The sequence below is a fragment of the Gossypium hirsutum genome, chromosome A05 (genome assembly GCF_007990345.1).
Source record: "Gossypium hirsutum isolate 1008001.06 chromosome A05, Gossypium_hirsutum_v2.1, whole genome shotgun sequence".
Lineage (NCBI taxonomy): Eukaryota > Viridiplantae > Streptophyta > Magnoliopsida > Malvales > Malvaceae > Gossypium > Gossypium hirsutum.
The window spans coordinates 101,754,687-101,826,775 of NC_053428.1; the positions used below are offsets into that span (position 1 = coordinate 101,754,687).

General features: G+C 31.6%; 2 protein-coding genes, 3 long non-coding RNA genes and 1 pseudogene across 7 annotated transcripts; 5 read left to right on the forward strand and 1 right to left on the reverse strand.

Annotated features, from left to right (window-relative positions):
- Positions 1-6,739: 6,739 nt before the first annotated feature.
- LOC107961103 (amino acid transporter AVT1I) lies at positions 6,740-7,868 on the forward strand. The gene is made up of 2 exons (XM_016897339.2): positions 6,740-7,255; positions 7,338-7,868. Exons 1-2 carry the CDS (start codon positions 6,761-6,763, stop codon positions 7,851-7,853), a joined length of 1,011 nt encoding a protein of 336 aa, XP_016752828.2. The 5' UTR covers positions 6,740-6,760; the 3' UTR covers positions 7,854-7,868.
- Positions 7,869-11,274: 3,406 nt separating this feature from the next.
- LOC107961104 (amino acid transporter AVT1I-like) lies at positions 11,275-36,458 on the forward strand (annotated as a pseudogene).
- Positions 12,431-14,144, forward strand: LOC121229600 (uncharacterized). Its single transcript, XM_041114296.1, has 2 exons — positions 12,431-12,686; positions 12,925-14,144. The coding sequence occupies exons 1-2, from the start codon at positions 12,502-12,504 to the stop codon at positions 13,337-13,339; spliced, it is 600 nt and encodes a 199-aa protein (XP_040970230.1). The 5' UTR covers positions 12,431-12,501; the 3' UTR covers positions 13,340-14,144.
- Positions 36,459-49,702: 13,244 nt separating the features above from the next.
- LOC107960352 (uncharacterized) lies at positions 49,703-50,590 on the forward strand. The gene is made up of 2 exons (XR_001701148.2): positions 49,703-49,856; positions 50,172-50,590. It is a non-coding gene; the product is annotated as an uncharacterized lncRNA (long non-coding RNA).
- Positions 50,591-51,377: 787 nt separating this feature from the next.
- On the reverse strand, positions 51,378-52,745 carry LOC107960351 (uncharacterized). The gene is made up of 3 exons (XR_001701147.2): positions 52,464-52,745; positions 52,057-52,237; positions 51,378-51,753 (listed from the first exon to the last, which is right to left on the reverse strand). It is a non-coding gene; the product is annotated as an uncharacterized lncRNA (long non-coding RNA).
- A 4,143-nt stretch (positions 52,746-56,888) lies between these two features.
- Positions 56,889-67,817, forward strand: LOC121229601 (uncharacterized). 3 transcript variants are annotated; one of them, XR_005927386.1, is made up of 4 exons: positions 56,889-57,319; positions 61,712-62,275; positions 62,718-62,796; positions 67,639-67,817. It is a non-coding gene; the product is annotated as an uncharacterized lncRNA (long non-coding RNA). The 3 variants fall into 3 exon arrangements; XR_005927384.1 differs by lacking the exon at positions 67,639-67,817 and having other exon boundaries at positions 56,890-57,319; positions 62,718-62,936; XR_005927385.1 differs by lacking the exon at positions 67,639-67,817 and having other exon boundaries at positions 56,890-57,319; positions 62,735-62,936.
- Positions 67,818-72,089: the final 4,272 nt, after the last annotated feature.

Below are 72,089 nucleotides of genomic sequence, written 5' to 3' on the forward strand. Positions count from 1 at the left end.
AATAACAATTTTAATACTAAAACATACATAACAAAGAAAGATTAACCTTAAGCCTTAAAGCTACCTAATGTTTCTAGTCATATAATCAGTCCACAAAGATTGTGCAATTTCATCTCTCTTAGTAGACAATTTTTTTCTTCTTCTCTTTTTTCTCGCTTTATAAGAGTTGGTATTATCAAATCAGACTCAGACTCCTCACATAATCCTTGATTAATTAAATCATTAGGATCAACTCCCATTATATGATTATGAATGATACAACAAGCCATATCTACTTAGGTTTGGAAATTCCAAAATGGTTTAGCATCTAGCACACAAAATTGATTCTTAAAAATCCCAAAAACACGCTCAACAATGATTTGCAATGATTAATGGTAAAGATTAAAGATTTCCTTTGTATTTTCTGACTCCTGATTACTGAACTCTTTAAAATGATATCGGACACTAGGATATGGAGTAATATATCCATTTTGGATGCGATATCTAGCATCAGTAAGATAATATTTACATACAATTTTACAAAACATAATTATTATTAATAAATTATTAGCTTAATTAAACTATTTTGTATAATTAATGTTAATATTTACCTTTCAGAATTCTAAATCCTATTAGGCGTACAAGTGCATCAATTAAAACACGAGAATCATGTGCACTACCTTCCTAACCGCTAGAATGTAGGAAAATTTTAAATCAAATGTAATGGCAGCCGATACATTTTGTGTCATCCGCCTTTTACGGCTACAAAATCTTCCTTGAATGCTAAGTGGAACGGATGCACGAAAATGAGTTCCATCTAATGCTCCAATAAAATCTTTAAAATAAATAGAAAACCTTTGATTGTTTCTGGTTTCACTAGAGTTGAGTCATCAGTTAATCTAATGACTAGTTTATACAATTTCAAAATAGCTCTCAAAACAACCCTAAAATGTCGATGAATTGTCTTAGTTGATTTATAATATTTTGATCCAATCGCTTAAAACCTTACATTATGACCAATTATATTTGAAAATATAACCACTTTCTCCTTAATATTTGACCAATTTAATTGATTGTAATAATTTTTTCCTAGTAAGAATGTCACTCAAATTTAAAAAAAAAACAATTGGTCTAATCCTTATCACATCAATACAATGCTAGTCACCTCTATATAAAATACTATTAATCAAGTTTTCTCTCTCATAATCTCGATTCAGATAAGGGTGACAAGCAATTTGCTTCCTAGTTTTTAATTTTTTAATCCAAAGATCCCCAAAAGCTAAAACTAAAGCCATGACCCCAACAATTGCATTATGATCTTGATTACGGTATATCTACACAAAATAATACCATACAAATATTTGATCATTACAAAATATAATTTCAAGTTGTGTTTGAGCTCAAGAACTAATGAAGCCAACATCAACAATAAACAATACTTCTTTATAAACTAGTATAAGGGTAAATGTAATTTTTGGTACATTCAATATGGTCCATTTCAAAAGCCTCATTTGTAGAGTCAACAAATTTTGCTTGTAAACATGGTCCATGCTTCATTAATTAATAAAATTGTATCTTACATGTTTCTTGAATGGATTTACGACTTTATGAAATGAAATCAACAAGATAACAATTTAACTTGTTCTTGAACCTCTAGTACTTATACATAGAGAAACTTATGTAAGTAATCATGTAACTAGTTAGAATGCTTAATTCATAATCAAATTATTTGTGTATTTAAGTACCCTTTCTCAAAAGAGAGAGAAAACAAAAAGATTCCATTGATTACAAAATTATATCTATCTTTCAAATCCTAGATTTGTCTTTCTATATATCAATATTTGGATCTCATATTCAAAAGGCTGACAAAGGTATCATTAAGTGCATATATTTGAAAAAATTATAATGAAGCTTGAAATATTCAATTATGGTTTATGAAAATATAAATTTTTCCACTCATTTTTCATTTACAATGTAGTTCCTAAACATAAAAAAAGCTAAATAATTACATTAAAAATTAGAACATATCACCAATTAACAAGAATATTACAAGAAGAATGAGAATTCTTTCCAAAAAAGAAAAACTCTACCAAGGAAAAAAGGATTCACAACAATTTCATGAAGTCACAATTTATTTCTTCAAGGTTTGCAGATTACCACAAAATAAAAAAGTAGAGCTGTAGGATTGAGCAGATAAAGTTCTTTAAAATAACCTACTTTAACAATAAAAGTTGTTAACTCTAAAATCCAATCCATTAAATACACCCAAAGTTAAAGACCTTCAGACTGCAAGACTGACACCAATCAAAAAGCTTTTATCCTTCAATCCTTTTTTAACAATTCAAAGTCACCCACCAAGACCCAAAATTTTCCAAATTAAAGTATCTCGCTAGTAAACATCAATATCGCAACATCAAAAAATAGATAAAGATCTAATAAAAAACCCAGATGTAATTCAAAGCAATTGACAATCTGAGAAACAAATGAAATAGAGAAACTTTAATTAATAGAGAAGGAAACTATTGCTTGTATTGGAATTTTTTTGGAATAAACATGTAGGCATAAATGTGTTCAGAAAGTAGATTTTGTGTTCAGAAAGTAGATTTTGGATTCAAGAAAGGAAAAACAAATAAAAGGAAAGGTGGTTTATTTTTTCATTCTTACCTTCAATAGAGGAAGACGAACGCCGGTGATTGGTGCTGAGAAGAGCTGTTGGCTGACATTAGGCACTAGGTCAGTGGTGAAACACGACGTCGAGGGAACAACTATTATTCAAGTCAGTGAAGAGAAGACTCTGTGGAGAGGAGAAGGGAAAATGTCTTACAAGATGATTACTTAAAAATGCCTTTGTTTTACCATTGTTTTGAAGAATATTTTCCTCTGAAAATTTGTTTACCATAAAAAAACACCGTAAAACAATGAAAATCTTTTAAGAAAAATATTTTACTGGCAAGCAAACTGTAACACACCCTAAACTTTATCTAGACGTTACAACTGGATCTTGAAGGTCATATTAACTTCTCAAAACCAGCTTGTTTGTTTTTCAAATCATTGTTTATCCATTATTTTCCAGAAACTTGTTACTATTTATTTATTAGAAAACCCTACTATAGTCTAACACACTTTTTTTTTCAAGACTTTCCTCTTATCTTTCAAAATAGAAGAATTGGATCATTAAATTTGTTATCTTTCTGTAATCTTAATTTGCAGTCTGATTCGCAGCGGAAAAAATGCGTAACTTAGTTAGTTTTGAAAATCAAATGTATTTTAAATATGCAAAAATCAGACAGATTTCAAAAAAACATTTAAGTAAAAATCTGCTAGAAAACCCAAACAAAAATTAGAATCTGAAACTCAACTCAAAAGTCCAATAATCCGGAAAGTTAATTTAATAATTAATTCATATAATCTTATGCAAGTAAAACCAATCTGAGCTCCCACGTCGACTGATCCTATGATTGCTGATTACCTGAAAAGTCAGAAAAATTGGGTGAGCTTACAAAGCTCAGTGTGTAACTCAACGCAATCAAAACAATAGAAAAAACAATATTACATAGAAGTCAGAAATCGTATAAAATGCACAGCATACCATGCTATGCAGTATAATACAAATAGTCAAATCAAATACGGATGTAGATGTAGATGTAGATGCAGATACCAACACAGATACAGATGCAGATACAAATACAAATTTAGATCCTACCCTCACTCGTTACAGACCATCTCTATCTATCCCTACACACCAATTAGGTAATAAATACCCATCCAACCTACACACCTATAAGTGAGTGTATGTTAACTTTTCAGAATAGCACATTCAAGCTACCAAAAATAATGCAGTAATCTACTAGAATCATATAAATGTGGTCAAGCCATCAGTATTGCAATCAAGTTACCATAATAGATATGTGGTTAAACCACCAATTAAGTCATCCTGGGTTACCCGACAACGATGGTGTAATGCCCTAAATTTTATAATTCTGCTTTTGTAAGTTTTTGACATGAAATGTGTATCTGCGTCAGTGGTTAAGTGTTCTGGGTGTGTGTGTTAGGTCCCAAGTTCAAGCCTTAGTTTGGGGAAATTTTGTTATTTTTGGTACTAAGCCCTATCTCTGTTCAGTGGGCTTATATTTAAGTATCTATAAAACCATATTAGAATGAGCCTGCTCATTCAGGTGGTAAGGGAGTCTGCGTGTTGTGTGAAGGTCCTATGTTCGAATCCCTGTACGAGCGTGTATCATAATTTTTTCTCGTCTAATTGAAAGAGTTCTGATTGTATTGAAAGGTTGAGAGTGGGTGGTTAGGATGTGAAGTAGTGGGGAGTTATCAGGATATCTCAAAACAAATTTTGTTTTTCTTTCGCCAAGTCTTCCGATGTTAGTTTTGTTTCCCCTGCTATTATTCTTTTTTATTTTTCTTTTCTCTTCCCTTTTTCTTTTCATCTCTTCGTTGCTGGTTTTCTTTTTTTTGGATCAATATTCCGTGCTTCGTTATTCCCACATTTTTGGTTCATTATCGGTAGGTTGGTGACTGCATTTCCTGCATTGGTTAATGAATATTGGTTTAATAGAGTTCGTTTTATGTTTAGGAGAGGTCTAAGGGCTGGAGGCTTTCAATCGGTGCCTAGATTTCTTGTAAGCATTATTGTTCGCTCTAAGGTAAGAGTGTTTGGTAAATTAAAGGCTTGTCTTTTACGAGATAGTTTGGTTTAATGTAGTTTTAAAAGATTAATTTAGGCTTTAATTGGTAGATTTTAGGTTTTGGTGATCTTAGGAGTGCTCTTACATCGAAAACGTACTAGGTGTGTACCCATTTCCAAACTTTTATAGAATCGTACAGATTATTCCTTTCCTTTTTCTTTTATATTCTGACGAATAAAATTAAGCAAACGATAAAATTGATCTAAACCTTCTTGGATATTCTCAAGCAAGCTTAATTGGAAGTCAAGCATGGATGGATCGAAGAGAGAAAGGGAGCATGGAACCAAACTGATTTGGGTAAATTTGAGGGTAAGTTTTGTATGGTGGTCATTTTAGTCATTGAGGGTGTGGAGCTTGTTTGAAGAAATCACGAAACAATGTAGTTTCGAGAGGGCGAGAATGTTGTAGGTAAGATAGATAAGTTAATCGTGGAGGCTGGTTAGGAAGTTACGGGTTTAGGAACTAGGTCACAACGGGCGAGGTCTTCGAGTGAGACGAGCTTATGGACTAGGTCATTGAGAGATCCAAATTGATTCGTTAAAGCGACGATGAACAATGAGAGTTTGTAATTGTGGGGTGAGGTTATGCGAAGCAAGTTTTATTTTTGTTTTAGTTTTTGCCTTTTCTTTTTTCATAAGCATAAAAAATTTTAACAAATGGAAAACATAGAAAAACTATGCTAAAAGAGATGGAGAAGAGAGAAAAACAGAAGGAGAAGCAGAAGAGAATGGAAAAAAAAAGAAAGTTAAAAGAATATAAAAGAAAAAAATTAAATTACTCAAAACAAAATATATATATGGGGACCAATTGTATAATTTAACCTAATTTTTTAAAAATGATGATTTAACGTACCGCATCACTGTTACAGTGTTAATGACAATTAACGGCTTGGTGACTAAAATGTTACAACACGTTAACGTAAGTGACTAAAACGTAACATTTCAAACATAAATGAGTAAAATGTAATCTGAGATAAACAAAAATGACTACTTTAATAGTTTACCCGAAATTTTATTTTCTAAGGAAGCAACCAATATTTTATGTATTAAATAAAATAAAGCTAGGAAGTGAATGCCTAATCGATTACTCAACAATTAGGGTCTTGTATTTTTTTATTTGAAGTTGGCTCTATTCTTTTTGTTTATCTTAGATGTGATGCGGATTTGTTATTAAATATTAAAAAATCTAATTTAATTAAGATGAAATAATTCGAATTACAGAAATTAGATCATAGCACATCTATGAGGTGAAAATTTTATATATTAAATTTATTTTTTATAAAATAATAAAAATTATTTTAGTTGAAATGGTAATTGTAAAAGTTATTAAAAATTAAAATGCTTGAGGTTAAGATCTCATAACGAGTAAATACTTTTTTTTAGAAAAATAAAATTGCCCTTAAAATAATATGTATTGTTTATTAAAAATAATGTAAACTATATTATTAGCCATTAATTATAGGTATGTTTTCGTTTTGGTCACTTAATTAAAAAAATTACAATTTGATCACTAAGCTATTCAAAAATTTTTATTTAAGTCACTGAACTATTCAAAAAAATTATTTTAGTCACTAGATGGTTAATTTTTTTTTCTTAGAAGTTTTCCCAGTGAACTCCAAATGACAATTCGATGATCAGTATAGTGAATTAATACTTATCGACGAGTAGAAGCACATAGGTTCAATGTTGGAGATCAGAGAAAAAAGTTATTTGAATTTTGGTTCGTAGATTTGTGACGTCTAAAGATATTTCATAAAAAAAACTATAGAAAAGAAGGAGAAAGAGAGCTTTTGATTGGTGCATATAGTGCAAACAATAAAAGTCATATAGCATCGATTTTAACAGTTTGATGATCAAATTGTAACTTTTCTTAATTAAACAATCAAAATAAAAACTTACCAATAATTTAATGACTAATGATGTAATTTATTTTTTAAAAATAATAAGATTTTAGTAAAACATTGAATCAGATAATATAACACAATCTTTAAATGCTATATATTAATTAAACGTTGACAATATATATATATATCCCCCCCACACACAACACATGTATTCTCTGGCTTATTAATCCAAAGATGCATGGATTCGGATTCGAATATCCGAACTTATCCCGACATCGGCGAGCTTGCATTCGGGAAGAAAGGAAGATTGACAGTCTCCATTTTCATGTACATCGAGCTTTACTTAGTTGCTACAGGATTCTTGATTTTAGAAGGAGATAATCTTCAAAATTTGTTCCCAAATATGGAATTTGAAGTTGGTCAAGGACTAACAATTGCTGGGAAACAAGGGTTTATCATAATAGTAAGCCTCATAATATTGCCGACAGTTTGGTTAGATAACTTGAGCCTTCTTTCATATGTGTCAACCAGTGGGGTATTAGCTTCTGGAATCACACTTGGTTCCATTATATGGACTGGTGCGTTTGAAGGGATTGGGTTTCAACAAAAGGGAACATTGGTCAATTGGGATGGAATGTTGACTGCTATCAGCTTATATGCTTTCTGCTATTGTGCACATCCAGTTTTCCCTACACTCTACACTTCTATGAAGAAAAAACATCAGTTCTCCAATGTAAGTATTTCTTCTAGATAGCAATTTCAATTGGATGCTATTTTCGATCGAAAAACATGTAATCGGATAAATTTTTTTTCAGGTACTGATTGTATGCTTTATCTTTTGTACCATCACGTATGCATCAATGGCAATCTTCGGGTACCTAATGTTCGGACCACAAATTCAGTCACAGGTAACATTGAATCTTCCAGCAAGCAAGATGAGTTCAAAAGTGGCCATCTACACGACCCTGGTGAACCCCATAGCCAAATACGCATTGATGGTTACTCCAATCGTTAATGCCATTAAAACCCGGTTTTCATGCCGTTGCAACCCGCGATTCCTCAGCATCCTCATCGGCACCAACTTGTTGATCAGCACCGTTCTTGTGGCACTGGCGATTCCGTTCTTTGGTTCACTGATGTCCCTGGTGGGATCACTTTTAAGTATCACTGCTTCTGTAATACTTCCATGCTTATGCTACTTGAAGATTTCAGGTATTTATCGAAGATTCAATGGCCAATTGGTTTGTATGTGCTTTATAATTATAGTGGGAGTTTGTCTGGTAATTTTTGGCACTTACAGATCTGTTTTAGATATCATAGGCAATTTCTAAATGCTAATGACTTAAAGTTTAGTTTGATTAGTTTATGCATTTACTTTTATGAATTTGCAGTTAGAAGGTCTAAATTTTAAATATTGACATATGCAACTCATTCTCGTTTTCTCAAACAGCAGCCTCCTAACCAAAAAAATAATGATAACAATAAATAAATGTCAATTCATTGCATATGCTTATGTTATAATATTTTGTTTGAGGTAATTTTGGAGGGTTATTCATAGTTTCGTTACATGTATATTTCTTTCCATTTTTTTTTGGGCCATATCTTTTACGGGGTCGAACTTTCAATATCACAATATGTGACGATTTCTTTTAAAAATAATAAGATTTTACTAAAACATTGAATTAGATAATATAACACGATTTTCAAATGCTATATATTAATTAAACGTTCACGACATATATATCCCCCACACACAACACATGTATAACATCATAATATTAGCTTCTGTAGCTTGTGACATCTTTTGTGTGACGGTGACGGGTTTTAAATTGCAGCCTGTGACATTATTATTATTTTTTTCATGGTATTATATATTTATAGAAATTAAAATATTAACAAGTACTAAACGATGTCACTAAGTGAAATTTTTTTTTTACAAATTATTTTAACGAATGATTATTGGTGGAATGGTTAGAGATTTCTTTATTTGAGTTTGTTGGTTTGTATTTAATTCCTTAATAATATTTTTCATTTATTTTATTTGAAATATTATATAAAAATATTAAAAGACAAAATATCTTTATAATAATATCAATTACCTTTTAAAGTAAGAGTATTTTGATACGATTTTAAAATTAAATTAGTGTAGAGTTAACTCGTGTTTTGGGTGTTTGCCAAAGCGTTTATGGTGCTTGTCAATATTTCTTTTCTTTTGCTGCGTTGTGTTTTTTCTTTTGTTTGCTTCCTACTTTCTGTTTGTTTTCGTTTTCTATTTGGTTGGTTTGTTCTATTTGGGCTTGGAATGCTTGGTTGAGTGTTGGGTTGGGTCCATTAATTCTGATGTTGCTTTTGTTTTTTTAGACTTCTTAATGAAAGCCCGACTTTTTCTCAATATATATAGCATAGACAACTAATATATAATTATAATCAATACTTATTTGGAACAGTGAATAATTTTTTTTGAATAATTTAATTTTTTCTTTTTATTTCTTTATTTTACTTTTCTTCTTCCCCTTTATTTTTCTATTTTCTCATATTTTTCATTGCAAAAACATAATCTTTGCCCAGCAATAACCAAGGCTTTGTTTCTTTTAAATTGAATTTCACTCAAAACCGAATATCAACATTGCTAATCAAATCTTGATTTGAATATAACCTAATTTTGAAACTAAAATTGGACCTAACTAATCGATATAAAAAATCATATCCTTAAGCAAATTTAAACATAAATTGAATTCTTAATATTCAAAATAATTTATTTCCATTTCCAAACTTTTATAGAATCGTACAGATTATTCCTTTCCTTTTCTTTTATATTCTAACGAATAAAATTAAGTAAACAATAAAATTGATCTAAACCTTCTTGGATATTCTCAAGCAAGCTTAATTGGAAGTCGAGCATGGATGGATCGAAGAGAGAAAGGGAGCATGGAACCAAACTGATTTGGGTAAATTTGAGGGTAAGTTTTGTATGGTGGTCATTTTAGTCATTGAGGGTGTAGAGCTTGTTTGAAGAAATCATGAAACAATGTAGCTTCGAGAGGGCGAGAATGTTGTAGGTAAGATAGATAAGTTAATCGTGGAGGCTGGTTAGGAAGTTAAGGGTTTAGGAACTAGGTCACAACGGGCGAGGTCTTCGAGTGAGACGAGCTTATGGACTAGGTCATTGAGAGATCCAAATTGATTCATTAAAGCGACGATGAACAATGAGAGTTTGTAACAATGAGAGTTTGTAATTGTAGGGTGAGGTTATGCGAAGCAAGTTTTATTTTTGTTTTAGTTTTTGCCTTTTCTTTTTTCATAAGCATAAAAAATTTTAACAAATGGAAAACATAGAAAAACTACGCTAAAAGAGATGGAGAAGAGAGAAAAACAGAAGGAGAAGCAGAAGAGAATGGAAAAAAAAAAGAAAGTTAAAAGAATATAAAAGAAAAAAAAATTAAATTACTCAAAACAATATATATATGGGGACCAATTGTATAATTTAACCTAATTTTTTAAAAATGATGATTTAACGTACCGCATCACTGTTACAGTGTTAATGACAATTAACGGCTTGGTGACTAAAATGTTACAACACGTTAACGTAAGTGACTAAAACGTAACATTTCAAATATAAATGAGTAAAATGTAATCTGAGATAAACAAAAATGACTACTTTAATAGTTTACCCGAAATTTTATTTTCTAAGGAAGCAACCAATATTTTATGTATTAAATAAAATAAAGCTAGGAAGTGAATGCCTAATCGATTACTCAACAATTAGGTCTCGTATTTTTTTATTTGAAGTTGGATCCATTCTTTTTGGTTATCTTATATATGATGCGGATTTATTATTAAATATTAATAAAACTAATTTAATTAAGATGAAATAATTCGAATTACAGAAATTAGATCATAGCACATCTATGAGGTGAAAATTTTATATATTAAATTTATTTTTATAAAATAATAAAAATTATTTTAGTTGAAATGGTAATTGTAAAAGTTATTAAAAATTAAAATGCTTGAGGTTACGATCTCATAACGAGTAAATACTTTTATTTAGAAAAATAAAATTACCCTTAAAATAGTATGTATTGTTTATTAAAAATAATGTAAACTATATTATTAGTCATTAATTATAGGTATGTTTTCGTTTTAGTCACTTAATTAAAAAAATTTACAATTTGATCACTAAACTATTCAAAAATTTTCATTTAAGTCACTGAACTATTCAAAAAAAATTATTTTAGCCACTAGATGGTTAATTTTTTTTCTTAGAAGTTTTCTCAGTGAACTCTAAATGACAATTCGATGATCAATATGGCAGATTAATACTTATCGACGAGTAGAAGAACATAGGTTCAATGTTGGAGATCAGAGAAAAAAGTTATTTGAATTTTGGTTCGTAGATTTGTGACGTCCAAAGATATTTCATAAAAAAAATGAGCTATAGAAAATAAGGAGAAAGAGAGCTTTTGATTGGTGCATATAGTGCAAACAACAAAAGTCATATAACATCGATTTTAATAGTTTAATGACCAAATTGTAACTTTTCTTAATTAAACAATCAAAACAAAAACTTACCCATAATTTAGTGACTAATGATGTAATTTATCTTTTAAAAATAATAAACTTTTGGTAAAACACTGAATCGAATAATATAACACGATCTTCAAATGCTATATATTAATTAAACGCTCACGACATATATATATACCCCCACACACAACACATGTATAACATCCCTAAACAAATTATGGGCTAAACAAGTGTAAGACGAGTTGAGTTTACTAATAAAAGTCCTTTTCAGATTCTATATATATTTTTGTTGGCTCTTTTGAAAACTTGTTGAGTTGGATCGATCAGTCGTAGTGCCGGGGCTTGGAAACCATGTTCTTCCATATATAATTAATTTTTCTTCTTTTTCTCTTCCTTTTATATCTTTTTAATTAAAATTTTACAACTCTTGCAATGGCGACTTATCACCAAAATGGTGGATCTGATCTTAATGCACCCGTGCTTGATGATCAAAGCCGAACCCAATCATTGGATTTAGGATATCACACTGTTGCTAATACCAAAAAAGCTGCCTCTTTTTTCAACACTTGTTTTAATGGACTCAATGCTTTATCAGGTACGGTCCTCCTCAACCAATTATCCTTCTTCTTTTTTTTGGCATTTTCACATACAGATGGTAGACATGAAGTTATTTAAAAGCAATGCCATAGAAAGTCGTGGAATTGTTTTCACTGTTAGGGAAAGCTGGCTAATTGCTTAATTTGGTTCAAGAAAAAAACATGGGAAATTATGAAAGACCCAAGATTTATGTATTGCTGAAGATAAAAGGAATTTAATATAAAAATATTTCGGTACCCAGAATTTGTTGAGCAGGAATCAAACAAGTGGTGTCATTATCTAAATGTAGGGAAACGTGTGAACCATATATTCCTTTATAATTGCTAAGTATGACTTCTATTTCAGTCAAATTTTAAAAATAATCTTCTAGCTAAACTTTGTTTATTTGTTTCAATCAAACATTGATTAGTTTAGATTATTTTATTATTTGACCTATGAATTTAACTTATAAATAGGCTCTTTTATAACCTTAGAAAATCACACCCATTAGAAATTAAAACTCATAACACATTAGAGAATTTTGTGTTTACGTTTTGAGGGTTATTTGTTTTCGGGTTTTTGGGGTTTAGTTTTTATCTTCATCTTTTATACTTTTCGTTCTTTTGCCATTATAGTAAAATTATCTTTGCCCGTGATTTTTTATCCTCTTTGGAAGGGTTTTTCCATGTTAAATTTGTGTGTTCAATTTTTCAATTTTTTCTGCTTTTTTTTTACTTGTTGTTTAATCAAGTCGATCCCAACAAGTGGTATTAGAGCTAGTTCAATTTTAATAGATCAGCCCATTCAGATATTGCAGCAACAAAGTTTAAAATTGAAAAGTTCGATGGTGAGACAAATTTTAATCTGTGACAAGTTCGGATGATGACAATTCTAGTTCAAACCGGTTTGAAAAAGGTTGTTACCGGGAAAAAGCTTGAGAATCTAAATCAAACAAAATGGGAAGAGCTTGATGAAAAGGCCTTATTTGCAATCCAGTTATGCCTTGCGAATACGGTATTGCAGGAGGTATTGATGGAGAAAATCTCATCCGCCTTGTGGAAAAGGTTAGAAACTCTTCATGCGACTAAGTCTCTAACTAACCATTTAGTGTTGAAACAACGTCTATTTACATTTCGCATGAACGAATGTGAGCTTCTTAGAGATCACATCAGTCAATTCATTACTCTTTTAAATGATAAAGAATGTTGAGATTCATATTGATGATGAATATCATGCTATGATACTATTGTGCTATTTACCCTATTCATACAAGTCTTTTAGGGAAACTCTGATTTATGGCAGACACAAACTCTTGTTTGAAGATTTGAAGGGTCATTTGTTGGGTGGAGACAAACTCGACAATGAGTTTGGTTTGGATAACAAGGCAGGTAAGCAAATTTTCGTTTTGATAGCATCAAAGAAACGAGACAAAATGTGTCGCTATTATAAAAAGTTAGGTCACGTCAACACAGATTGTTATAAACTACGAAATAAAAGAGCTGCTGAGAGTAATGAGGAAGATGTAACTTGTGCTAATTTGGCCAATGAAAGTGGTGATGATTTCTTCTTAGTGTCAACAAGTGATAACTCCAAGCTCACGTCCGAGTGGATCCTAGATTCGGGATGTTCTTTCCACATGTGTCCTAATAGAGAATGGTTCTCCACATACAGTTCGGATGAAGGTAGAGTTTGTACGCATAGGAAACGATTCATTTAGTAAGGTAATTGGTATTGGTATTGTTAAAATTAAGATACATGATAGAACGATTAGGACACTCTCAGATGTCAGGTATGTACTTGATTTACGAAAGAATCTCATCTCATTGAGTATTTTAGACTTAAAAGGATGTAGAATCAACATTGAGTCGAGCGACATTAAAGTATCTCATGGAACTCTCGTTTTGTTAAAAGGTAAAAAAACTGGCAGTTTTTATATTCTAGAAGGTTCTACAGTGACCGGTGAAATCGGACGTCCCTCGTCCGTTACAGAGTCGAAGTCAACTCGTTTGGAGTAGAGACAACTTGGTCATAGGAGAGAACAAGGTATGACCATTTCGTTGAAGAGAGGTTCTCTTTTGGATGCAGATTTTGAAAAGTTAGGGCACTGTGTTCGTGCAAATCAAACCCGGGTTACTTTTGATTTGGAAGTGTACAAGTCGAAGGCTAGAAGTCTTCCAGTTTCTAAGCACAGATTCGACTTAGTTAATTCCCTATATAGCTCAAGATAGGCTCGTGACTGGATTTGGCAAAGATGGCGTTGTGGAAATATGAGTCAAGGTGGAGATTTGTTAAGTATGACTCCTATTTCAGTCAAATTTGAGAAATAATCTTCTAGTTAAACTATGTTTATTTGTTTCAATCAAACACTGATTAGTTTAGATTATTTTATTATTATTTGACCTATGAATTTAACTTATAAATACGCTCTTTTACATCATTATAAAATCACACTCATTAGAGATTAGAACTCATAACACATTTAGAGAATTTTGTGTTTACGTTTTGAGGGTTCTTTGTTTTCAGGTTTTCAGGGTTTAGTTTTTATCTCTATCTTTTGTACTCTTCGTTCTTTTACCATTATAGTAAAATTATTTTTACCCATGGTTTTTTATCCTCTTTTGAGGGGTTTTTCCATGTTAAATTTGTGTGTTCAATTTCTTAATTTATTCTGCTATTTTTTTATTTGTTGCTTAATCAGGTAGATCCCAACAATCATAAAGAAAGTAAAAGAAACCTAGGTTTTGTGTCAATCATTGTACACTGATTTCCAATTTTCCATCTAAACATCTTTATCCTTGCTCCTTTTGGCTTTCGCTTCTTTAATCCAAATAACATCCCATACCTTTACGTAGAGGTGTTCATGGGCCGGGCCAGGCCGGGTTCAGGTCGAGCTCAACTAAAAAATCATGCCCATTTATTGGGCTCGGGTCGGGCCGGGCCTAAAAAATGGGCTTAAAATTTTGCCCAAGCCCAACCCGGATAAAAATACTAAAACCCGGGCCCGGCCCAGCCCGCCCATATTAATTTTTTATATTATTTTTAAATATATATAACACATCAAAAATACTAAAAATATCAAAATAAATATTTCGCAACAAATTGAAAATAAATTTTGAAAAATATGTAGACGTAAATAACACTAAGATAAATGCAACTTAAGAAGCAAATGCTTCTAAAATAATAAAAAATTAACAAATGCCTTTAAAATAATAAGAAAATTAACTATAAAATAAATTTTATACAATATCCAAACAATAACAACAAATAATAGCAACATAATAGTAAAATGGTAGCAAAATATGAAAAAAAACAAGAAAATAACATTCAAAAATAAAAAAATATGCAGATTTTTTTTGTCCTTTAGTGAATTCAGGCTGGGCCGGGCCGGGCCCGGGCTAAAAATACCTTACCCAAGGTCCGGCTCATTTTTTAAACGAGCCTTATTTTTTTGTTTAAGCCCATTTTCGGGCCTATATTTTTACCCAAACCCTCTCACATTTCAGGTGGGCCTTCGAGCCGAGCCGAGTAGCCCGGCCCATGCACACCTCTTCCTTTACATATGTGGATTTGCATTTTATATAATATCTCAAAACGCTGCTTTTCAAAAAGAATTAGCTTACTTATAATTTATATTAGTTATTATAATCACTTTTTCTTATATGAAACCTTTGATTTTGGGAATCGAGTTAGTACGGATTTTCAAATAAAGTAAACTTTTTCAAATTCTTTTCTCAATAACTTAGTATTAAAAAATGTTACCCAATGACTAACCACTGAATTGTCCATTACTTATATACTTTCGACAAAAGTATTATAAAGATTCTTATATTATGAGTCAGATTATATTTTAACACTATTTACTCAAAAAACGAGAGAAATAGTCCTTATACATTAGTTAAAAAGTATTTTAATCATTTCTGTTAAAAATTTCATCTATTTATACTGTTAAAACTAACGTGATTGGCGAAACAACCAAATAGTTACACGTGACATGCTATTTATACCTCATACTGACTTATAGAATCAATTTTTAACAATAGTAATTGATGAAATTTTTAACAAAAGGACCCGTTTTCTCTTTGATCTTATGTACATGAATTAATTTACCTATATTTTGAGTATAGGGGCAAAATACAGTCTTACTCATAGTACAAAAGCTTCTATGATACTTTTATCTATACTTTTCACAGCCATGTATGCACGTTTCATTTATTTTTTTTGATAATTATATATATTTCAGTTATTAGTTATTATAAATTCTTTGATGGAATTTGGTCTATTACTAATTTAGTCAGAAAAATAATATAAAAATTAAAATAAAAAATAGATATTTATAAAGATAATAAAGTTTTTGGTTAATTTTTAAATTTAAACCTAAAATTCACTTTAAAAAAGAAGTTACTCGTGACCCTTTACTAATAGTCGTTAAAAATTCTGCTTTCAAAAAATCATAAAAAATTTGTATAAAAAAATAATCATAAAAATTAATATCTTTCATATAGTTGAATTTTTTCACACACCCTAGCAATTCTAATGATAATTAAATAATTCTTAAGTTCTAATACGATGGTAATAATAGTTTGATTACATTGATATAATCTATTAATCAGGTTTTAAATTAGTTGTGAAATTACCAAAAGCTTATTCCTTATATAAAGTAATAAATATTATTTTGAGACTATTTATATCTTTTTATATTTTGATAAATTAAAAAAAAATATATACATAATAAGAATTATGATATTTAAACCTAAGTATCTTGATGTTCACCTTTCAATTTTATCATTTGATTATATTTAATTTTTATATCAATTTTTTTATAAATTTTTTTCACCCATTGTAGAATAAGCTATGATCTAATTAAGTTACTAAAATTTAGTTTTACCCTTTTAGGTGATGTGTATTATGAACTGTGGTGGCTTTTGGTGTTTACGTCTTATATGAATTTTTTTATTTTAATAAAAAAGTAATAATCTAAATAAAATCATACCATATAATATATCTGACAAAATCATTAATTTATTTGAATTTGCAAGGACTAAAGAATAATTTATTCTTTTCCCTAGTTATCCTTTGTTCGGTTCAATTCTCAATCCATACAACAATTCAGTTCAATTTATCAATTTCAAACATTTCATATTATTCAATTATACGCATGAAATAGTTCAATTTCATTATTCAAATGCCCCTAAAGTTTTCCATTTTGTTAAATTTAATCCCTAAAATTGAAATTGCCATAACTTTCAAATTTGAGCTTCAGTTTTGAAACTGATCTCAATTACATCCTTCTATAACCCTCAATCATCTAAAATTACAAAAAATTCACATCAATTTTGAAATTTATACTCTTTAGCCCCTATGTTAAAAAACTAGCAATAAAAATTTACAAACTAGTCATTTTTCACTTTTAAGGTTAAAATCTAACAATTTAGTACCAATTTCTTCAAGCATTCATCAATAGAAAATTTTAGAAATTTTAGCAATTTTGCAAATTGGTACATGGGTTGGCTAAATCAAGCTCCCACAACATCAAAAACATAAAAAATATATATACAAAAAAATGACTAAATTGAACTCACCAATTGAGGGACTAAATCTTGGAACCCTAAGACCGATTCTTTTCTCCTTAACAATGGAGGATTCCATGCATGAAGAGGAAAGGAGAAATTTTATCTCTTTCCTTCCATGTTTTCATAGTTATTTTATTACTTTTTAATATACTTATATTAATATAATTATAATTTTAACATTATTTTAACAAATTTCCAACCAAACCGTCCATTATAATTCTAAAGCTTATTTATCATTTTAGACCTTGGTTTAATAGCTTTATACGTCCTTAAGCCTTTAGCCAATTTAAAATTTATAGTGATAGACTTTTACAATTTAATCCTTGCACCATAATTAACTATCAATTCGACAAAATTAAATGACCAAACTTTAATATGCTTTTATACTAACCTCATAGATATTAAAATTTACGAACTCGAACAATGAAAATGGGATTCCAAAACTTTTGTTTTCGAGACCATTGAAAAACGGGTTATTATATATACATCCATAATAACATAGGTAATTATCATACTCTTAATCATATCCATTAAATTCTAATTACGCTTTTTTTTCTAACATAGTATGCTATGCACATATATTACGACTTTCAAAGAGTTTTGCAAATAGACTAGACATATATTAAAAATCATTATGCCTTCATAAAGTTTCCCATATATTGAAAATCTTCATTTTGGTTTGTCGTTTAGATCAAAAGGAATTCCTACATCATGTTGGATACATAAATAATAACACCAAAATCAAATTACCATGTATTAATAGGAACTTCAATTAAGTTTGATTCGAAATATATATATGCATAAAAGTTACATTTCTTTTTGAATCAAGAGTTGTGTTTTTGGTAATTTGTAAACCTTATACCCGACCCAATCATCGGGTTTGAGTTACAGGATGCCACATTCATTGCTGGAGCAACTACGATCATTTACATTCAATTTATATGATTAGATGATTAAATTCAACTGAAACATTCAGTAAACACTATATAGAATCCTTATTAGGTCTTATACGAGCTTACGAAAGCTCAAATACTAACCTGAGGTTGAATAAAGACCAAATTGTAAGAACTTCAAAACTTTAGGTTGACATCGACTTGAGGGGGTTCCTCATTACGAAGTGACATTGTAACCTCCCAAACCCGACGTAGATGTTATACCAGATCGAGAAGGCTACATTAACCACCGAAATGGCTAAGCTAACTTACGATCCTTTTGAAGACCTTAAATCAACTCATTTTAGAGAAAAATCGTGGCTGTACTTTGAGTTAGTTTAAAAACATTCGTTTATTAGGTCATCTGTACTTAAGATTCATTTTATTGTTGACAGTAGTGTTTTAGAAAAATCGTTTATTTGTCACTTTGCTTTGTAAAAACTCGATGTTAACTAATGCAGCAGAAAAACTATTATTCATGTCATTTTGGAAATCTAGTTTCCTTATCGATTTGTTTTTCAAAAACAGTTTCTTTACAATTTAGTGGAAATTGGAAAAAAAATTCAAATTTTACTTAAGCCAGATATCATGCATTTCTCGATTATTATGCTTAAGCAATCCATGCATGCAAAAATCCTCAAATGAAAAGTTACCAAGTCACAGGTCAAAAATAATTTAAAATTAAAAACCAAAACCAATAGAGACTTATTAATAGTACTTATTTTAAAATAGTCTAATGTCCGAGGTGATGCTTCGTATGTCGGGTCTGGTCTTTGTTTCGAGGTTCACTCGAAAAGATAAACATTATGGGGGGGAGTGAGCTTATGAAGGCTCAATGTAAGTTGAATATTTGTTTAAACAGACATAATATCAAATACAATGAGACATAGAAACATTAACTCAGTGACCAAAATGAACAAAGCAACTCGTCAATCAATGCCACCAATACAAATTCATAGTAAAACATAGCAATTAACAGATTTTTGTATAAGCATGGAATGATGCAAATGATGCAATGAAAAGGTTCCTACTTATCCATCTGCCACATACCACGAGTTCTCTAGAACCCGTCTACCAAACTCCAAAACAGTAAAAGACGAAGCTCGATGTAGATAAACCACTAGTACAGTAATGCATATAAAACTACCGGTAAAAATGCAAACAAGCTGCTAGTAAAAATACGATAAATCGCCCAATCTCCTTAAATCTTCGGTGCAGTGCACTGACAACAATATTGCAGACTTTAAATGCTGCCAGATCTCCATGAAACTCCTCCGTCAACCACAAATACCCACCCTATGCAGATGCAAAATGACATACAATCATTGAGCAATTAATGCTACCAAAATCAATCTCGGTACAATGGCATGCTTAACATGAATATAAATAATTAGTGTCAGTGTATGCCTTGCATATTTTTCATTTAACAGTAACATTAGCACATACTTTCAGTACATATTCAATTTCAAATTTTCATATAGTCAATCAACCTATTTAACAATCTCATTGGTATGTGACATACAATATAATCAAGTCATACGAGTATACTATTGAACAATGTCATAGCATGTCGAACATTACGCATGCAACCATTAACCAATATTCACGATATATTATCATTTCAAAACATGTCACAAGCAGCATTCAATAATCCATAACCATGGCATTCAAACAGACAATCATAAATAGCAATTTCGCATTCATAAAATCCTGATAAGGAGCCTAAACACTCAATCAATATTTTAGGATACGTACCTTCTTAACACCTTTTATTTCTCTTATTAGGCCATTCGGCCATGCCTGTCCAGCAAGAATTCTTTTATCAAATTATGTTCTAAATGATCAAGTTGCAACCAATTATGTAAAGTTAGGACCCACACCTTATTACGCAATTCGCAGCACTAAGTCATAAAACTTTACGCTTACGCACTAATGCCTTAAATGAGTACTGATCCAAAAACAACACTTAAAACATTAATAATACATTTAGGAACAGCCTTGAAACACCCCTAAGGGTTCGGCCAAAGTAGTGACGCATCAAAAAATTTTCAAACTTGAAATGATAAGTGAACTTACACTGTTTTGACCCTAAATGAGAGTGTAGATAAGATTTGACTTCATTGTTGAACCGGGGCATTAAAATCAATACCTAAGACCAAAATATTATTAAAAATCAGAAGGTAAAAATCAATCTAAGGCCCTAGAACAATCGGCCAAAAACAACAAATTTTAAACAGAATAATCCGCATTTCATTTTCTGTTTCTTAGATCTGAATCAACAACCTAAAAGAGATCAACTGCACACTCAATTGAAAAAATTTGAGGTCGTTCTAAACAATGAATAAATGATGGGAATAAGGTATCAAATAGTTCAGCAAAAGAAGGAAAAACGGCAGTGCCAAAAGTGGTGATCAAAAGGCGACACACCACCATAAGTGACAAAAAAAGAGAGCTGATTAGGGCGGCAAAAAAAAGGAATTTTTGGAAACAAAAAGAATGATTTTGGAGGCTAGAAATAGGAATAAATTGGTTGTAAAAACAACAACAAATGGGCAACAAATGGAGAGGAGAAAATAATAAAAAGAAACAAAACAACACCAAACAAGGAGAAGGACGGGGTGACACAAGGACGAGGAAGAAGAAAAATATGAGAGAAAGAAGAGAGGGAGTGGGATGGCTAGGGAAGAAGAGAAAAGAAGAAAGAGAATTACAAACTGAAAATTTGAACTACTTGTCGTTGATTCCCGTCTTTCCTTTCTATCTTGATGTTCTCGTTTCGTGTTTAGATACGAATAATAATTTGACAATGTATAATATCAATTTCCAGCTCAAATCATAATAAATTGCAAAGTCACGCATATTTTACATTTTATTTAATTTAGTCCCTAAAACCAAAACAAGAATAACTTTCAATCTAGACCTTCGGATTAAAATTCGATTTCACATTTATTCATTAGAGATCTCCTAATTTTTATTCATACAAATATTTCATTATAGTTTGCATTTTATTAAATTTGATCATTAAGGTACAAAACTATCAATTAAGTTTTACAATTTAGTCCTTTTTTTGTTAAACTAAGCTTAATTCCTAGCAATTTAGCACTTAAATCTTTTAGAAATTAATAATGACAACTTTTAAAAATTTTAAAAGTTTTGCAAATTGGTACATGGGCTAGCTAAATCAACTCTCACAATTTCAAAAATATAAAAAATACAAGAAAATGACTTGAATTACTAACCTTATTATTTAACCTAATATTAGAATGAAAAATTGAAGTTTTCTTTGTTCTACTATGGAGGATGGTTTTAGTGTAGAAGATGAAGAGAATTTCTCTTTCTTTCCACCAAATTGTTTTATACTTTAATTAAGTTTTAATTAATTATATTTTATTTTTAACTAATATATATCTTAATTAATTCACTAACATCATTACCATCCACTATCTATACAAAATATATGGTTTAATTTTCATTTTAGACCTTTTATTAATTGTTATTTAAGTCTTCAAATTTTTTTCTAATTAAAAATCTATAGTGATTGAATTTTTACAATTTAGTCCTTAAACCTTAATTAATCACTAATTCAACTCAATTATTTATTCAAAATTCAATTCATCAATACAATAGCTCCATAAATATCTTTATATCTCTATTTAATATTTACAGACTCAGTTTACAAAAATGGGGTCCTGAAATTGGATTTTGCAACACCACTGAAAATCGAGTCGTTACATAATCTTTCTAATAGAGTCCTACTTTATTATAGAAGTGACACTTTTCTACTATTCAGTCATTTTTCTCATCATTAAATAAATTGACAAGTGTATTTATCTTTTAAACTTGTTGGTTTTTACCTTAAGTTCCATGCCAGCTCTTAGACCCACAAGGTTGATGAAATGACTTTTTTTATTCTTTAATCCTACTTCCTCCTAAGCAAGCTAACCAGCCAATTCATTATCATTCCACTTATCTTTAATACTATTGTAGATAGTTTGAAATGACCCATAATTTGAAGGCGATGAATTCAAAATGAACTGCACTAAAAAATAATCATTCGCAAGGTCTTTAATTGTACTACAATATTTGTCATTTCAATGATATGTTTTTGCATTTCATTCAAACGATCAAACTTCATAATTAGACATACTAATTTTAGTTCAAACCACAAAACTCAAACCGATCAAGCCAACTCAAACTCGACCCGATTCGATTTGGCCATGGAAAGTCAAAAACCCAAACATAAATTAACTTGACCTTGAAATTGATCCGAACTCGAAATGACCTAAACAAATAACTCAAAGTGACCCGAACTTAAATAACGTATATTTTTAAAGAATAATAATAGGGTAACACCCCACACCCGGCCTAGATGTTATGCTCGAATCTTGAAAAATTAAGCAAATTCATTTTAAAACTCTAAATTTTAAACTAGAAATATATGTGTTTTGAAAATATTAACTTTGGCAAATCTCTTATAGTTTTTCAGAAAAATACGTGTTGAACTTATTTATTTAACAGAAAAAACACTTATTTGGTTTTTTAGTTTTGCAGGGAAAATTTCAAAGTTGTTAATTTGTAAACCGTGATTTCAAAATGAGAAAATGTATAATTTGCAAATTATTGAAAACAAAATCTAGCAAAAAATTCAAAAATGAAAAATGAAGTCCAAAACATTTATACAGTCTAAAAAGTCCAGAATTAAGTTTAAAATTATAAACCATCTTTTTATTCAGCCAAAATCCAATTTGAGCTCCCGTACACCGCTCAATCCTAAGTTTACTGATTACTTGAGGAGATAAATTATTGGATGAGCTAACAAAGCTCAGTGTGTAACTCAACCTAAATACTAAACATAAAATGGATAATCATACAAATATCAGTAACCGAACAGACATAAATGGCAAGGCATATCATCTGATGCATCATAGCAACAAATTAGAATCAGATGGCGTGACATTTTATGCAATGCAACACTTTATACATATCAGAAAAATATCCTACCCCTATCCACTACACACCATCTCTGTCCCACCCAACACACCAAATAGGGTAATTAATACCCATCCAACCCTATACAACAATTAGTGATTGTATGTCACTGTACAGAAATATGCAGTCAAATTGCCAGATTTAGTGTGGAAAACTGCCAGAATTAGAAATATGAATTGTTTAGCTACTAGATACAGAAATATGTAGAACGTGTCTACCAAAACTTTCTCCGTCACATATCATAACTCACCGCAATGCACACGCAACAACAACTTACCCAGATATGCAGATGCACACAGATCAAACATGCTTACATATCCAAAACATGTTAATTATATACTCATAATTTCAGGTCAGATACAAAATTTATACAACCAGCATGATTTCAAAACTTACACATACAATAACAGAACCACAAATTTCATTTATCAGAATTATGCACATCACTTAATAGACCCTAAAAATTAGCTGACCTTGAAAGCTTTTCAAAACATGACCCTAACCTAATTTACTCAAAATAGGCCCACATGCTTGTGTGGCCTACGGCCTACTTGGTGATATGGATGAAAGCAAAAATTGGATCATAAGGTTGTCCAAGTTGCGAATTTGACTTAGGGCTTTGGATGTTCGGAAAGAAACTTAGATTTTTACACAATCTGAAACGAAAATGAATCCAAGTCAGATAAAAAAAAAGAAAGCAATTACAATAAATAGCTAAGATGAATAAAATAGAACAATAAAATCAAAGATTAGAACGTTAAAGAAGAATAAAGAAGGTAGATGAAAAAGATGAAACGTAGCGTGTAGAGGTCCTAAGGAGACTTGGAAACAAGAAGAATCCACAACCCCCTTTAAGTGGATCTAATTTCCCCTCCAAGAAAGAAAACTTGACAAAAAAGTTTGAAGATGATCTCCATAATCTGAAAACATTGTTAAAACTCCTCCAAAAGAAAAATCTAGAAAAATTCTTAAATAGAAAACTCAAAGAGAATTTTATAAACACAAAATAAATAATCAATGAATTGATTTTCTGTGTACAATGCAAAGACTTTTATATAGGCTAGCTAAATAAATTTAAATAAAACTCTTAAGTATATCATAATTCTAATTAACCAAAACAAGATATAGTTTTAAATTAAATTTTATTGATATAAAACTCCTAAATAACTTAAAATACTTAATAATTATAAAAAAATTAGAATAATAAAATAATAAACTAATAAGAACTGATAAATACAATATTGGGCTCATATATAATAAAAATTAAGCCTAAAACCTGAACCCAATATGACTTAAACTCGAATTAAAAACTAAATATAGAGCAAAACCCTCCACGCCTCCTCAAAACCCTAAGAAACCCTTACATACTAGAATCACCACACCAACTTTCTTCCCAAACAGACAACAAGAAAACCAAACAGACTTGCTACAAGACATACTTTTCATAGAAGTTGATGTAATCAAATTTTTAATAATTTATATAATTAAGTAGTATTTTTATAATTACATAAAAGAATTACGAATATTATAATATTTTATATAATTATATTAAATATGATCAAATTTGTAATAATTTATATAATTAAATAAAGTTTTGTATGGTTGAAGATGATGAAAAGCTTATTTTAGAAAACTCATCCTATAACTCCTCTCTAGTTTATTAATGGAATACAAGTATGCCAAATCGTATAATATTTGTTGACTCGGTAGGCAATTTTTTTTCTCAAATTAAGGTTTGATGAACTCAAATTATATACTTTAACAATCAATACTATTTAAAAAATAATAATTATAATATATATAAAAGTATAATTATTTTAAATTAAAGTTAATAAAATAAAAATATTTTACAAGCGGATATGAAAAATTAGATTTTTTTATCTCAAATTAGGGTTGATTAACCCAAATTAGAGTATGGATTGTATGAAATTGTGATTTTATGTCATCTCTATTCTTTTTAAATAAGAAAATGACAAATAAGATTTTTTTCCTAATTTTTAACTTTTTTAGGAGGAAAAATTTGATTTGTTATTCTCCTATTAAAAAGAGATAGAGTTGACGTTGAATTATAATTTCGTATAACCATTTCTCCATGATATTATCTTACATCACTTGTATTTTTTTAATGATATCATCTTAGATCATTTGTATTTTTTTAATTCACAGATATAGAATAATAATCTAAAAATCAATTATTTAATTGACAACTAAATTACTGAATTGACTCATAAAATTAGAGGAAAATATTTATAAATTGAAGACAGCTGCTTGACTTGATCCTATCCTTGAACAAATGTTATTGTACTCCATCCAAAATTATTTGGTCCACCTACGAGATACGAATGGCATATATATATACACACATTTTTTTTAATATTTAAGTTCAATTAAATTTTAATAGCTTACCGCTTGGTATTCGAGTTTAATGTTTTTGTAATGTAATATTTATATTTTTTTTATCTAATGTGATATTTATATTTAATAAAAGTTATATATTTTGGGCATTCTTTAAAAAATAATTACTGTAATGGATCGAAAATAATAAAACGTGTTGACGTGAACGTGTTTTTAGAGAAAAACGTAGAAATGCATGCTGACGGGGATGCGCTTTTGCTAACACGGACACGATTTTGCCCATGCTCGGTCAAAATTTTCAAAAAATATTTTTTAAATATTATAAAAATAAACCAATTTGTTTGAAAATTTATGAGAATAAACCTTTATAAAGACTCTAAGTGGCGGCGCCATTTTTATTTTTATTTTTTGGTGCCACCAATTAATATAAAAATAAAACTTACAAAATAGATCTTTAGATAGACCTAAAGTCTCATTTCCCTTATTTTCTTAAGCAACGTGAGATGTGAGATATGTGTATATATAGATTTATGACTAGGTTTGCAACTTGTTCTTAGATAATGTGAGATTTCTTCTTATTTTAACTAACAACATAAGATTAAAGGCTACATTTTATTTTATAATTTTTTACAAAACAATTTCTATTTTTTTATATTTTGTTAACATTTTCTCATATTATAAAATTATCTTTTCATATCTTTAATCTTGTTGCATTTTAGAATTGTTAGCATATACAAAAGGACCATTAAAAAAAAGAACAAATTGCACATATGAAACTTGTACATGCAGTAATCTTCTATTCAATTTTAAATGTTTGAAGTTAATATCCATGCAATTCTAATTTTTAAAATACTTTTCCATTATTTCAATTTAGAAGTTATACATTTAATTTTTTTATTATTTATTTTATTTTATGTTATGAATGTTTGATTAAAAAATAAATGGTGAGTATTTGGTACTCAAATAGTATCTTTTTTTTTGTAATTTTAAAAAATTGATATCTCTTTTTTTAAATATTTATTTCTTTTAATATTTACTATACTCATTAATTTTTAATCCTAATTTAAATTTAATTTTCATCACCTAATAAATGCTGATAAATTTATTTTAGATGTATTCTGACTAGATAGATAATCTATTTAAACATAGTGTAACACCCTAAACTCGGCCCAGGAGTTTAGACCGAATCACAGATGTCACATTGATCACCAAAGTGATCGTAGGTAAATTTTTACAAAACAACTGATACGTCAAATCGTGATATTTAATCATTTAATAACCTGTCAGAAAAATTACAGTTAATATCGTATATATATAAGAGAAATAAAACTTAAAATAAAATGAATAAAACTTAAATCGGAATTTGTACCACAGTTATATAAAACTTTACATTTCGATACTGAATGACAAATAGATCTGAAAATATAACTTATACTGAACTTTCACCAAGACTATTTAGTCCTCCATACACCGAGTCCAACGTTAAAATTCTGAGAAGATACCTAAAAAGGAAACACTAAGAGGGGGTGAGCTACGCGAGCTCGGTGTGAGTTCGAATCAAGAAAAAGAACAAAATTACAGTATTCAAATCAGAAGCGCAACAAAATTTCAACCACACACAGAGTCAGAGAGTATGCTTAGAACTAACGTCCCAACCAAACGTAACAACCAAAGCACACCAAATTCACATAGAAAACTCTACACGAGTGATAAGCAGACAACTAATCTTACAGACAGAACTCATAGACAGATGCAAATGAAATGTAGTCAGATGATAAAACCCACCCATCCAGCCAACACACCTCCCTGTCCCCCGATCACACCCCAAAAGAGCTGTTAAAGCTTACCCAACCAATCACACCAATTAGGACCTCGAAAGGCCTATCCAACCCTACACACCACATATGTAGACTAAGCCACTCAGATAATAATACGCAACAGAGCTGGCGTATGTGCTGTACAGTGCAATGCGGTAATCCGCTGTACAGTATTATTGTAGTTATATTGTCAGATCAGATAACAGCACGCAGCAAAGCTGATGCACATGTAGTACAGTGCAGTAAATCACCGTACGAAAATGATGCAGTAAAACTGTCAGATCAGATCAAAATTAGACTCCTTTCTCTTCACAAACCCACCCAAAATCCTTTATTTTATAGAAGTATATGCATGCACACAGATTCAAAGAACAGAGACACTTAGACAGACAGTTAGACAAAACAAATATGCAACACACCCCATAGACTAGATTCAGAATCTTACATCACACACACAATCATCACAGATATTGAGTCTTAAGCACCCTCACTAGACTTAGCTAAGGGTCAGAGCACACACAAATACATTTTCGGATCAGAAATGCACTTGGAACCAATATAAATGCCTAAGGACCACATGCCTATGTGCTCTGGCTGTGTGGAAATGCCTAGGCTGTGTGAGAGATCAAAACCCCATGTAAAAAGGGGGCACACTCTCTTGTGGCAGAGGCACACGCCCGTGTGAAGAGAGGTACACGGCTGTGTGACTAAAGCACACACCGGTGTGGACCAGGGATGGAAATAGACTGTGTAACTCTCTGTCCATTTGCATTAAATTTGAGTACAGGGCTGACACGGCCGTGTGAGGGTTTCAAAGGCCTATAGGCCCACCAGACATGGTCGTGTGTCCACAACACACGCCTGTGTGGAATCCCTAAATCCTCAAATCAGCCACACAACCGTGTGGCCAGGTCGTGTGGCACCAAATCACTTAAACCCTAATTCTCAAACACGTACAACCGTGTGCCTAAGGGACACAACCGTGTGAAAATAGACAAAATCCCCAAATCGGCCACACAGCCTTATGGCTCCAAAACCTTTCCAGAAGCCCAAATTCTTAATTCGATACAACCGTATGAACAGGCACACGCCTGTGTGGCCGCCCTAGGCAGTCATGAAACTACTTCAAAGTAGGCCAAAAACCTCATTTTCGTAGTCAAAACAGTCCCCAACCTTTACAACATTGAAAGTACATCGGAATACGCAATATTCCCTATATTTCTTCAACAATTAATCCCCCAAATCAATGAGTTAAAGCGCACTCAAGAAATATCGAAACCACAATTTGCAATGCAAAATAGTTAAGGTTCGAATCTCACACCTGTTCGCAATCGGAGATGGCCAAACACTGACTCGACGAAACTGAAGCGAAGCTCTTCAAAAACTCCTACACGACTACTTTTCAAAAAGAAGGAAGAAAAATCAAAAAAAGGAAAACCCCCAAAAATGAAAACAAAAAGAACACGTCCAAAGAAAGAAAAAAAGTTAAAAAAAGAGAGTAAAATCAATAAAATTAAATAAACAAATAAAATATATATACAAAATAACAAATAAAAAATATGCTAGTTAAAACGTACATCCAAAGACTCGAACCTAAAACCCAAAGGTTCACAAACACTCTCTCAACCACCAAACTCGCAGGCGCATTCTAATATTTAAATGCGTCACTAAACTCAACAGCACCACCAATTCACTAACCCTAACCACAAAATCCAAAACTTCTAGCCCCAAAATTCAGGGTGTTACACATAGTATATAATTATATTAAATAAGTTTTTTGTAGAAATATATAATATACATAAAATATAATAATTATTTTTCATATTTTTATATTTAGATTAAATTACACTAGTAGTCACTTAACTATGGTTTTTTGGCTATCGAATTATAAAAAACTTACAAAATGATCACTCGATTATTAGTAATTTTTTAAATATTTTAGTATACTCATTTTATATTTTATAATTTTTTTACTTATAGAGTTTAAAAATTTTATTTATAATGTAACAAATATTAACTTTTTGTAAAAAAAAAAATTAAGCTCTATAAGTAAAAAAAAATATAAAATATAGTGTAGCCTTTAATCTTATGTTGTTAGTTAAAAGAGGAAGAAATCCCACATTGTCTAGGAACAAGCTACAAATCTATTCATGAGTCTATATATAACACATCTCACATCCCACATTATTTAAGAAAATAAGGGAAATGAGACTTTATGTCTATATAAAGATCTGTTTTGTAAATTTTATTTTCATATTAATTGGTGGCATCAGAAAATAAAATAAAAATGGTGTTGCCATTTTGGGTCTTTATAAGGGCTTATTCTCATAAATTTGGACACGTTTTTGTTGACACATCAGTATGTTTTAGTGTTTTCGGTCCATTCCATCAATTATTTTTTGGAGTGACATAGTTTCGTAAATAATTTAGGAAATAGGCCTTTTCTTGAACAATGTCCTATATTTTGATATCCAACAAAAAATCACAATGTATTTAACAAATTAAATAAAATCACAGTTAAAATTAAATTTATTCTATTAATAAAATCATGAAAATTCAAACATAATAATATTATTAATTAATTTTATTGAATTCTACCTAAACATTGAATTAAACCCTAAAATATTAATAACCTGACATTTGATATCAAAATGTATATTTCTTTTCCAATATGACATCATACTAAGCAAAAAAAAAAAAAACAAGTGTCTCATAAAAAATGTTAAATTCAATTAAAATAAAATATTATTATCCTAATTAAATATCATTATTAGATGAATATTTCAATCTGTTAACTATTAAGATTAATAAGTAAAAGAATAATCAAAATACAAATTTAGATACCTAACAGGAAACTTTTTATTAGAATTAAGTGACCCGAATCCTTATTTAAATAAAATACAGTGGTAAAATAAAATAAAAGAAGAATTCATATAGAATTACACTTATTTTATTTTATTTTATTTTAGAATAAGGTTTTTTAAACCTTATTAAATTTCATATATTTGATGTTTATTAGAATAAGGTGTCACAGTCTTACTAGAATATGACTTTACGAGCCAATAAATAGATATAGTCTATTCCTCTTATAATTAATTCGAATTCGACATAGTAAATTTTTTTCTCCTCTGCCCGTGGTTTTTTTCCCGAAAGGGTTTCCACGTAAAAATCTGTGTGTTCTTTATTTTATTTTTATTTTATTTTTTTCACAAATTGATATCAGAGCTTCTGGGTTATTCATCTCGATCACGGTAATGGCATCTTTGAAGTATGAAATTCCGCTGTTGGATCGCAACACCAGATTTGCGATGTGGCAGATTAAGATGCAAGCAGTTCTTGCGCAAATGGATCTGGAGGATGCCCTGCTAGGGATAGATAAGATGCCTTCGACATTAACAGATGAAGAGAAGAAACGTAAGGATCGAAAGGCGTTAACACAATTACATCTGCATTTGTCCAACGAAATTCTGCATGATGTAATGAAAGAGAAGAGTGTTGCTACATTATGAAAGAGGCTAGAACAAATATGTATGTCGAAAACTCTAACAAGCAAGTTGCATATGAAACAGCGTCTTTATGCTCATCGTTTGGAGGAAGGTGCGTCTGTAGACGAACACTTAACAGTGTTTAAAGAAATTCTCTCAAACTTGGAGGCCATGGAGGTTCAGTATGATAAGGAAGATCTAGGGTTGATTCTACTTTGTTCATTGCCCCTGTCTTATTGAACCTTTAGAGACACGATTTTATATAGCCGCGAGTCTCTCACAGTTGCTGAGGTTTATGATTCTTTAACCTCGTATTATAAGATAAAGTATCTTGTGGTTACACCCGACTCTCAAGGAGAGGGTCTTATTGTTCGTGGGAGACAAGATCGGAATGCTGATGATAATCGTGGTAGGACACAGGAATGGAATCCTCGTGGTAAATCTAATGGTAGATCAAAGTCTTCAAACAGAGGTAAAACTTGTAACTTCTGCAAGAAGAAAGGGCACATTAAATTTGAGTGCTATAAGCTACAGAACAAGATTAAAAGGGAGACTGCAAATCAAAAGGGAAAACAACTAGAAAATTTTGGTGAAGCTGATGTTATAGAAGACTACAGCGATGGTGAACTTCTAGTCGCTTCTATTAATGATTCTAAAGTAAGCGAGGAGTGGATACTTGATTCAGGCTGTACCTTCCACATGAGTCCTAATCGGGATTGGTTTACAACTTACGAAACAGTGTCTGAAGGTGTTGTTTTGATGGGAAATAATGCTTCATGTAAAATTGCAGGTGTTGGAACAATTAAAGTTAAGATGTTTGATAGAGTTACCAGAAAACTAGTGATGTATGACATGTTCCAAAATTGAAAATAAATTTAATTTCATTGAGTAATCTTGATTCAAAAGGGTACAGATACACAGCAGAAAGTGGGGTTTTAAAGATTTCCAAAGGTTCCCTTGTTGTGATGAAAGGACAATATGTTTTGCAGGCTTCTACTGTTACTGGTGATGCAGCTATCGTTTCTTTTTCCTTGTCAGATGATGATATTACTAAACTTTAGCATATGCGCCTAGGGCATATGAGTGAGAATGGCATGGCAGAATTGAGCGAAAGAGGACTTCTTGATGGGAAAGGAATTTGCAAACTGAATTTCTGTGAGCATTGTGTTTTTGGGAAGCAAAAAAGAGTTCGAGTCACCAGAGGAATCCATAACACGAAGGGAATGTTGGAGTATATTCATTCTGATCTGTGGGGGCCATCCAGAGTGCCTTCGAGAGGTGGAGCTAATTATATGCTAACCTTTATTGATGATTTTTCCAAAAAAGTTTGGGCGTTCTTCTTGAAGCAGAAAAGTGATATGTTTTCTGCATTTAAGTTTTGGAAAATTATAATTGAAAAAGTAGACTGGAAAATAAATAAAATACCTCCGTACAAACAATGGCTTAGAGTTCTATTCTAATGAGTTTAATAGATTGTGCAAGTCAGAAGGGATCGTGAGACACTTAATAGTTTACCATACTCCACAGCAAAATGGCGTTGTAGAACGAATGAACAGAACGATAATGGAGAAGGTTCGATGTATGTTGTCAAATGCCAACTTATGAAATTCGTTTTGGGCCGAAACAGCCTCTATTGCATATTTTTTAATCAACCGACCCCCATCCATTGACATTGAGAAAAAGACTCCACAAGAGGTATGGTCTGGTAATCCTGCTAATTATTCTGATTTAAAAATCTTTGGGTGTTTTGAGTATGCTTATGTTGATAATGGAAAATTGGAACCGAGATCCATTAAATGTGTTTTTCTTGGTTATAAAGCTGGTGTAAAAGGATATAAGTTATGGTGTCCTAAAATAGAAAAGTTGTGATTAGCAGAGATGTTGTTTTTGATGAAACTGCTATGCTATCTAACTTATCTCTTAAAGAATCTTCCAATAAATAAAATAAAAAACAAGTGGATCATCAGATTAATACAGAGTCGACTCCTCAAGCCAGTACAAAAATTGAGAATAGAGTTGCTTCTTTACCGCAATACTCTATCGCCAAAAATAGAACTAGGAGAGAAATTAAACCTCCAAAGAAGTATGCCGAGGCTGATCTAGTTGCTTATGCTTTAAATGTGGCTGAAGATATAGATGCGAATCAAGAACCATCTAATTATTCTGAGGCGATTAGTTGTGAAGACTCAGAAAAGTGGATGTTTGCTATGCAAGAGGAGATGGAATCACTCCACAAAAACAGAACATGAGATCTTGTAAAACTTCCTAAAGGTAAAAAGACTGTTTGCTATAAATGGGTGTTTAAAAAGAAAGAAGGGACTCCAAGAGTTGAAGAACCCAGATATAAAGCAAGGCTTGTTGCAAAGGGTTACAATCAAATTCCAAGAGTGGACTTCACAGATGTGTTCTCCCCAGTTGTTAAGCATAGTTCGATTTGAGCTTTGCTTGGTATTGTGGCCATGCATGACTTGGAGCTTGAGCAGTTAGATGTAAAAACTGCATTTTTGCAAGGAGAACTTAAGGAGGATATTTATATACAACAACCAGAGGGTTTTACAGTCTCAGAAAAAGAAGACTATATTTGCTTGCTGAAAAAGTCCTTTAAGGTTTGAAACAGTCACCAAGACAGTGGTACAAGAGGTTTGATTCCTTTATGACTTCTCATAATTTCAAAAGAAGCAGTTTTGACAGTTGTGTTTACTTTAAGAAAAACAGTGATGGTTCTTTTGTGTATCTACTTCTTTATGTTGATGACATGTTGATAGCAACAAAAGATAAATGAGAGATAAGAAAGGTCAAAACCCAACTAAGTGAAGAATTTGAGATGAAAGATTTAGGACCAGCAAAGAAGATACTTGGTATGCAGATCCTCAAAGATAGAAAAGCAAGTAAATTGTACCTAAGTTAGAAGTGGTACACTGAGAAAGTTCTTTGCAGGTTCAATATGCAGAGTGCTAAGCCTGTTAGTACTCCTTTAGCAACCCATTTCAGACTTTAATCGGCTTTGTCTCCACAATCAGATGATGAGATTGAGTACATGTTACATGTTCCATACTCTAGTGCAGTGGGATCTCTCATGTATGCTATGGTTTGTTCACGTCCAGATTTATCATATGCAGTTAGTGCTGTTAGCAGATATATGGTGAATCTCGGTAAAGAATATTGGAAAGCAGTTCAGTGGATTTTAAGATATTTACGAGGAACTACTGATGTTTGCTTATAGTTTAGAAGAACTAGAGATGGAGTAATTGAGTATGTTGATCCCGATTTTTCTGGAGACCTTGATAGAAGAAGATCTTTCACAAGTAATGTCTTTACAATCGGAGGTTGTGCAATTAGTTGGAAAGCCACTTTGCAAACTACAGTCGCTTTATCTACCACTAAAGCTGAGTATATGGCGATTGCTGAGGCTTGTAAAGAAGCTATTTGGTTGAAGGGACTCTTTAGTGAATTCAATGATGACCTTCAAATCAGCACAGTATTTTGTGACAGTCAGAGTGCCATCTTTCTTACAAAAGATCAAATGTTTCATGAGAGAACAAAACACATTGATGTTCGGTATCATTTTGTTCGTGATATTATTGCTCGTGGTGATATTGTTGTGAGCATAATTAATACTCATGAAAATCCTGCAGATATGATGACTAAGTCACTTACTATAACCAAGTTTGAGCATTGCTTAGACTTGATTGGTGTTCATTGTTGAAGTTAAACCCTTAAGGGGTTTTATGGAAGAGGTGGAGAACTTGTTCGTTGAGAGTTCGCGATGAAGAACTTGTTTATTGAGAATTCGTGTCAAGGTGGAGATTGTTAGAATTAAGTGACCCGAATCCTTATTTAAATAAAATACAGTAGTAAAATAAAATAAAAGAAGAATCCGTATAGAATTACACTTCTTTTATTTTATTTTAGAATAATATTTTTTAAACCTTATTAAATTCTATATATTTGATATTTATTAGAATAAGGTGTTTCAGTCTTACTAGAATGTGGCTTTACTAGCCTATAAATAGATATAGTCTATTCCTGTTGTAATTAATTCGAATTCGACATAGTGAATTTTTTTCTCTTCTACCCGTGATTTTTTTCTCGAAAAGATTTTCATATAAAAATCTGTATGTTCTTTATTTTATTTTCTTTTCACACTTTTCTTTTAACTTGAAAGTAGTACATTGGAATTCAATCAGAAGGTTTTCCATATAAAACAAATTGAGAATGGGAATCTACCCATACCACAATCTGTCTGACAAAAGAGTCACTTGCAGAGCACAATGTTCGAAGTTTTTGTTTCCTGTGATTTTGTAGCTGTAATACTTTATTCCTATTTGAATATTTACAAAATCTTTTATTTAATTTTATGAATAATTTTTTGAGAAACAAACAAGTATTTGCAGAAAACAAAACTTCGGTGCTTTGACAGTTCTATGTTATGATTTCTTTTTTTCTTGTAACTAATTTTTTAGGAGTTGGGATATTATCAACCCCATATGCACTAGCATCAGGAGGATGGTTAAGCTTGATTCTTCTTTTCGCCATTGCCACTGCTGCATTCTTCTCTGGCTTATTAATCCAAAGATGCATGGATTCAGATTCGAATATCCGAACTTATCCCGACATCGGCAAGCTTGCATTCGGGAAGAAAGGAAGATTGATAGTCTCCATTTTCATGTACATCGAGCTTTACTTAGTTGCTACAGGATTCTTGATTTTAGAAGGAGATAATCTTCAAAAGTTGTTCCCGAACATGAAGTTGGTGAAGGACTAACAATTGGTGGGAAACGAGACTTTATCATACTAGTAAGCCTCATAATATTGCCTACAGTTTGGTTAGATAACTTGAGCCTTCTTTCATATGTGTCAGCCAGTGGGATATTAGCTTCTGGAATCATACTTGGTTCCATTATATGGACTGGTGCGTTTGAAGGGATTGGGTTTCAACAAAAGGGAACATTGGTCAATTGGGATGGAATGTTGACTGCTATCAGCTTATATGCTTTCTGCTATTGTGCACATCCAGTTTTCCCTACACTCTACACTTCTATGAAGAAAAAACATCAGTTCTCCAATGTCAGTATTTCTTCTAGATAGTAATTTCAATTGGATGTTATTTTTTATCGAAAAACATGTAATGGGGTAATCTTTTTTTCAGGTGCTGGTTGTATGCTTTATCTTGTGTAACCATCACGTATGCATTAACGGTAACCTTCGAGTACTTAATGTTCGGACCACAAACTCAATCACTGACAACATTGAATCTTCCAGCAAGTAAGATCAGTTCAAAAGTCGCCATCTACACGACCCTGGTGAACCCCATAACCAAATACGCATTGATGGTTACTCCAATCGTTAATGCCATTAAAACCCGATTTCCATGCTATTACAACCCGGGATTCCTCAGCATCTTCATCGGCACCAACTTGTTGATCAGCGCCGTTCTTGTGGCACTGGCGATTCCGTTCTTTGGTTCACTGATGTCCCTGGTGGGAGCACTTTTAAGTATCACTGCTTCTGTAATACTTCCATGCTTATGCTACTTGAAGATTTCAGGTATTTGTCGAAGATTCAATGACCAATTGGTGGGTATATGCCTTATAATTATAGTGGGTGTTTGGCTGGTTATTTTTGGCACTTACGCATCTGTTCTAGATATCACAGGCAATTTATAAATGTCAATGACTTAAACCCGAACTTTAGTTTGATTAATTTATGCATTTACTTCTATGAATTTGCATTTAGAAGGTTTAAATTTTAAATATTGACATCAACTCATTCTCATTTTCTCAAATCTGCAGCCTCCTAACCAAAAAATAATGATAATAATAAATAATTGTCAATCCATCGGCACTTGCACATCTGTTCTAGATATCATAGGCAATTTTATAAATGCCAATGAATTAAACCTCGGGGCGCGTTTTTTCCCTCACGTTTTTCAACCTTAACCCTAACATGTGCATTTCAGAATTTGGGAATATCGGAGTGTACATGCTAAAACCAATATTTTTACCCAAAAACGCTTCTAACAAGTGTTTTCTAAAAAATTATTCAAATTTTTCAAAAAAATCTTCTAATTAGAAGCGTTTTCTTGTCTTATTTAATTTTTTTCAACATTTTGAAGGTCTTATTTCCTATAAAATGAATACATTTTGTAGAGGTTCCATTCTGAAATTTCGAGTAAGTTGTTTTAACAAGGAGATTTGTATGGGAAGAAAATTGTTTTTGTTAAAAATTTGAATTTCGAAAATCAACTTAACAAAGGTAATTCGTTTAAGTATGAGTCGTTGTTCTAATTTGGGTAATGCATACTAATTTTTTTATATTATTTTTGACTAAATTACCAATAAATACCGAAATTTTTTCAAGCTTACTAAATTAGACCAGTTTTGGGAAGAATTACATGAATAGACCGATTTTACGAAAATGCTTCCAGTTGGAAGTGTTTTTAGGTGAAATTTAGAAAAATGCTCTTCCAACTGCAGCGTTTTTTGCCAAATCAGCACTAAAAGTGGCAGCACCAATATTTTTTATTTTATTTTTTGGTGCTACCTATTAATGTGAAAATAAAACTTATAAAATAGGTCTTTATATAGACCCCAAGTCTAATTTCCATTGTTTTTAAAAATTAAGTGTAGCATTTATTGGTAATTTTGCTTAAGAAAACAAGGAAAACGAGACTCCGGGTCTATATAAAGAATTATTTTGTAAGTTTTATTTCCTCATTAATAGGTGTCACCAAAGAATAAAAAAATATTAGTGTTGCCACTTTTAGTAATGATGTGGCAGAAAGCGCTTCCAACTAGAAGAGCTTTTTTGCAAATCACCTAAAAACGCTTACAGTTGGATGCGTTTTTTCTTAATTTCACCTTAAAATGCTTTCAAATTGGAAGGATTTTCATAAAAGCGGTTTTTTCCCTTAATTCTTCCAAAAAATGGCCTCATCTAGTAAATTTGAAAAAAAAAAATCGGCATTTATTGCTAATTTAGTCTCTTTTTTTTGTTTTTGGTTTTAAACATGTGAAATAAGCTATTTGGTTGAAGATGAGTAGAAAAATTAGAGCATTTATTTATTACGATTTTCAAATTTGTGACATCGAGATTGGACCTGTTTTTGTATCAACCCAATCTTCAGATTTGACTTTCAATGGAGACGTAAAATTGCACAAGCTTCGGTAAAAAATTAGGAAGAAAGTGGGAAGTTAAAGACGGAGGAAAATTTCGAGCTTGAAATATAGATATCTAATGTCACTAGACCCCACTAGATATGATATATTTGAGCTTAAAGGGGACATCAAGGTAGAGGCTATGCTAGATTCACATTGCTCTAGTGGGAATGTTTTACTAAAGTTATATGCTAACTTTTTCGATGTTGAGGAAGCTGGTCTGAGTTCGACAAAGGTTCTGCCAAATCTGTATCCAGAACATAAGAAGAAAGTCCAACAACACGATTTTGAAGCCCGAAAATGAAAATAAACCATTCGGTCATAGTGAACATATTGAGTTATGACATACTGAACGGATTTTCTCAAGATTTTACCAGGGGTAAAATTGTCAAAATTTTATCAGGGGTAAAATTATCAAAATTCTACTGAAGTAAAATTGGGATGAGAAAATTATTTAATATGTAAATATTAAAGTTTATTTTAGAAATAGAAAGGCTGAATCGGGTTGGATCATATTAGAGAGTACTGGGCCAAAAAGGCCCAGGAAGTACTCATAATTGGACTCGATGTGAAAGAGGCCCAAACCTCTCATGTAACATGAAGAGAGAATTTTCATTTTCACCCCAAAAGGAAAAAATTTCTAGTTCTGTGTTTTGATTTAATTGGTTCGAGCCCACACTTGAAGCAATTCGTGGTACAAGAATAGCAGAGAAGATCGTTTGGTTGAAAGCCGAAAAACATTAAGGATCCACTTATCCAAAAACACAGGTACGAATCCGACTAAGGTTTATTGCTATAAATATCACAAACCAGGTCCGTTTTCAAAATTTTATTTTTCTTTTGTGAAAGAAAACCGTTTTCAAACCGGGGTATTTTCCAACAGAAAGCCGGTGCACTGGGTGTAAGGCTTCTACAGTATGTAGCGTCATTCAAAACTGTGGAATTCATAGACCGAAACATGGGTAAATGATACCCTCTTATTGGCATTACATTGTTCATGAAAACTAAACGTGGTCACGGGTCGTCCGTTTTTGTGATAGATGAGTTGATCACCATTCCATAGTGATTGACTTTTCATGAAAGAAGATATAATGGTTACCATGATATAAAATAGGATCATATTGGGAGAACGAATATTATCCCAAAAAGATCAAGGATATCCTATGAGGGTAGCACACTATTGAAACGTCATTAGACGAGTACTAAGTAGTTGCTTCCGTAATGGTATGTCATTTGGGAGAGCTTAGTCATGATACTATAGAATGACTTTATGACTAAATGCGTTTATAATTAATAGGTAAAAAGTTAAAACTTAATTATAAATCATTTGAGCCCTAATTGATATGTCCAATTGGTCTCTCCGCTAGCTCGTTGAAACTAGAAATGATTTACGTTTTTAAATCGAAATGAATAGAATGAATAGAAATAGAGACATGGAAAACATTCAAAAATGATTATAGTTTTCTCCGAAATGGAGAAATTTGATCATTTGGAAACGAATGTGGTTTTCTCAAAATTGAAATGGAAATGAAAATTAAAATGAGAAATGATTCATTTGCAAATGTACATGGATTACTAAAAAATGATCGAAAGAATGAGTTTATGTTTTTGAGTAGTTTTAAAGCCCAAAAATGAAAATAAATCATTCAGCCATAGTGAACAAGTTGAGTTGTGAAATATCGAATATATTTTATTGTAAATTTTACCAAGGGTAAAATCATCATAATTTTACCGGGAGTAAAATTGGGATGAAAAAATTATTTAATTTGAAAATTAATGTTTATTTTGAAAAATAAAAAAAATATGTATTAGGTTGAATTAAATTATAGAGTGTTGGATTAAATCTCCAGAAAATTCATATAAGTGACCTAATACAATGAGAGGCTCGAATCCCCATCATAATACATATGAGGGAAGCACACCCTATTAGCTCCTCTCCCTCTCCTAATTGGACTAGGAAATTATTTTTCTATTTGAAATAAACCTCTACAATTCAATAAGGGTTCTATCTTCTCTTCATATAAATAGATGACACTAATAGAGCTATTTACACAACTAAAAGATAACCAATAGAGTTATTTACACAACTTGAAGATATTGTTATTTTGCCGAAAAATAAAGAGAATGTATTCTCAACTATTATATATGTTTTTCTAGAATAACAATTTTGCCAATTTCTATTTTGAAGAGTGATTTTTTTTCTCTCCAAAAGTAAAGAAATTTTTTTCTAGTTTTGAGTTTTGATTCGATTGGTTCGAGCCCACTTTCAAAGTAGTTTATGGTATGAAATAGTGAAGAAGATCATTTGGTTGAAAGTCGAAAAACGTCAATGATCCACTTATCCAAAAACACAGGTATGATTTTCGTTCAAGGCTTATTGCTATAAATATCACAAACTGGTGCAAAAAAAAATTTCAAATCATAAAATTTTCCAACAATACCCACATGATTCACGTAGTTATTTCAGTTATTCAAATAACATGATAAAGGGTGTCTACTTTGGGCCGTAAAAATGGTAGTCGGTTCCATGCCTACTATTAAAGGAGGAGCATGGAACCGTCAATTTTAATTTTTTTTTGTTTCGTCGCCTTACACATCTCTCAATAAAATGTCTCCAACATTGTTGATCCCTAACTAAGTCACCCTACTTCTTTCAAGTCGACTAGTTTCAGTAGCCACCGTAAATGTATCAAATTTCGAGATTTATTTGGCACTAGAAGACGCTCAATTATCTCCAGGATGAATGTTCACGCGAATTGTTCTTTTTCTACGACACTCGCGGAGTTATCGATATGATTGAAGTTATTTTCTAACCATTTCATCTCTATTCGGCTGCCCATAAACTTGTTCGGTACCTTGCCTAATAGTTGCTCACAAGTTGCATTCCAATCGTCAACGACCACTTCCCCTGTAAAGACTGGCTCATCCACCGATAAACCAAGTTGTAAAGCAACGTCCTCGAGTGTAATTGTACACTCATCGCATGAAAGATGGAATATGTATGCTTTCGGTCTCTATATTTCTACCAAAGTGCTAATAAGTGAGGGATCCAATTTAGTTTCCTTGAGCATATGAGACACCCGCAAGAATCTCTACTTTTACAAGTGTTGTTGAATAACAATCGGTGCACTCACACTTAATTTGTGTATGTACGTCTCCAAAATCCGATCTTCAGCCTAATTATATAAACATAATAAAATTATAAAATTAATAATGTTAACAACATAATAATTAACTTAATTAAAATAAAAAATTTAATAATATTTTATTTCCATTTGCAATTGGATGCCAGAGATGTGTTTGCCATCCAAACGAATAAGGGGAATTGCCATTTTTAAGATCAAAAAAATCAAATAAAATCGAATAAAATAGGATTGAAAGAAATTGAGAGAAAAACCTAAATTGAAATATTTGAGAGAATTGAGAGAATATGCTTGAGAGAAAGGGTTTGAATGCAAAAGAATGAAATTGAAAGAGGTTTATATAGGAAAAAAAATATTGTTGTTGGGAGATTTTACCGTTGGATTTTTAGGCTATTGAAGGAGTAGATGTTGGCTGAAAATACATTCTACAGGGCGCATTTTAACTTTCTTTTTCCAAAAATGACTTATTTCCTTAAATTTCAAAAAAAAGGTACATATATCAAATTTAAGACATATTCTAATAGTTTTACCTTATAACCTTTAAATTTAAAAAAAAATTCATAAAGCTAAAATTTAAATGTAACACCCAACAAAAACTTAAGGCTTTCTTTTTCCTTTTTCTTGAAAACAAAATCTGACTTTCATACTCAATCAAATATGAAAAATTAACTGAAGAATATTGATAAATAGAACATATATATTTAAAAATTAGATTTAATCTATATCTATATCTATATATGAACATTAATCAAATACAAATATATATTTGTCTAGCAATCAAATACAAATATTTTTTTTATAAAAACCAAATAGAAATATTAATTGCAAAGGAAAAAAATCCATTTCATATATTTTTATACAATTAATACTTTAACGATTAAATCATTAAATTTATCAATATAATTGTTGTTAAATCTTGAAAATCATGTTAGAAGAAATTGAGTTAATGAAACTTAGTGTGGTCACATTCGGATTTGTTTTGAGTTAAGATTGTGAAATCATGTTAAGTGTGTTAATCTAGTTCAATGGATAGGTGTTGTGCTTGTGTATTTGAGGTTTTTGGTTCGAATCTTTTCCCTTGAATTTTTGCTATTTTTGACTAAACCCTTATCTTTGAAAATCTGATTTATAAATTATTTTCACTCAATTGATAACAACGATGAATCTAGTGACTCAATATTTTATTTTATTTTAATTTTATTAAAAATGCCTACTTTCACTCACTAATAAATAATAATAAACTATCCATTTTCCCTACTCATTCATGATTGTTTTGCTCTTATTTTGTTTCTTCTTTTCTTTTGTCCGTTCTTTTCTCTTGGGTGTTCTTTTGTTCTTTTCCTTTTAGTTGGTTCTTGCTTGATGCCGTTAAATCATTGTGGGATTTAGTTGGACTCTCTGTTTCCTATCATAAACCATTAATAAGCATAAGTTTTGTCGATTGTTCTTCTGTTATGATTACCTTTAGTTTGTTTGTTGTGCAAGATTGGGTTTTGTATTAGCTTTCGTTCCACATCGTGTTAAGTGTTCTCATGGTTTTCTAATTAGGTGAAGGGGCGTGAATCTAAATCCTCCAGCGGATTAATCGTCGTTTTGGTCACTATTTCTGTGGAGTTTCGTAATGCGATATTCGTGTGGGTTATCAGAAATAACATCAAATGTGTAAAATTGACCAAAAAACTTAGTAGAAACTTGATTAATTTGCCAAATCGTAAGATGCCTGCATCAATGAGGCCTTGAACTCTCATTTTAAATGCCAGACAATTTTCTGTAGAATGCCCCTGGTTTCCGGCGTGGTATACACAACTAGCGTTAGGATCGTACCATTTCGGGTACGGGGGTTTCAGGGGTGCCATATAATGGGGAGATATCAATTGTTTCTCCAAAAGTTTTGGGTACAATTTCCCATACGACACAAGGATAAGAGTAAATTATGGTCTCTCGGGATTGGGCTTTGTTGGCCTTGGTTCGTTTCTGGGTTGGCTTTGAGCGGGTACAGTGTTTTGTGGGAATGTGGCGATGGGTCTTTGGTTGTTCGTGGCGTATACGGGGTAGGAATGAGGTGGTGTTTGGTAGTAAGGGGTTTGAGGAGGATAATGGAAATTCGAATGTGGATAATTTCGAGGTCAGGGTTGGTTTGGATACGGATTAGGGGTATAACGGCTTCCCATTCCTAGCATATAGGCTTCTGGTTCTTTCTTCTTCATGGGCGCTACCCTTATTGAACTTTCTTGACCTTCCATTCTGCCGTTCTTGACGGCATTCTCTATAAGCTCACCAGTATTACAATATCCGCAAAATCCTTCGTGGCACTTCCCACTAGTTTGTCATAGAATGGCACTTTCAACGTGTTAATGAAAAGGACCGTTATCTTAGTCTTAGTCAGTGGAGGCTCTACTTGGGCCGAGATATCTCTCCACTTTTGAGCATATTGCCTAAAGGTTTCTGCTGGTTTCTTTTCCATCGTTTGTAGAGTCATTTGATCAGGCATCATATCCGATACATGCTTGTACTGCTCACAGAATGCTGACGCCAAGTCCTTCCAGGATCGGATCTTTTCCAACTAAGCTGGTTGTACCACCGAAGAGCCGATCCTACTAGACTATCTTGAAAACAATGTATGAGTAGCTTATCTTCGTTTATATAACCGGTTATTTTCTGGCAAAACATGACAAGATGCGCTTTTGGACATCTTGTCCCATCATACTTTTCAAAATCAGGCACCTTGAACTTCGGAGGCAGAATTAGATCGGGTACCAAACTGAGTTCTTTAGTACCTAGTGCAGAGAAGACTTCAGTGCCTTCTATTGCCTTAAGTCTTTCCTCCAAGCTCCTATACTTCTCTTGAGCCTCGTGATCATCCGTTTTCAACCTGGCTATTTCTGCTGGATCATCCAAATCTGGAGCAATTGGATTGGCAAGATTAGCTCCAGGATTTAATATAAATATTCCTTTCCCTAAATGAGCAGGTGGCACCGGCCGTTGCTCCAGGTTTGTGGGTTCTCCTTGGGTGTACCCTCTTTGTATTGCGTGGGCATGCGGCGAAGTGAATCCTGGGGGATAGAGCGGATCTTGATTGTGATTAACTCTTAACCGAGGTTCCTCGACGTCAAGGCTCTGCATGGGTCCCTTTCCCTTAACTAAAGCTGACATCATTTCCATCATCTTGGCCATTTGATCCTTCTGTTCGAGTGATTCTTCTCGAGATCTCACCAATAAGTCTCTTGTCTCTTGCTGCGACTTGGCCAAATGCTCTTGTAATTCTCTTTAGATTCTTTCCATCTTTTCAATCATTTCATTGAATTCAGTCTCCATTACTCTAGCTTGTCGGCGTGTCCTATACAAATGACGTGGTTCCAGTCTTGTAGTATTACAACTACGAATTGTATGTTTTAACCTCAGCGAACGATTATAGGATATGCAATGAATGAATGAATGAATGCATAAATGTTAAATGAATGTTAGTCATGAATGCATATGCAAGAATTTGGTGTTGATTTCAAGATAGCCCCTATTTAGGCATTTCATTTATCAAAAGAGTCCATTACAAAACATTTTGCCATTTTTGATTTAGCCATTATACAAATTTCCTAGCTATATTGCCATATTTCTTTACTCGTGTTAAGAATTCTGTATGTTTGATCTTCGACTTGGAGGGAATTGGCACATGAGAATTTCAGCTTCTTCCGATAGTTTTACCACGTGCATGGCTACCCCATGAATTTCATTGATCAAATAGCTAAGTTGCATTTCTTTTTCTTGAACGCCCTCTTCGTAAGCACGAATGTCTCTATCATATTGACTATTCTTTTCTTCCAAAGCCTCCAAGAGAGTATCTAGCTGTTGTTGACGATCTTGCAGCATGTCTTCTAAATCCCGTATCCTCTCTTTTAGTTCTTGACGTTTAGATCGACTAGTCATTACCTCAGCAGACACAGCTTCATATTCGGCGTTCTTCTTCCTTAGCTCCATCATAACCTGCGCAGCCTTTTCTTCTTTTTTTTTCGCTTTTCCTTTCCAAAATTCCATTCCTCCTCTAATATTGTTTAGTTCTTCCTTCCATTCTGCTGACGACTTGCCCAACCCACTATTCTTGATAGTGACTCTTAACTTCTTAATTTCCAGATGAAGGTCCCTTAAGTCATTTCTTACGACTTCAACTTCTTTTTGCACTTTCTCAGTTTTGGATCTTTCAATTTGAACATCAATCTTCAGCTGGTAATTTTCCTCTTGAAGAGCACTAAGGTCTCGTAACATCTTGGCTTTTTCTTGTTCAAATTCCAGTCTTGCCATTTCTAGCTCGGATGGCATTTCTTCCGAGAAAGGATTCTGGAAGGTATAATTCGTTGACAAGACTTGCTGACTATTCACTCATTGTTTTCTCCATACGTCATAATCCTGGGTGAAAGTATCAGCATATAGAGCCAATTCCATCAGATGAATTTTCTTCTAAGACTTCGCCGTATCTCGGACCCTTTTCATATAACCTTCGCCTGCGAAAGCAAATTCGGACTGTGCTAATCCTCCAGTGACGGGTATGAATTGTCGCGAAGAAAACTGCCTGTGGGCCAATAACGGAGCATAACCTACTCCCCTCATAATTCGAGCAATGGCACCCAATCTTGGTTTCCAACCTTGTATAACAGAACCGAAGGGCGGATCCACGGTGCTCTCCATGTTACATCTTCAGCTCGAAGGTTCCAAAAAACTGAAACCCAATGCTCTTCGGTGACATCCTTTGGCCATTCTTTCTCAAGATAGGCTTCTAATGGGGCGAAGGTTTTTGAAAACATGTGGTACGGTGTGCGCTCTACTTTCCAGAAATGGCTCAAAATCCAAACATTAAGCATTTGCGCACATCCGATAAAGCGTCCTTCCCTTTTCTCCTACAATTGCTTAGGGATCTGAAGGTCTTAGCCAAAATAGTTGGGATAGGGTTGATTCATTGTTTTAACTTTTCAAAGAAGTCCATTGCTGCAACCTCTATATGTCCCAGAACTTTTGGGAAGACGACCAATCCGTAAATGGCCAAAGCGAACAGATTCACTCTCTTCAAAATATCGGGATGATTTAGGACTAAATCCTGCAGGGAAAACCACAGAATACAACTGATTTCATTCTTTTTCTTTATTTGTTTCTCAGCCCACGTGTTGGTCAAGCCAGTCAACTTTACCAGCTTTTTCTTGAAAGTCATCGGCTTGGGCTCCTTCACATAAATCTTGTAGAATTGCACATTATCAATAAGAAGTAAAGCAACGTACTCTTCCACGGTTGGGGTCATATCTTCTTGATTGAAAATGAAACACTGGTAAGCCGGATCCCAGAATCTGATCATGGCCTGAATCAATCTTTCATCTATGTTGACGGCGATCAGGCTGGCTATATCCCCGTACCTCTCAGTGAAGATACCCCTAGTGTTCGAGTCCCACTGATTCCAAACCTAAACCAAATCTTCAAGGTTATTCTGGCGAACATTCACAGTTACGTGCTCGGGCAGATCGGTAATACATCCCTCCACTAGACTATCCCCTTTTTCTTTCTGATTTTTTAGAGACCAGTCCAGAACCACGACATTCTTCTCGGTTGTTTGTATAATTAACTCTTCCATTAGAAACCCGTTTTTTGGTAACCGATCTCTAGTCAACACCTTCCTAATATGATGCCTATAATGTATGATGAAATATAAAAATAAAGACAAACAACCTTGGTTAGTAATCACAACAAATATAAATTACAGAAAATCTAAATAAAAAGTGTAAATGTCAAAGAAATAAAAGGTAAGAGGCGTTTCTCCCATGTACTTATTTTGGTGACTATTAACGGACATAGGTTTGGCATGGCTCTGATTAGGCGGCTCATACAGTTCACTATATGCAGTTTCGGTTCTAGACAGGTACTCGAATTGTTCGCACTATCGTGTACTAAGACTAGTACGAAGCCTCGATCGTAGCCCATCACAGGCTCACGAGTTCAATTCGAGGGATTACATCTACTTATGCCTATGCGGAGGGACAAGTTAACTCACGAAAGCATAAGTTATATGTAACCCGGAAGTATTCACTAGCCTGTGCGAAGGGACGAGTTAACTCACGAAGGCATAACGTTTACTTCCACTTAAGCGGACAGAGCCCGAGTAGAGAGCTCATGTGATGCAAAAATGCAAGTGCACGGTGTGTGGGGAGAAACTCACAAACCTTTACGTTTTATTTAAAAACTAAACCAAAACTAAAACCATAAAAATTTAAAGCTGAAAAACAACCAGATAAAACAAGTTAGAAGAATATATACAACACGATGCAAACGCATGATTTTTCAAAAACACAATTTTGGGATCACGACTAAATATTAATTTGAATAAGGAATTTTAAAAATTTTGACAACACGCGTTTAATTCGACTCGACTCTAAAAAATGCGATCCCCAGCGGAGTCGCCAGCTGTAGCGACGTAAAAGTTTTTTTTGTTTTCGGTCGCTAATTGGGGCGATTTATTGAAAATTTGAAAACCGACTTTTGATTTTATTAAAAAAATGAGTCGCCACAAATCTTTTTTTCTAGGTGTGATCGGACACCTAATAAATTTATTTTTTAAACAAAAAAGAAGGCCGAGTTTAGGTCTACATTAAAAGCCAGAGAAAAATAGGGTTCGGGAGTCAGTTATGCACGAGGAAGGTATTAGCACCCTCGTGTCGCCCAAAATTGGTATCTCATTAAACATGTGTTGTCTTAATTTTCAAAAATACGAATTCAATTTGACTTTTAATCGTGATCCGATTGAAAAACGAGAATTTTTAGTTTTCGATTTTTTTAGAAGGATGTCCCGTTTTTAACTTGAGCCGACGAATTTCACCCAACATAGCGATGAAATCGATGACTTAATGTTAAATCGGTTCATTGCCTTATTTATTGAAATTAGTAAAAAAAACATGAATAAAAAAAGTCTTTAAAGTAGTGAATAACAAAATGATATAAAATGGGCGGGAAACAAAAAATAAAAGAGTTAGAAATTCATCGAAGTACATAATAAATACGATAATAATATTAAAAACAATAACAATGCATGCGATATATTAAACGCAATAATAGTATCAAACACGAAATAAAAACAATGAATATATATACATAATAATGATATTAAGAGTATGTATGTAATATATATATATAAATAGTAATAGTGTTAGAAATATGCTATATATAGTATTTGAAGTATATACATAAGGTAGTAAAAATATATAACTAGTAATGTTAAAATATATACATAATATATATATATTGAAAAATGTATGTACATAACATATATGAAAAATATATACATAATAATATTAAAATAAAATAATAAGTGATAATAGTGAAAATAATAAGTATAATAATAAATATAATGATGTATGAAAATAATACTATATATAAAAGTGTATATACTCATATAATAAAATGTATGTACTAGTATTAACAATAAATATAATAGAGATAAAAATAGATATAATAATAATATATACATAATATGGTATTAAAAATTTATATTATATATATAACATAGTATTTAGGAATACGTACAGAAGATGATATAAAAAATACATACATGGAGTAGTAAGAAATATATGTAACTAATAACATTAGAAATATATACATAATATATATAATATTAAAAAGATACATATACGTAATATATAAAAAATGTATACATAATATCTATTAAAAGAATATGCACATGTATCAAAAAAAATAATAATATTAAAAGAATAATTATTAATAATGTTACGTAATATTATATATATGTATGCATGTTAGAAATATTAATTGTATCTAGAACGAATACTAATAATAGTGGAAACTAATAAATATAATATAATATAAAATAAAGATAAAGAAATAATAGTAATACTAACAATAATAAAAAATATTGATACTTTAATGACAATGATATAAGCTAATGAAAATAATAATAAAGGATAGGAAATAATAATATGATAAAAAATATGTTAATAAAATAATTGTAGCGGAAATAATAATGTTAGTAATAATAAAAAAGATTAATAATAGTAATAGAAAATATAAAGATAATAATAACATAGAAAATAAAAAGGTAATAAATATACAGTAATAGTAATAGTAATAGTAATAAAATATAAAATTAATAATAACAGTAGTCATAAATATTAATGATAAATAATAATAATAATAATAGTAAAACTAACTAATTTATCAGTAAAATAGCTAAATAATGAAAAAAGATTAAATTGAATTTGAAACAAAAAATCTAGGGCAAATTTGAAAATTAACAAACAAGAAAAGGACTAAATTGAACGCACAAGCAAAGGGGAGGAACCAAATTGGATAATAAACCCCTTTTCTAAAACGTGTAGCACCAAGCAGGACTTAATTCGAATCCAAACGCAAGTTCAGGGCACATTTAAGACTTTTAAAAAAAACTTAATTACAAAGTACAGAAAAAACAGAAGGACCAATAGGGTAAATAACCCATTTGATAAAAACACGCGGATCTTGAGGCGAGTTTGGGTCGGACGGATCGGGTATAAAGGTTAAAAGGTGAAACGACGTCGTTTTGGCCATCAGGGTTAAGGTTCGAAACGGCGTCGTTTTAGCCCATTATAAAAGTAAAAAAATTAACCTTTTTTTTTTGCTACTGCTTCTAAAAAAAAGAGAGAAAGCTCTCCTCTTTCTCTGGCCAGGGCGATTTCAGGCCATGCTCCGGCCAGACTTCCAACAATGTGCCGCTGCTGTCCTCCGTCGCCGGCCACCGTACACAGTGGTCGAAAATTCAAAAAAAGGTAATTTTTCTTCTTTTTTTAAATATATTTCCCTTTTTATTTAAATATTTATTATGAAAATATTTTTTAAAAATAAAGAAAACAGATTCTAGAATAGAAAAATGAAATATGTAAAAGAAATGTAATCACCTTAGATGTTCAATTCTTTTTTTGGGTGTTGTTCGATTCACTGTTTTTGTGTTGAAAATGTAACGTATGTATTAAAACTTGCCGAACCGACCAAGAAGGAGAAAAAAGAAATTAGATTTGGCCTTTTATAGCCTTTACAAACTGTTTTTTCTATTATTTTTTGTCACTTCTTTTCTTTTCTTGCAGGTGCAACTTGCTGATGGGACCTTGGGCGGTGCTGTAGAGCTGGTGGCGCAGAGGGCAGTTGGCCGACAGTCAGGGGGTGGTTGCGGCGCCAACAAGCTAGGGGGATAGAGTTAGATTTAGGGTTTTGGTGTTTAGGCTATTAGGAATTGGGTTTGGGCTAGGTAGTTAGGTTTTTGTTTTTTTGTTTTGGGTTTTGGTTTGGGTTGTATTGGGCTTGCTATTGGGTTTTAGGTGTTTAATGTGTTGGGTTTTGAGGTTTAATGTAAATGGGTTTTGGGATTTAATGTAAATGGGTTTTGGGGTTGGGCTTGGTTGTTGGGTTTGGGTAATTTGTAAACGGGCCCAAAATTGGCCTACAATACAGGAGAGCAAAACTATTCTAGGACATCTTACGCGAATACATATCTTGTTCGGATCAATGTGTAAATTTTGATAAATTAACAGTATTTTTTTAGCAAAAACACAACGGAGAGAGACAGAAGGTTAGTTGTCAACTTACTAGGGGTCTGCAACTCAAATGAGCCAGAACGCTACCTAGGTTTGTCGAATATGGTGGGTTGGAGAAAAAAGGAATCGTTTCAAAATCTAAAGGACCGACTCAAAAAATGTATTGATAATTGGAGTAATAGGTTTTTATCTGAGGGCAGAAAAATAGTATTTATAAAGGCCATTCTTCAGGCTATACCAACTTACACGATAGCTTGTTTTTTATTATTTAAAGTTCTATGTGATAAACTCGAAAGTATCGTTGCGAAGTTCTGGTGGCAGAAGGGACATGGAGAAGAGGGAATTCATTGATGCACTTGGAAAAATCTTTGTTTTTTAAAAGAAAATGGTGGATTAGGTTTTTGAAATTTTGGCCAATTCAATATCGCGTTTTTAGCCAAGCAAGGCTGGTGTCTTATTAATTATCTAAATTCTTTATTGGCCAGAGTTTTGAAAGCAAAATACTATCCGCGTTCAAATTTTCTAAATGTAGAGCTGAAGAATTTACCTTCACTCACTTGGAAGAGTATCTGGGCAGCAAAAGGACTTCTCCAAAAAGGGTTGTGCTGGAGAGTGGGTAGAGAGGATAAAACTTCAATTTGAGACGATAGTTGGTTTCAGGGGATCAACAAAGTTGAAGGGCACAATAGACCAAACAATGAGGAGTTAAAGTTAGTTTCGGATCTCATTGATATTCCAAACAAAAAATGGAGGACGGACTTGATTAACAATATCTTTCAAGCGGAAACTGCATAAAAAATTATACAAATTCCTCTTGTAGAAACTGATCACGAGGATATTCAAGTTTGGAAATGAGAGCCGTCCGGAGAATTTTCAGTACGTAGTTCCTATAAACTATTACAAGAGGCTAATTCGGATCCTTGTAATTATTTAATACAAATCGAAATTAAAGAATTTTACAGGAAACTATGGGGCTTACAACTACCTTCAAAAATTACAGTAACTATTTGGCGAATTTCCTGGGATTTCATTCCTAATCTAGCTAATCTTAGATACAGAAGAGTCATTGCAAATGACAGATGCCTCCGCTGCTGTTCCTGGGTAGAAGACAGTCCTTACATCTTCCGTCAATGCCCTATAACAACAGAAGTTTGGCAGTTTTTACATCTATCTTGGGTCATAAACAATATGAATCAAAATCTATGCGAGTCGCTCACTTGGGTTTTCAAGGGAGGAACTGATGAACATTGTTGTCTTTTCTATTATGCCTTATGGCTAATCTGGTTTTCTAGAAACCAGTTCATACATGAGAGGAAAGATACGACAGGAAGAGATCTTGCTCAAAGAATACAGAGGCATATGGCAACATATTGAAAAGTGAGAGCAATGCAGATCCCTTTAAACATGATCAAAAATCACAAAAATTAGGAGGTCATACCAAGAATGACGATTCAGTTCGACGCGGTGTTCGACAATAGCAGCTTCAAATCAGCGACAGGTCTGGTGGTTTGGGGTCTGATGGGCGAACTCCTGGTCTTAAAGTCGACCCTCCACAACAATGTCTCTTCTCCATTTGCAGCAGAAGCATATGCATGTTTGGAAGGCATAAAGTTAGGGATCTAAATGAGTACACAATTGGTTAAAATTATGGGGGATTCTAGGACAATAATAAAAAAATGTCAAATGTCTTCAACAAATAAATCAATGATCGAAGCGATTATCAGAGATATTCAGAATAAGAAGTCTTGCTTTCAAGAGATTATCTTTCAGTATATTCATAGATCAGGGAACGCGCAAGCTCATAGAATTGCAGAGAACACTCTAGATAGAGGAGAGATCTCTTACCTGATGGGAGAAGAGTTGAACTGCCATTCTTTCGGCTTGGAGGGAAGATGGGCAAGAAGTCTAGATTGAAGGAGAAGTTGAGGGAATCTGATTTCAAAACTAGATAGCAAGTAAAGTTTTTTCATTGCAAATAGCTATTGTCAGAACGGATGGGTTTATTAAAATGAAAAATCGAGAAAGGTAATAGAGTCCAGCCGATTGAGTTGACTGGGGTAGATATTTAGGTTCTTGTTTTTTCAGATTCATTTATTGCTTACCGTTTCCTTTAAGTTATGTTTTTAATCCTTGTTAGGAGGTTTTCACTATTAAACAATATAGTGAGGCCAAATCTGTGCTTAGGATTGGTGTCATAGGCCTACGCCCATTGGTCTTTGTTGGGCCTCATTTGTTTTTTATTTTTTCTTGTTTTCTAATAATATACCCGGTTAATTTATTTAAAAAAAATTGATAGGGAATGAATTGAAAATGTTTAAATTTAAATAAATTTAAGGAAATTTTTTGAAGGACATATTGGGTAATTTAAATAAGAATTTTATATAGTTTTTTAAGTTTATTATTTTTTAAAAAAATAAAAAAAATGAGAATAATTTATTTTTGTTATTCTTTATCTTTTAAGGGTTATTTAAATAATGATTTATTTTTGTTATTCTTTATCTTTTAAGGGTTATTTAAATTTAATTTTAATTTTAAAAGACGATAAATCTAACATGCAAATAGACCAAAAATTTAATTAGGAGCCACCACACTCTCATGCCTCACTCTTTTTTCAGCCAATCTAAAAAGGGTAATTACTTCATCAGGTTCCTGGTAGTTTTGTCCCTGCATGATTCAGTCTGGTGCTGCCAATTAGTTAGACAAAACCAAAAAAATTATTTTTGGGAGGGATTTTTAGGGTGGTGCCGCTTGGGAAAATGACAGCACCCAACTCTACATTAGGTCATTTTCATCATTTTTAAAAATTATAGGGTCAAATTCCTAAAAAATGCATATATTTAATTTTGAAGGCATCAAGGGGTTGTCTCCTTAAAAGATGTACTTTACATCCATAAAATGAAAATATAATCGTTTTCTATATTTAATTTTGAAGGCATCAAGAAGTCGTCTCTTTAAAAGACATCAAGGGGCCGTCTCCTTAAAAGATCTGTTAAGTATAAACCTATCACAGCTACTTTATATCCATAAAATGTAAATATAATTGTTTTCTATATTTATTTAGCTTAAATCTATATTTATTTTATTTGAAAATTTTATATTCACTTTTTATTGTTTAAGAATGGAGTTATTCATACATATTTAAAACTTCACCCAATATTTGAGAGATTTCAATAAATATATTAAGGCCAAGATAAGTTTAAGACAAAAAAGTTTTATTCTATTCAAAATTTCATACTGTATTATATTTTAGAGGAAAATTCATTAATGGTCATTTTATTTATGTTTTATTTTTATTCATAATCTTATTTTTATTCATAACCTTTAAAATGCAGATATTCATTTAATATTTATGGGATTAGGTCACTTTTTTGAATAATGTTGAGCTGGACATGTTTTAAACGTATGTTGCAGAAAAAGGCTTCCAGTTGGATGCACTTTCCTGTTCTATCAGCAAAACACTTCCAGCTAAACATATTTTTCCATTCTCTCTCCTGAACCAGTTTAGGGTTTTTCTTTTAAGGTTTTTAGGTTTTTTAGAATATTTGTTTTAGAGTTTTTTAAAAGGCATATTTTTAAAGCTTATGGGACAAAGGTTTAGGGTTTAGGTCATTTTAATGATGTTCATGTTTAAGGGTTAAAACCCTCAAGTTTTTGAATTTACCAATTCAATTCCAATTCTTAACAGCAATAATTTTTTTTGTTAAATTTACTAGAGTGATATTTTAATTTTTTCTCTTAGATATCCATGTGGTGATCATGTAACCAAAAAAACATTCCAATGGACGTAAATTTATTAGATAATTTTGGAGCTAATGTGGATTTTTTCAAAAAAAAAATATTCCAACACATCATGCAAAAGTATTTTTTTTGTTAGAATAATATTTTGTTTAAAAATTCACATAAAATTTTTTTATCAAAGTAATCAACAATATTAACTTTTGAAGTAAATATTATAATAAAAATAAAAATATGACCAAATAAATCAATCCATGTATGAATATGATAACTTTACTTTTATGTACACATTCTCTGATTAAAATCTTATTCGATTGTATTGTATAATTAATTGATTAATCAATTAAATTCTTAATTGTGTTCGTATTTAAGGTAGGCATTGTGGAAGGAAAGTTGACGATGCAAACGAGTAAATATGCAAAAGCTACTTGTGTGGCTTGAAAATATTACTCGAAAATCCTAAGATATCTGAAGGATTCACGAATGAGGAAAACTTTTTCAGGCAGGTTAATAATAAGAGATTGAAAAATCTGTAACAAAGAGTACTTAAAAAAAATAAATTGAAAACGCATCCAATTCGACCTAACAAACATGAAGGAAACGGAAAATAAATATATTATTCAGACACAAGATTTGAGAATTTATTTTTAAAGGAAGCAACGGATATTTTATATATTAAATAAAATAAAGCCAGGAAGTGAATGCCTAATCGATTAGTCCACAATTAGGGTCTGGTTTTTTTTTTATTTGAAGTTGGTTACATTTCTTCTTCTTCTTTTTATCATCTAATTTGTGATGTGGATTTATTATTAAATATTAAAAATCTAATTTAGATAACATTAAATAATTCAAATTACAGAAATTAGGTCATAGCACATTTATGAGGTGAAAAATTTATATATCAATTTTTTTATTTTTATAAAATAATAAAAATATTTTAGTTGAAATGGTAAATTTAAAAGTTATTAAAAACTAAAATGTTTAGGTTAAAATCTCATTATGAGTATTTTTTTTAGATTTTATATGGAAAATAAAATTACTCTTAATTTATTGCTTATTAAAAATAAGGTAAACTACATTATTAGTCGTTAAGTATCAGTAAGTATTTGTTTTGGCCACTTAACTAAAAACGTTTACAATTTAGTCACTAAATTATTCAAAAATTTTCATTCAAGTCATTGAATTATTCAAAAATTTTTTATTTTAGTCATTGGATTGTTAAGGGTTTTTTTTTTAAGTTATGCCAGTGAGCTTTAAGTGATAATTTGATGATAGGTATGATAGATCAGTACTCAGCAATGAGTAGAAGAACATAAAGTCAGTGTTGGAGATTGGGGCAAAAGTTGTTTGAATTTTGGTTCGTAAATTCGTGACATCCAAAAATGTTTCATGGAAAAAATTAACTGTAGAAGAGAAATGGAAAGAGAGCTTTTGATTTGTGCATATAGTGCGAATAGTAAAAATCATATGGCATCGATCTTAACAGTTCAGTGATCAAATTTTAACTTTTTTTAAATAGATTATCAAACGAAAACTTATCCATAATTTAATGACTAATGATATAATTTACCCTTAAAAATAACAAGCTTTTGGTAAATTCCCCTAAATCGATTACTGTATAACACGATCTTTAAGTGCTATAATTAATGTAAACGTTCACAACATATGTGATGGGGATTTATTATAAAATATTAAAAAATCTAATTTAGTTAAGATGAAATAATTCGAATTACAGAAATTAGATCGTAGACATTTATGAGGTGAAAATTTCATATATTAAATTTATTTTTTATAAAATAATAAAAATAATTTTAATTGAAATGATAAGTTTAAAATTTATTAAAAATTAAAATGCTTGATGTTAAAATCTCATAATGAGTAAATATATTTTTTAGATTTTATATGAAAAATAAAATTATATCCTTAAAATAATATTTATTATTTATTAAATATAAGGTAAACTATACCATTAGTCATTAATTATGGGTAAGTTTTCGTTTTAGTCACTTAACTAAAAAAGTTTACAATTTGGTTACTAAGCTATTCGAAAATTTTCATTTAAGTCACTGAATTATTCAAAAAAAATTATTTTGTCACTAGATTGTTAAGGTTTTTTTTTTTAAAAGTTTTACCATGAGCTCTAAGTGACAATTCGATTATCAGTATGGTGGATCAGTACCTATCGATGAGTAGAAGAACATACGTTCAATGTTAGATATCAGAGAAAAAAGTTGTTTGAATTTTGGTTTATAGATTTGTGACGTTCAAAAATGTTTCATGAAAAAAATAAACTATAAAAGAGAAGGAGAAAGTGAGCTTTTGATTTGTGCATATAGTGCGAACAATAAAAGTCATAAAACATCAATCTTAACAGTTTAGTGACCAAATTGTAACTTTTTTTAGTCAAACAATCAAAACGAAAATTTACCCATAATTTAGTGATTAATAATATAATTTATCCTTAAAATAATAAGCTTTCGTAAAATCCCCAATGAATCGGATAGTATAACACGATCTTCAAGTGCTATATGTTAATTAAACTTCACAACATATATACTCCCACACACAATACATGTATGACATCCCTAAACAAATTATGAGCTAAACAAGTGTAAGACGAGCTGTATTTACTAATAAAAGTCCTGCTCAGATTCTATGTTTTCGTGGCTCCTTTGAAAACTTGTTTAGTTTACTCGATCAGTCGCAGTGCCGGAACTTGGAAACCATCTTCTTCCATATATAATTACATTTTCTTCTTCTTTTCCCTTCATATCTTTTTAATTAAAATTTTACAACTCTTGCAATGGCGACTGATCACCAAAATGGTGGATCTGATCTTAATGCACCCTTCCTTGATGATCAAAGCCAAACCCAATCACTGGATTTAGGAGATCACATTGTTGCTCAGACCAAAGAGGTCACCTCTTCTTTCAACACATGTTTTAATGGACTCAATGCTTTATCAGGTACGTTTTTCCTCACCCAATTTTCCTTAATCTTTTTTGGCATTTTCACATACACAGCGTAGGCATGAAGTTGTTTAAAAGCAAAGCCAGAGAAAGTGATGGAATTGTTTTCACTGTTAGGGAAAGCTAGCTAATTGCTTAATTTGGTTCAAGAAAAAAAACATGGCAAATTATAGAAAACCCAAGATTTTTGTATTGATGAAGATAAAAGAAATTAATAGAAGAATTTTTTGGTACGCAGAATTTGTTGAGCAGCAATCAAACAAGTGATGTCATTATCTAAATGTAGAGAAACGTATGAACCATATCTTCCTTTATAATAGAGGAAGTAGAAGAAACCTAGGATCTGTGTCAATCATTGTACACTGATTTCCAATTTCCCATTACTGTATCATGATAGATCTTGATTTAGAGCCTTGTTCCTTTTGGCTTTCTCTTCTTTAATCCAAATAACATCCCATACCTTTACGTATTTGGATTTGCATTCTATATCATATCTCAAAACGCTGCTTTTCAAAAAGAATTACCTTATAATTTTATATTTGTTAACTTTTTTTTTTGTAATATATTAGTTTATTATAATCACTTTTTTTTTATATGAAACCTTTGATTTTGGGAATTGAGTTAGTACGGATTTTCAAATAAAGTACACCTTTTCAAATTCCATTCTCAATAAAGCATTTAATTAACTTTTTTTAAATTTTAAAATAAAAAAACTATAAAAATTATTTTAAAATAAAACTATAAAAAATATTTTTTTAAATATTTTAAAATTTTAAAAATTAATTAAATGTTAATATGTCATCAACGTGGTAATACACATGTATGATTCATTATCAAAGTTAACATATGTCAACTTTTCTATCTATTTAAGAGTAATTTAATAAAAAAATATAAATTTAAGAAATAAAATAGAGAAAAAAATTAAATAAAAAGTTAAAATAATTTTTGTTAAAACTAAAGGACTAAAAAAGGTGATTATAATTTTTAAGTAGTATTGGCATTCATTAACCAAATCCATAATGATTTATATTATATTAAAAAAATTAATGTTTAGACATATTAAGAAAATGTTAAAATATAAAATATATTAAATTTTCTTTAAAGTTAAAGATAAACTTTGGTATTAAATTAGTGGGAGATAAGAGTGACAAGCGTTAGCCAAGTGAGAAATTCATGATTGATAATATTCTTTACAATTGTCAATATCTTTCACAAACCTCCAATTGACGTTAAGTATTGTTTTGTCTTTTATCAAAATGAAAATAATTTTTGTTTTCCAAAATGCGATTGGAGACAATTTGAAGATATTGTTTTATCTGAAGTAGCATTTGACCTTCTTTTCTATTGATAAGGAATGTAGGTATATTCCTTCCTTGCTTATTAATTAGTATATTATGTATAATAATTCGTTTACTTGACTCGAGTTATAATGTATTATAATTATTAAACATTACGTTGGCTTAAATAATCAACAAATAAATTAAACAACATCAACACAAGTGTGATTGATTTACTATCAAAATCGGACATTAGTTAACTATACGAGACCTTTAAATTAACTCAATAATAATTTAGGACTAAACTGAATTTTTTTACAAAAAATCAGGTAAAAAGTTTAAATAGGAGTCACACGGCCATTTGCCATACACGGTTGTATGGCACAACCATGTAGTCTATTTGATTTTGGTGCAGGTTTGTATTGAAAAAAAATCCGGTTTAAAAATAGTTTTCTTGCACAGTGATTTTTTTTTTAAAATTGACTCGATTTGTGATATTTATAACGATAAACATTAGATAGAAATCGTACTTGTGTTTTTGGATAGGTGGATCTTTGATATTTTCTAGCTTTCAACCAAATTATCTTCTCCACTTTCTTCATACCACAAACTGCTCCGAGTGTGATCTCAAACCAATTAAATCAAAACATGGAACTAGAAATAAAATTTCTTTTGGGGTGAAAACAAAAAATTCTCTCTTCTATAATAGAAACCAATAAAAACAATTATTCTGAAAAATATATTTATATGTTGAGAATAAATTCTCTTTATTTTTCGGTAGAATAACAATATCTCAAAAGTTGTGTCAATAGCTCTACCAGTGCATCTATCTATAAGAAGAGAAGGTAGAACCCTTGTAAAGTTGTACATGTTTATTTTTAATAGAAAAATAACATCTTACTTAGAGTAAGAGAGGGGTGAACGAGTCACCCTTATATTTCTACTAGGGTTGTTACTCCTTTCATGTTATATGAGAGGTTTTGGGTCTCTCTCACATCGAGTCCAATTATGAATACTTTTTAGGCCTTTTTGACTCAATACTCTGTAATGTGATCCAATCTGATTCAGTTTTTCTATTTACCAAAATAAATTTTAATATTTACATATTAAATAATTTTCTCATCCCAATTTTACTACAGTAAAATTTTGACAATTTTACCTCCCGATAAAATTTTCAAGATTTTATCCCTAAATTTTGAGCAAATTTGTTCAATATCACAACTCAACATGTTCACTATGGTCGAATGATTTATTTGCATTTTCGAGCTTCAAAACAATCCAAAAACATAAATTCATTCTTCCATCATTTTTTAAGTAATCTGGGGGTTGCAAATTTCCATTTTTAGAAACCTATATTCATTTCAAAATTATTTCTTTTTTCTATTTCGAAGAAAACCATAATCATTCCTGAATGTTTCTCATTTCTTATTTTCTATTCATTCCATTCATTTTTATTCAAACACGCAATTCGTTTCTAGTTGCAACGATTTAGCGGAGGGACCGATTGGACATATGAAGTTGAGGCTCAAATGATTTATAATTAAGTTCTAACTTTTCGCCTATTAATTATAAACTCATTTAGTTATAAAGTCATTTCACTACAGTATCCTGGTTGAGCTCTCCCCAACGACATACCGTTATGAAAACAACTATTCAATGCTTGTCCAATGACCTTGATCTCTTTAAGATAATATCTATTCTCCCAAAATTATCCTATTTTATCTCATGGCAACAATTACATCTTCCTTCATGAAAAATCAATCACTATCAAATAGTGATCAAGTCATCTATCACAGAGATAGACGACTCATGATCATGTTTACTTTTCATCACCCATGCAATGCCAATGAGAGGATATCATTTACCCATATTTTTTGCTATGAATTTTACTGTTGTGAATAACGCTACATACTACAGAAGTCGTACACCCAACGCACCAACTTTCGATTCCATACCTATTTGAACTCACGCTTTTACTTACATCAAATTGTACGAGTCAAACATACATAGTCTGTCATCTACTTAAGATTTAGGTCTGTCACACTATGAAAGTAACATGTGAATAAATCCATAAATAGATTTAAGATCTATTCTATTTGTGTAACGACCTAAATTTCACAGGCACATCGGAAAAGTGAGTTTAGGGCTTCCGTCTTAGGAAAATGAGTTCGTAAATATTTATAAAAAAATTGTTTACGAAGTTAGTTGTGAGTTGAATTAGATTTTAATCAGGTGAATTTATTTTTAATTAGAAGTAATTAGTAGAAGGATTAAATTGAATAGAGCATAAAAGCTTAATCATTGAATAGAGAAAGGATAAAGGATTAAATTAGTAATTAAACTAAATTAGTGACATGTGTAAGTTAGAAAATAAATACATTTGTATTTAAATTATTAGTACAAATGTATATAATATATAAATTTACTTATAAATTAAGCAAAAGATATTTACTTATTATTATTATTATTATTATTATTATATTTTATCTATTAATTGAGATAATGACAAATGTATGGTGGTGAATTATTAAATGTGTACATGTGTGTATGAATACACATGTAGTATTTTTATTTGTATTAATTAGATATTTTATAATTAATTATTAATTAGTAAATGAAAAAAATAAAACAAAAACAAAAAGAAAAAAAAGGTGCAGAGAAGTCACGAAAATTAGGGGAAAAAAAGAAGAAAAGAAAAGAAAAAAGAAAGGAAAAATTAGGGTTTGGAAGCTTGAAAGTTAAATTAGTAAGTCAATTAAGTCCCTTTTTTAGTGATTTTGATGTTTTTGAAGTTCTAAAGTTGAATACTTTTGAAATTTGTGTGAAAATACTGAAAGATGATATACTTTTAAGTAGGGTTTATGTTGAACTAATGATGAAATTGGGGGTTTAATTGATAGAAATTCAAAATTTTGGAAAAATGATAAAAATTTGATGGTTATATTAAAGTTTTGATGGAAATTGAATAAAGAAATAATATGAATTATAAAAAGGAAGAAGATGAAAATAGTTAGGACAAATTTGGGATTCAGGTTAAAGTTGCATGGAAAGCTATTATTTTCTATAAAATATGTGTATTATTAATTAATTATAATTATGCTAATTTTGGTAGCAAACAAAGAAACCAAGACGTTGAATGCGAAATGAAAGGAAAAAGTGATCGAGGAGTAGCTCGAGAAAATATCGGTTTGTATTACCTTAATTCAAGTTATTTGTTATTAAATGTTTAATTTCAATATATGTGCATGAAAAATGAAATTGAGGTAAGTAGTGATATTTGAATTGAATGAGAATTGAATTTGATTGATAAATGTATATATGTGTGAAATTGAATTGTATAAGGATTTGTGGTAAATTTGAAATTGTGATTGAATTATTATTGCGATTGATTTGATTTCAAATGACTATGATCAACTGAAAGTGAAAGTGATATGAATATGTGATTTCGATACCCTATTAACTAGTCGGGCTAGGGTGGGTATAGTTGGCATGCCTTAGGATAAGAAGAGTTCAGGGATTCTTCGACCTCGAGTCGATGAGACAATTGGTGTGTCACATTTGCTTCGGACAGATTCGATGAGGCGTTGGTTGCCACTTTGCTTCGGCTTAGCTGATGAGACTTTGGTCGTCACTTATTTACTTCAAGCTATCCGATGATGCGTTGGCCGCCACTATGGTATGTTTGGTTGGACCCATGTATCCTCTAAAGTCCAAGTTATGTTAATAGGGGAAATATATGTGAAAAAAAAATCAAATGAAATCGATAAATTGAATTATTGAATGAAATGAGAAAATGATATTGTAAGATGAAATGAGAAATGCAATTTGTGCTATGAGATTGAAGGCATCAAACCAAGGTTCATGAATTATTCATATTTGAAATGTGAATTGGATATTTATATGTGATTGAGAGATGAACCAAAGGTTCATGAATAGTTGGTAATCTTATTGATGAGATATTGATTCAAATAATGAAAATGATACAATGGAAATATGAAAACTTGGTACGAATTATATGTATGATTTGTTAATTATCTATGCATGTTTATGATATTTTATATTTGCTAAAATTTGAATTATGGTAATGCCACTGAGTATTTCTAATACTCAGCGCACAGTTTGTTTCTGTGCGCAGGCTAGGTAAAGTTGAAGTTCAGTTCAGCATCCGAGTCAATCCCGATCTCAGCTTAATTTCTGGTGATGAATCTATCTTTTGGAAATACGGCATATATTAGGTTTTGTTTTAGTCACTTAAATATATTTTATGTTTTGGATGTAAGGTAATTTGTAATTTTTAAGAAGTATTTGAAATGAATAAATGAATGTTATTTGATCAAGATTTATAAGTCAATGTTTTGAGCATGAATTAGGTGTGTTTAATTTGTGAAAATAGCTTAAAAATGGTGAAAAATCAGGTTTTCACACGGCCAAGTCACATGGGCGTTTGCCCAGGCCGTGTGGCAAAGTCAGAATTGCCCACAGGTTAGTCCCACGGCTATGTGAGCAAGTCAGATCTGCCCACGAGCTGGCCCCACGGCCATGGGAGCCCTACGGGCATGTCCTAAGCCACACGGTCGTGTGCCCCTATTCTCAAGAAAAAGTTTCCAAAGTTTTCGGTCTAGTTCCAAATCACTTCTTTAACTTATTTTGTGCCTCGTAGGTCCATATTAGGGACTTAAAGATGGAATTTGAGAAATTTTAAATTGAAATACAAATATATGACTCGATTTTGTTCGTTTATTAATGATTAATTTCGGTAAGGCCTTGTAACCCTATTTCAGTGACGGGTTGGGGTTAAGGGGTGTTACAATTTGGGTCCTGTGCAATATACTATCAGTACAGTTAGCCACATCTATGTCTTTATCTTCTGGGAGTCATCCGCCCTGATGCCCAAGACAAATATCTCCCTAATTGGACTTAAAGACAACATATTAGTCTTTCAACTGGTTTGCTCATTTCCGATTAGACTAAGGACATGTTTAAGTTCGTTCATTAATACAAGTTGTCTTTTTGTACTACGTTTCGACCACATAATACCGCTTAGTATTAGTTAAACATTTAACAACCAATAAGAAACATTTACTTCTATTTTGCTTTGTGTGTAAAAACCATGTGAGGAATCAATGAATTTATTTTATTAATCAATCTGTTCAAAAAATTACAAATGTATATTGACAAAAATACTACACTTAAGGCATCAAATCTAACAGTCTCCTACTTGCCCTAGTGAAGTAGATGAGTCCTTCATATGTTTCCCAAAGAGCTCTCTAGCTATAACAGTATTAACTAAATAGATCCCTAGGGTTTGTCCTCATATGCGACCTTTGACTACGTCTACCATTTCGTCAAACACTATTATTTCCCTTATGTGTTTTGTCTTTATGTGGTTAATTCAGATTTAACTATATCCACACTATTATAGTGTCATAGCTTTTCCATACCTCATAATTTGGCCTTCCATAGTGAAGTTAGCAGTGTAACCCTGCTTGACACTTATTCACACTATAGACCTGCCGTTTAGAATTAAAACATAACCTAATGTCGATTTCCTCAAATCTTGACACATTTGGAAGTCAAAATTAGTATACCCAATAGGAGTGAGATCTCCTCTAGAATGCACAAGCATATAATCTCTCGTTCTTCGTAAATACTTGAGTATATACTTAACTGCTTGCTAGTGTCTTGGTCCTAGATTCACCTATTATCCACTTACCAATCCCACTACAAAACAAAAATTTAAGCGTGTGCATAACATAACATACATGAGACTTCTACTTCCAAGCCATAAGGAACCTTTCTCATGTTCTCTCTTTCTACGTGCTTTTTTAGGATATTCTTCTAAAGAAAGATGAAATCTCGATATAAAGGGTTTATTTCCCTTCTTTGAATCGGTCATTACATAATGCTCCAATATATTGTCTATGTATGAAGCATGAGATAGTGCTATTACTTTGTTCTTTCGATCCTTTAGGATTTGAATACCTAGAACAAAATTAACGTTTCCCAAGTCATTCATGCTAAATTGTTAGGTTAACCATAGTTTAACCATGACAATGCCCTTACATCATTTTCAATTAGTAGAATGTCACTGATATATAAAACGAGAAAGACCACATTTCCATCCTCTAAAATTTTGTAAACACAAGGTTTAACTACATTTTAATCAAATCAAAAAGTCTTGATCACTTGATCAAATCTTTGATTCCATGAGTGGGATGTTTACTTAAGTCTATATATGGATCTAAGCAATTTGCAAACTTTATGCTCGCTTCCTTGAGCTATATATCTGGTGGGTTCTATCATGTAGATGCTTTCTTCAAGATAGTCGTTCAAAAATATTGTCTTGACATCCATTTTCTAAATCTCGTAATTGAGAACCGTTGCAATGTATAGTAATATGCAAATTGACTTGAGCATGACAACTAGAGAGAAGGTTTTTCGTAATCGATGCCTTATTTCTGAGTATAACCTTTTGCGACAAGTCTAGCCTTATAAGTCTCCACTTTTCAATCAGTATTTTTTTTCATCTCATAGATTTATTTACCCCGTATGAGTGTTATCCTTTCCGGTAAGTTTACAAGTTCCCACACTGAGTTAGAATACATAGAGTCCATATCAGCTTTAATAGTTATTTGCCAGAATTTAGAATCAACACTTTGTATCGCTTCGTCATATATGAATAGGTCTTCATCTTCTTGTTTGGCAGACTTAGTGTTAAAAACACTTCCTCAAGATTGGAAGAACTTAAGCCTACAGGAAACCCTTCTACCACGATGAAGCACCTTATGTTGTTGGTCATTTACAGGTATACTATTAGAAGTTGGTTCTAAATTCTTTTTCATAGGGTTTCATATATTTCTTGAAAGATCATTGAGTACCTCTTTACTTTGAGATTTGAATTCATTCACATAATTTTCTTCAAAGAAAGTAGCATGAGTTGACACTATAACAGTTTGCTGTTTCAGGTTATAAAATAAACTACCATTTGTTCCCTTTAGATATCCTACAAAAAAGCACAATTCTGTCCATAAGTTCAACTCCCTCACATATTTATCTAATATGTGGGTTGGACATCCCCAAATCCTTAAATGTTCTAAACTTGGCTTCTTGTGTAATACTCCGACCAGTGTAGTCCTAGTTGATGGTTTGTGTGGGTGGTTAGTTAGCTAAGTTTAAGCTAAGGAAAGACTAATTTGTGCTAACCTCTAGTGTTGTATTTTTAATTTTTGGTACGACATGAGTGGTGGACTATCTAATTAATCTGGTAGGTTTGTAATGAGTTTGGTTGAAGGGTTTGTCTTTTGGGAAAAGTGTTAGATTTTTGGTTTTATAGTTTGACGTGGTCATAGTGGGCACCCACCAATAGTGTCTTTTCTTGGTAAGACGTGTGATAGACCATTCTGTTAGTATACTCTGTTAGTATACACTAGTAGTGGATTATAAGATTGTTGACTCGATTGCTTCTTATTTGAAAATGTGTGTTTATTGTTCCATTTTAGTTTAGTCATTGCTAAGATTCAATTAGAAATTAACTAAATTTTAATGATTATTTTATTGTGTGATATACTTAGAACGATTATGTTGGCAACAATAGAGTATGAGCTAGCTTTGCATATTAGCCACGTGTAAGTGGTGTGAGAGTTGTGTAAGCTATAAATATCTGTGAAACTCTGGTATCCTGCTTAAGGAAGAGTTATTCATTGGAAAGCAATTAGCAAGTGGTCAAGATTAGTAAGAAAAGGTTGTGCATGTAGTAATATAGATAGTATAACAAACCTCATAGGGATTATCAGTGAGTATCTAGTTTGTTTTACTCTTCTTTGAGTTTCCTTCTATCTTGTGTATACCACTAATTGTTGATGTTATAACTTAGTGTTCAAGTGAACCCATCAGCATAAAACTATGTGAACTTATTGCATAATAATCTTCTATGTGTGCATGTTTGTGGCATGAAATGGATACAACTTCTTTAGGGTATAAACTCGACATCCAGATATGAAGAGCCATTGGTAGAGCATGTTAGTTGCAAACCAAAATGGCACATATGCTAGGCCACTAGTAGGACATGCTAGTTGTTAACCAGGTGGGAGAATATGATAAGCCACTGGTAAGGCATGTTAGTTGCTAATCAGATTGGCGTATATGTTGGGCCACTGGTACGACATGCTAGTTGTTAACTAGGTTGGCGACCACTAGTAGGGTATGTTAGTTACTAACTAGTTAGTGTGAGTGCTAAGATTGGTCGGGCATGTTAGTTACTAACTAACCAAGTAATATGGGTGCTGCCTATGATAGGAAATGTTAACTGTTAACCATGGCAAAGAGCCATGAACTCATGGGAATATGCATGTGTTTAAAATGACAAGAAATGTGATATTTGTTCTAACATGTGATTGGAGGATCCGAGGTTTAACCCAAGAAAGGATTTGAAAAGAGTAAGTTAATATGGCTCTGTATGTGATATATGTTATGTGTTGAAAAGAGTACGTTAATTTGACTCTATATGTGTTATATGTTACATATAATTACTGACAGAAAGGAAAAGTTGAATGTTAAGTGGTAAGTTTTGTTTCATGTTTATTGTGTTAAAAACGTAGTGTATTGTTTTAGTATTAGTATTTGGCGTATAGAATCCATCCTAATGTAGGTATGTATTATTTAGCCTGATGAGATGTATGAAATGCAAAGGTATGTGTTAGAAAAGATTGTGTTTGGTTGGGAAGTGTCAACTCTGTTAAGGCTAAAGTTCTCTTTGGTGTAAGGATGAAAGTATCTACTCAATATTAAAAAAGAAGGTATGCACTCGATGTTAAAGTCTTCCTGAAAATGTTTTCCGCCATGGTTAAGTATTTGCCAATGATATGAAAGTGTCCAACCAAATGTCTCGCCCTGTAGAGTTAGTTTATTACTCTATGTGCATGAGTTTACAGTTGTAATTTTAATCTTGTTTTTGTATTTCATCAAAGGGTTGAGTCCTTTATTTTATAGAGCTTACTAAGTTCTTATGAACTTACCTCTCTTTTCTTTTCCTTCTTCCAGGTGGTACTCCATCGTAGGTTATTGAAAGGACTAAATTAGAAAAAATGACTTTTGCAATGAGCTTTACCTATGTTTGTTTTGTAACATGCATATGTTCTATGGGGGTGGTGTGTTACTCTGATTTGAATTTGAATCTATAATAAAGTACCTTTTATTTAAATACGATTTTATTTGAATGATACCCTTAAAGTATTTGATAAATTTTATGAATTATGTCTTGTGAAGTGTTTTTTGCTTGTATACGCCAAACTATTTTATATGTTATGATCACTGCCAGTAATATTGTATTTTCAAAGGAAAATATTTTCAATTGAAAGTTTAAAACTCAATTGCATATACATCATGGAGTATACCAGGTTGGATACTTGTGTTTTTGAAACTTTTCAAAGTTAACATGTCATTATAATTATTGTATCTTGAAACTGTGTAGAAGTTTGCTTTCCGTGTAATGCCTCGTCATGCCACAATTTGTAAGGAGCTTTTGATGTTGCCTTAGTTGGAACATTATTCAGAGTATAACAAGTCGTTTGTACTGCATATCCCGAAAAGAGGTTGACAGCTTCAAAAAACTTAACATCGAACATACCATGTCTAACAACATTCAATTCCTTCTCTCTTCCACATCAATCTATTATGGAGTGCTCGACATGGTTAAATAGGATAGAAGATCATTATCTATGAGGTACCCTAAGAACTCACCAGATAAATATTCCCCACCTCGATCAGACCGAAGTGCCTTTAAGGGTAAACCTAGTTGTTTCTACACTTCCCGATGAAACTCTTTAAATTTGCCAAATATTTCACTCTTGCGGTGCATCAACCATCTAGAATAGTAATTAATAAAGGTTACATAATACTCATAACCACCTTTTGTACTAACGCTCCTGGGGCCACATACGTCAGTATGCACAAGTTCTGGGGGTTTTTCGGCCCTCGTTCCTTTTGCATTAAAATATTGCTTAGTTATTTTACCATTCATGCAAGATTCATATTGTGGAAGATGAACTTATTTAAGCAAAATTAAGATGTTTTCTTTCACAAGTCTAGTGATTCTTTCTCGATTAATATGACCAATTCTTAAATGCCAAAGGTGGAGTGAGAAGTTTTAAGTATTTTATTCAATATTTCAGTCTCAAGAAGTCTGTACATATTTAGTTTTATAAAATAGAGATTATTTGACATCCATCCATTACAGATAAGATTTCAATTTCTAAATATTGTAATTCCATTATTAAAAGTCACGGTCAAGCCGTCTTTATATAAACATGCATCAGAAATTAAGTTTCTTTTGAAACTTGGTATATAGAAAACGTTTTTTAAAATAATCTTCATAAACTTATCAAAATAAAGATGTACATCTCCCACTACTTCTGTTGCCACACTTATCTAGTTTTTGGCCCGTAATGATAAGCTTTTATCTCTAATATCTTTCGTCTCCTTGATCCCTTATAGAGAAAAACAAACATGATTAGTGGCTCCCAAATCAATAACCTTATGGTCTATTGAATATTCTACTAAACAAGATTCTATCATCAATAGTTCCATACCTTTTCCTTTGGTAACTAGGTATTCCCTCCACTCTTTACAGTTTGCTTTGAAGTTCCCTTTCTTACTGTGGAAGAAGCATTTAGACTTAGATAAGTTTTTAGGCTTTCCGGTTCTCTTCTTTTCCAATTGTTGTGGCCCAGAGATCTTAGCCATACCTTTCTAAGTGTGTTTTCCCTTCCCTTTTGAGGAAGAAGTGAAGATTATATTCGCTTTTGCTCTTCAAATCGGTTCACCACCATTCAACATCAACTTATAGAACTGTAACTCCTTCATGAGTTGTGTAAGTGTCAGGTTTTTGTTGCCAAGGTTATATGCGACCCGAAAACTAGAAAAATCTTTTGACAAGCTTTTGAACATCATCTAAATTTGAGTTGTTTAGTCTAGATTGGCCTTATTGTCCATAGCCTCAGCAAAGTAGCCCATAAGAGTGATCACATGGTCTTTGACCAGGGTACCTGGATTTTGTTGGGCATTCATCAAGGTAGTTATGGCAGACTGTCGAGCCTAGGTAGCTTGTCCCCTAAACATGTTTTCTAGCTTCTCTGGAATCACTTTAGCAGTCTTACAGCTCTCTAATTGCTTATATAAATTACTTGGTCATGCTTGCCAGAAAATAGCAAATAGCTATCTCATCAGACTCTTCTCAGTGTTTTCTAGCCTTAGCTTGAGTGGTCAGTGGACACTTATTATCAAGAACTATTTTAAGTTTCTCACAACTCAGGGCAATTATCAAGTTCTTTTTCTATTCCTTACAGTTATTTCCATTCAGTTTGTTTTTAGTGAGTATGTTCAACAAGAGAGTTGGTGCCATTTTTGAAATGAAAAAAAACATTCATATACTAATATCTTCGTATTAAGAAAATGTTTGAAAATGTTTTGGAATATTACGGTATGCATTGCATATTACATTAAACCTTGAAAACATTTGTAAGCCGTTGCAATGATAATTCCCACACGTATTGAATCAAACCATCATGGGGTGATCATGATCAACTAGTAAGAATATGGATTTCCATCCAATTAGTAAATGAACCTAATTCCTTTAGGCATTCACACATACTAAGCATTGTGTAACAATTGACCATCATTCTAACTTAAGTAGAGCTCTGTGAGGAGTTACTTAACTTGACGATTTTGAGTGTATAACCATCAACTCAATTCCTATCGCATCATGCACCAAAAATGAGCTATCATGGGATAATCTTACTGAGTAACATACTTTGACTAGTTGTCCTCTTTTGAAGATAGAATTTATTGACTTATCGCATGATAATGGTTACCACAATGGCTAGTCTAATTATCATTTGATCATAAGAAAATTCTTTTTAATTTTAAGAAATCTCCTTAGTGAAATCCACATAATAGTCCTACTATGGAGTAGTGCACTTGCCATGTCCTTACAAGAGACCATTGATGGAAGCCGTAGGTCTTATTTAGGGACCTTTTCCCATTCAATATTTTACAAACATACAAGGTTTTTAGTTTCTAGTTTCAATCAAGTATGACCAATATATGCATGAAAAGTACATGTGACATTCTTTCCTAAACTATATGACATGCTTATCTAATGTACGCATGACATGCTTTGCAATTTTATAATATTTACATTCATTCATTCATTCATAAAAATCAACATTTTGATTTTCCATAAATTTTCTTTTAGGGAAAAAACTAAAGAACTGAATGTGATCCATGCACCAGGTAGAATCCCAAGAAAAAGAGGTGAGTCATATTTGACCACCTAAAAACCGAGCCTTTCCCAGTCAAACCCAACTTTTGACATGCACCTTCTCATTGCCACACTTTTCATAGTTATCGAATAACCTAATGAAGTAAATGTAACAATACAACACATGTATTTTCTCATTACCATACTTCTTATCTTTAATAGATCATCTGTAGATTATCCCATGCATATATATCACAACTATTTCATAAATAATTAGAAAATAGATATATAAGAGATGATTAATAAAATAAAATTGTCACTCAAGGTTTCCATGGTTCTATTTCTAGAAAATAAATGCAAAATAAAAATTGTATAGTTTTTCATCACAAGACATCCCTTGTGTCTTCGACCGCCATTGCTCCATCTTCTCCTCGTCATGGACTCCTTTTTAGAAAAATGGCATTTATGTCTTATGTCCATTTTCAGCTCACAAGAATTCTAAAAATTAAAAATAATCCTACGTGGAGATGATAGTCCATGATCTATTTCTTAAGAACCACAACCTTAATAAATAATAATTATATAACAAAAATATATAATATTGCATTCATTCACATATATTCCCCTAAACATGCAAATAATTACAAGAATGCCACATCTTATCAAATATTAATCAAACAAGATGAAGAGAGAGATTCGATCTCAATTTACACCATAAACATAGTATAACCTGCCTTTGATACCAATTGTTGAAAAAAAATCCAGTTTGGAAACGGTTTTCTTACACAGCAAAAAATATTTTTTTTGAAAACTAACCTTGTTTGTGATATTTATGGCAATAAACCCTAACCAAAATAGTGTTTTTAGATAAGCGGATCCTTGAGTTTTTCGTCTTTCAACCAAACGATCTTCTCCTCTATTCTTGTACCATGAACTACTTCGAGTTTGTGCTCAAACCAATTAAATCAAAACACAAAACTAGAAAAAGTTCTCCTTTTGGGATGAAAACAAAACATTCTCTCTTCTATAATAGAAACTGGTAAAATTATTATTCTAAAAAATATATTTGTAAGTTGAGAATAAATTCTCTTTATTTTTCGACAGAATAACAATATCTCAAAAGTTGTGTTAATAGCTCTGTCGATGCCATCTATTTATAGGAAGAGAAGGTAGAGCTCTTGTAGAGTTGTAGATGTTTATTTTAAATAGAAAAGAAATATCCTACTTAGAGTAG

Bases quoted from the DNA above. Each gene is read 5' to 3' on its own strand.
- LOC121229600 (XM_041114296.1), top strand. From the start codon at position 12,502: ATGATGACAATTCTAGTTCAAACCGGTTTGAAAAAGGTTGTTACCGGG. The intron at 12,687-12,924 runs GTTAGAAACTCT...GATTTATGGCAG, and splicing joins TCATCCGCCTTGTGGAAAAG to ACACAAACTCTTGTTTGAAG.
- LOC107961103 (XM_016897339.2), top strand. From the start codon at position 6,761: ATGGATTCGGATTCGAATATCCGAACTTATCCCGACATCGGCGAGCTT. The intron at 7,256-7,337 runs GTAAGTATTTCT...ATTTTTTTTCAG, and splicing joins AAAAACATCAGTTCTCCAAT to GTACTGATTGTATGCTTTAT.